The 70,011-nt window shown below is 37.4% G+C and overlaps 10 protein-coding genes and 1 non-coding gene across 11 annotated transcripts; 6 read left to right on the top strand and 5 right to left on the bottom strand.

The window, feature by feature from the left end:
- Positions 1–11,361: 11,361 nt before the first annotated feature.
- Positions 11,362–15,629, bottom strand: LOC112087985. Its single transcript, XM_024158138.1, has 9 exons — positions 14,777–15,629; positions 14,076–14,373; positions 13,596–13,986; positions 13,032–13,190; positions 12,862–12,933; positions 12,613–12,753; positions 12,474–12,542; positions 12,179–12,391; positions 11,362–11,919 (listed from the first exon to the last, which is right to left on the bottom strand). The coding sequence occupies exons 1-9, from the start codon at positions 15,627–15,629 to the stop codon at positions 11,362–11,364; spliced, it is 2,754 nt and encodes a 917-aa protein (XP_024013906.1).
- A 3,405-nt stretch (positions 15,630–19,034) lies between these two features.
- Positions 19,035–22,657, top strand: LOC18021901. The gene is made up of 12 exons (XM_006404793.2): positions 19,035–19,203; positions 19,291–19,357; positions 19,657–19,738; positions 19,825–19,911; positions 20,008–20,124; positions 20,205–20,852; positions 20,940–21,310; positions 21,403–21,502; positions 21,585–21,644; positions 21,752–21,838; positions 21,925–22,050; positions 22,126–22,657. The coding sequence occupies exons 2-12, from the start codon at positions 19,305–19,307 to the stop codon at positions 22,429–22,431; spliced, it is 2,037 nt and encodes a 678-aa protein (XP_006404856.1). The 5' UTR covers positions 19,035–19,203; positions 19,291–19,304; the 3' UTR covers positions 22,432–22,657.
- Positions 22,658–25,714: 3,057 nt separating this feature from the next.
- On the top strand, positions 25,715–27,000 carry LOC112087984 (meiosis-specific protein ASY2-like). The gene is made up of 3 exons (XM_024158137.1): positions 25,715–26,630; positions 26,708–26,799; positions 26,920–27,000. The coding sequence occupies exons 1-3, from the start codon at positions 25,715–25,717 to the stop codon at positions 26,998–27,000; spliced, it is 1,089 nt and encodes a 362-aa protein (XP_024013905.1).
- A 2,225-nt stretch (positions 27,001–29,225) lies between these two features.
- LOC112087983 lies at positions 29,226–31,130 on the bottom strand. Its single transcript, XM_024158136.1, has one exon. It carries the CDS (start codon positions 31,128–31,130, stop codon positions 29,226–29,228), a length of 1,905 nt encoding a protein of 634 aa, XP_024013904.1.
- A 1,186-nt stretch (positions 31,131–32,316) lies between these two features.
- LOC18021900 lies at positions 32,317–33,034 on the bottom strand. Its single transcript, XM_006404792.2, has one exon. It carries the CDS (start codon positions 32,963–32,965, stop codon positions 32,477–32,479), a length of 489 nt encoding a protein of 162 aa, XP_006404855.1. The 5' UTR covers positions 32,966–33,034; the 3' UTR covers positions 32,317–32,476.
- A 9,633-nt stretch (positions 33,035–42,667) lies between these two features.
- LOC18021899 (cold-regulated 413 plasma membrane protein 3) lies at positions 42,668–43,837 on the bottom strand. Its single transcript, XM_006404791.2, has 4 exons — positions 43,619–43,837; positions 43,396–43,506; positions 43,234–43,304; positions 42,668–43,109 (listed from the first exon to the last, which is right to left on the bottom strand). The coding sequence occupies exons 1-4, from the start codon at positions 43,735–43,737 to the stop codon at positions 42,844–42,846; spliced, it is 567 nt and encodes a 188-aa protein (XP_006404854.1). The 5' UTR covers positions 43,738–43,837; the 3' UTR covers positions 42,668–42,843.
- A 2,515-nt stretch (positions 43,838–46,352) lies between these two features.
- Positions 46,353–47,085, top strand: LOC18021898. Its single transcript, XM_006404790.2, has one exon. The coding sequence runs from the start codon at positions 46,410–46,412 to the stop codon at positions 46,917–46,919; it is 510 nt and encodes a 169-aa protein (XP_006404853.1). The 5' UTR covers positions 46,353–46,409; the 3' UTR covers positions 46,920–47,085.
- Positions 47,086–51,206: 4,121 nt separating this feature from the next.
- Positions 51,207–52,139, top strand: LOC18021897 (LOB domain-containing protein 10). Its single transcript, XM_006404789.1, has one exon. The coding sequence runs from the start codon at positions 51,207–51,209 to the stop codon at positions 52,137–52,139; it is 933 nt and encodes a 310-aa protein (XP_006404852.1).
- Positions 52,140–52,594: 455 nt separating this feature from the next.
- On the top strand, positions 52,595–52,666 carry TRNAM-CAU. The gene has a single exon. It is a non-coding gene; the product is annotated as a tRNA-Met (tRNA).
- Positions 52,667–52,839: 173 nt separating this feature from the next.
- LOC18021896 (reticulon-like protein B13) lies at positions 52,840–54,546 on the bottom strand. Its single transcript, XM_006404788.2, has 4 exons — positions 54,487–54,546; positions 54,191–54,377; positions 53,633–53,844; positions 52,840–53,145 (listed from the first exon to the last, which is right to left on the bottom strand). Exons 1-4 carry the CDS (start codon positions 54,524–54,526, stop codon positions 52,964–52,966), a joined length of 621 nt encoding a protein of 206 aa, XP_006404851.1. The 5' UTR covers positions 54,527–54,546; the 3' UTR covers positions 52,840–52,963.
- Positions 54,547–56,011: 1,465 nt separating this feature from the next.
- On the top strand, positions 56,012–57,523 carry LOC112087982. The gene has a single exon (XM_024158135.1). It carries the CDS (start codon positions 56,012–56,014, stop codon positions 57,521–57,523), a length of 1,512 nt encoding a protein of 503 aa, XP_024013903.1.
- Positions 57,524–70,011: the final 12,488 nt, after the last annotated feature.

Here is a 70,011-nt window from a genome sequence, read left to right as displayed (position 1 = left end):
ACCCCGAGCAAAGCAGACTTGATCGCAGCATTCTCCGATCGCCGAGAAGATGATTTTTTCTCTCTACTGTTCTGATTCTCTCTCTCTATTCTGTTATTCTTGTTGTTGTAACAAAGAAAAAGACGTTGACTCTATTTAGCTGATCAACAGCTGACTTTGACTGTGGACCAATTTTCCCGTGTAAGGCCCCAGTCAAGAGAAACTGATGTAAACCAACTTATGAAATAGAAGCCCAGTGTTTTAGTCTCGACCCAACTTTTTAGATAATCCACTAAAGGCCTGTTAGACTGAAAACGACAACATTCCTCACAGTTACTTGTCATATCATACATTATATACTTTTAATTAAGAAAACATAAGGAAACTTCGATGTTCGTAATATTTGTTGTAATTTGTAAAAATAGTTATGTGCTAGCTTAACTAACATTTTGGAAAACAAAATCGCAAATCTTGTTAGAACCAAACATGTGATCAAGTATGAAGCAATTTGATGGACCCATCACATCTGGCCTGCACCCATGCTCAACTTTATTAATTCTAAGTGTGTGTAGAATTTCTGAACAAACTAGATTAATATCCCAATTTCCCATTATATTACGAGTACTTGCAAATATTTCATTTTTAGCATTTTAGGTTTTCGTTTCGATAACGTATGATTTTCTTCCTGTTAAAAACAATTTTTTTTACTTAATCAGGAGGGGTATGAATTTAGTTAAATATTCGTGTCCTTCTGTATGTTATGGGCAAAACCAATCATTGATTATCGATGATACATATATTTTTGACAATGAGGACGAAGCTGACTCTGAATAGCTGACTTATTATTCATTTTGACCTCGTGGAATATAACTCTACAACTCTTAAAATTGCACACACACACATATATATATATATATATATTAAGTATTTTCTACAGGTATATATCTATATATATATATATTAAGTATTTTCTACAGGTATATATATATTAAGTATTTTCTACAGGTATTTCAAACATAGTTAATCATTGACAAAAGTATCTAATTTTGGTAGTTTTTAGAGACTGGTTTTGGTACTTTGGTACGCCATATTCCATTTACAAAGAATATAAATCAGATTATTAGAAAAGATACAGAGATTCTGAGCAAAATTTTGATGTACAAAATAAATATGTGGTTTGGTTTGGTTTTTAGAGACTGGTTTGGTTATTTCAAACTGATTTTTTTTTTTTTGAGACATAGGCTTATCAAATATAATGATTTATTGGTTAAAATATAATTTTTGATGAAATATGTACTCATACTTGACTATTAATATATATTCTATTAAAACAGAAGTACACTTCTTATGTCCAAACAATTTTTTTTATTTTAGAATATTCTGTTTTTAGATAATTATTATTTTTATTGCCAAATAAGTTAATTTTAATAAAATGTGTATTTTAATATATATTTAAAAATAATTTCGAAAATTCAGATTTTAATTTATACTAGTTTTTATTTTAATATATATATATTATATTAGTTATTCAAAATACAAAATTAGTTATTATTATATATAATAAGACATTAGTTTGGTTACTTTAAATATTCAAATTTTAATAGTATTCTCATAATAACAGATAATAAACGATATGTTATTGTAATATAAATATGTGGGTTATAATTATGTTTTTAAAATTATGATTTTTTCTGATTAATATAATAAATAGATTAGAATTATGTTGTTATAATTATGGTTATATTTAATATTTGAAACAAAATTTAAATATAAATTAAATCTAAACATAAAAATAGATTTTTATTATTTATTATTAAAATTATATATATAAAAACATAAATTACATTACAAAATTTGATTAAATAAAATGATTCACATGCAAAAATACAGGATATAATCTGTATATATTAAAAATGGCTAGTGTGTGACCTTCAAATTAGTTTGAACTTTAACCCAATAGTTCTAGCTCTAGAAAAATCAATCTAAAAAACCAATAGTTAGGTGTAGCAAAAGTGCCGAGCGACAGCTAAAAATAAATCACTATTTAAAAAGAAAACAAATTGTATAAAAGGGCCCAAATGTTTAGTGGAGGAACTTAAAAATGGTCTTAATTTTTTCTTGTAGAGTTGTAAGCCAAGACTCATTTTTTATTAAAAGAAAAAAAAAATAGAAGATAACCAAAATGAGATCATAATTATTATTTTTGCATGCAACAATAAGAGTAAATATAAAAAAACGTTCAAAAAAAAATTAAGAGTAATTACTAATTAGTATTGAAGATCAATTATTCCCGTAGGGACGTAGTAGCATCTATGATACACCAATTGCATTATGGCCTTATGGGTCACGCGAGAAATTAAAATGAATATTCTAAGTTTCTTGGTTTTGTATAATTGTATTGCAATTACAAACTTTATCACTTGTCCCGTGTATCTATAGTGAATCGGTGGAAGCGCGTGAGTTACACGTGAGAAAAGTAAAATTAAAAGAGATGCTTGTTTTTGCTAGTTATGATTGGCATTGACTCTCTTGTCCAAACGCCTTTGTAAACTTCACCTTTTTCCTGTCTTATTTGTATGATTCCAATTTCAACTCCTTTTTATTGTTTTCATTTCTTAATAAAAACCCTTTTTAGTGTTTAATATCAAACTGCCCCAACTTTTTGTTTTCTATTTTATAACACCCCCAATCTCAATCTGATTATAATTCATAAAGTATTAAATAAATATTACGAAGAAACTGGTTTTTTACGGCACGATGACGATGGAATTAAAAACCGGAATCCAATATATTGACCTAAAATTAAGTACTACTTCATGTGCATCATTAATTTCTTTGCGACGTTTTGTAATAGTAATTATTTAAACTTGAAAATTATTGCACTTCATAACTCAGATGCATCTTAATACAAGATTTCTTAAAGCATGTTTGTCTCTCTCACCTGACAAATCTTGCTCTAATCTCTTTACACTTTGCTCTCCACATGCCACAAATCACCAATTTCACATTTCTTTTGTCATAAATTTAATAGAAACCCCCATTAAACTTCTTTTATTTATCTAGGAGTATCTTATATGAGACCCCACTTATTTAACAAGAACAGTATTTAGTGGTGAAACTTGAATTTTACCGTAATTTGTGTCCCCGACACCGTGCAAATAAGAAGTTGCAACACTAATACCGAGCTCAACTTGCATAGATTAACACAAAATATATTTAATTATCATTATAACAATCAAAATTTAAATTGGTCAATCTCACCATCACTCCTGAGTTCACAAACGTCCAATTGGTTTTAAATATATAATCGACAAGCTTTTTGGCCTTTACTTCAATCTCAATGTAAGAAAAGTTTTGGATCTTTCCACTAAGATAGTACTTATTTGTTAAGTGAAACAGTTACTCCTATAACAAAACAAAAAACAAAAAAAATGTTTTTTACTCTATATTAACCTTTATCATCAGACACATCATAAATATATAAAATGTAAATTTTGGATCACTGGACTTTCATTTCTTTATGCCATGGTATACCGTGTTAATTATTGTGGTTATGGAATTCGATTACATATTTGAATTGTTGATTTGCACCTCAAATAAATGGTTGAACTCCAGATATGTGAAATTTGTGGTATCATATATAACTACGAATAAATTAATGAACCTCAGAAATTTAGATCTTCTAAAAAGTTTTGGAAACTGAAGTTTTGAAAGTTCATATTTATTTAACTAGTATATACCAAGAAAATGAGTTCAATTACTTACTATTTTAAGTTGAGTAAAATATTACTGTATATGTAATGTAACATTGCTATAAACTAAAATCAAATTCTCTGCGTTTGCCTTTCAGCTAAACCTTTAAAACGAGAAATATATGATTTTCAAGAGCATGTAAATTATCAAGATGAAAAAAGAGTAGCAAGAACTGTCTGTTTAATAAACCTTGTTCAAAAACAAATGTCTGTTTCATTATATTAATAAATACAAAACACTAACACTAATAATTAAACCCTAGCTACTCTTACCTTTTATTATAGTTACAGTATGTCACTTTTTGTTATATATTAAACAGAATATTTTCCTGTGATTCTTAGACAAACGTAAGTCTTCTTGGTACTGGAAGACAATTCGGGTATCCGACCATTTGACGTTAATTAAAATATAAAGAAGAAGAAAAATGAAAAGTAACTTGCCCACATTGCTAAGTTTTGCCTTTACAGCACGCATCCTATGTCCCTTTTCCTTTGTCTCGGAAAACCCTTTTTTTTTAAGGGAAATTTGTCTATAATTTTTTTTCTATGATTTGATATTGGATTACATCATACAAGGGATTAAGCAAATAAAATTCAAGAATTCAAAGGGTTTTTCTTGTATTTATATTTTAATAAGGGCGAATTTTTGTATGACATTGGCAATACGAATACAGTTTTCCCCAAGTTTAAAATAGATCAACCAAAAAGTATTCCTTCACACTATTAATTGTAGACGGTTTTCTACTACTTTAAATTAACAATAACACAACAACAATTTTCACGATTTAATAAGCTTTTTAATTTGTTTAGTTGTTAATTCCGTTCTTAATGAGTGAGCTTCCAAAAAGCTAGCTTATGTACCGTAGAATAAACTTGAAATCCATAACGCATACTAGAATCACGAGGGAAAGCTATCTTCCATATAAAGTGTTCTCCTTGACAAAAACTTGTTATAATACCAACACTTTTCTTTTGAGATCTAAGAAACACCAATGCTAAGATAAAACAATGATTCGAACAAAGTTCCAATAGGACTATAATACAAAACCAAAAGAAAAGAAAAGTAGAAAAAAGAGTATGACACCAAGAAATGAACAAGAAAATCACCGGTAAAATTGGTTTTGAATTTTTTATCTTTAATAGAAATTAGAGTTAAGCGGTGTAATACCCGTAGATAATGAGAAAATTAAGTGTATAGGAAACTTAGTTGAAAAATAAAGAATATATCTATTACAAAAATCGTTGTAGGCAAAAATGACCCTATAGAGGGGAGAGAATATAAGCGCCGTCGCATTTAAGGCTTCTGTCTAAAGAGGAGACATGAAATTTTCTCATACAATGAGTATCTGTGATGAGATACTGTGCCGCCTGGAGGGTTAATCTCCACCGTCCAATAAAAAAACATATCTCACCAAGATTATCTGCTAAGAAAATATCTCGAGCAACTTAAAAAAAAAATAACAGATTTATCTCCCTATAATAATGGCGATAACAAAGGTTGCCTTCATTCCCATTTACAGCTAGTAAAAACAGGATAGAGATAAAATCAGAGAGAGTTAATAACTGCTTCGTTTCTGAATTTCTATTGGAGATAGGTGTGGAGCCCTAAGAGGTAGTTATCGGTAACCTTTTCTGTCTTTAATAGCTCAAAATTATATGAAGATCTGGGTGTTGTATTTTATTGTGATTAAGACATGTTTATATCGTGAACTTTTAGGGGATGGCGATGAACGTGCGCGTGTTTCGTGGAAAATGGACAAAAGGTGGAGACGGTATGTGGAATCATGAACCTGATAATGTAACTGATAACTATGTTATCAGTTTGAAAGAAAGGACACTTTCGCAACCGTCGAAGCAGCTGTCAGACATGAACTCCGTCTGTTGGCCGGATATGATGTTGAAATTACCTATCAATGGCCGGAGTGGATGTTGGGTGCTGAGGGAAGAAGAAATCATCCAATATATATCATGGATGACGAAGACGCCGCCTTGTTTATGGCGATAAGGGCCGATTTAGAAGATGTAGTGCTGCGGGTACGAGTTATCCCTCGGGGAACTGAGAGAAACGTGAACTCATACTCCACTAATGTAACCCTAGGTCAACAGAGACCTGAATGTGGGGGTAGCTCAAATGCAAATCAGCGTGCAATAGCAGAGAGTGGATATGGGCATCAAAATTCTGTTATAGGTGCGCAAACCTTTATTTTGTCTTTTTCCTGAGTGATTAATAGTAGTACAAAATAACTAAGCTAGGAAAATGTTGAACAGGCAGCATGCTAGCAGCAGCCGCAGCACCGTTTCGGAAAAGAGTTGAACTCAGGGGTGGTAAGTTGGTAGATGAGAAGAGTGTTATCAGTTAATTAGTTATGTGAAAAATTATTAGAGTGTTAACTGTGCTAGCATTGTTTTTATGGGTTAACTTTATTTGCAGAAAATATGATGGACACGGTAACTAAAACTAATCAGACACCGAATCAAGTAAGCTCAAGGGCGGTTGGGGACTGGACAAGGAATGAAACATATAAGCTACCTTGTGGTGAGTAGAGCTACAAAAAGTTAACCGTTAACTTTTTCCCAAGTTACAGGACAACGTAATACAGATCAGATGTGAACCATGAGAATTACTGACCTGTGAGGGAATACTGATTTGTTACAGGACAAGGTTATATCGATCTATTAGTAAGAGGGGATGATGGTGGGAAAAACAAACAGGATGCAAACAACTCGCCGAGGGAAGGTAAAGGAATCATGTATCCTTAGTGCGTGAATCATTTTGGGTGGAGATACAAAAAGGTTTAACTTACAGAACCGTGAGTTGACAGTTAACTTTGTTAATCCCGGTAACAAAACATTTTGTCAAGTGAGAAAGAGGTAACAAGAAATGTCAGCGCACATGGATTGATTGGCATGCCCCCTCCACAGTGGTTTGGTATATTCTCAAAACGCGTGCTGAACAATTTTTCCTGCTCTTTATTGCTACCGGCAAAACCTAAAACTGTCGAGAATACTGCAGGGGGGGACATGTTAAACGAACGAATTGTTATCTCAGATGGCGAAACAACTGATAGTGTTATACCTTCTCCCCACACGGTTTTAGGTACTTCAGTGCTACGTCTGTGATGAAACAAATTACTAATAAGAATAGTTTGTTAATGAAAATTAAAATATTTTAGGCAACACAAAGCGCACTCAGGCAGGACAATGGGGAGTGGATGTCCGCCACCTTTGGCAATATTTTCATGGAAGTCGTCATGTGAAGTCACCAGACGCACGTAAGCCCCGGGTACCCGGTGATGTAATGCCAAATGTTGGAACAGAAAGAGTAGCCAATAATTTGAAGTTAACTCTAGCAGGTGCTTTTGTTACTCCAACGCAACCAACAGTACCGCCAGGGTCTTCCTCCTCATCTAATGGCACATTATCTACTAACGGGAGTTCGTCTGATGAAATAGTGGTGGATTCTGAGTATCAGCATAACACGGCTATCTCCCTAACTGGTACTACAAACTGTATATTAAACCTCAAAAACTGTAGATATGTGTCATCATAGTTGCCCATTTTTAAATAAAAGGGTTCTGCAGGTGACGATATGCGCCCTCAAATCTTGGAAGGGATTCCTGTTCTTCAAGGAAATAATGATTTGCGTATTGGCGGGAACAGGGTTGGTGTTAGTGTGGTGGGGTCTCGCGACAAGGGAAAAGGCATAATAGATGAAAATTCTCCTATTTTTGCTAACACTGTAATCCCCGAAAAACAACCGATTCGGTTGGACAATCTTCAGCCACCATTGGCGGAGGTTCGGGTAACACCGGTTATGCATGAGCGTGATGCGCCCCCGTATTTCGACGACCCCATTGGGGAAGGTATATATCGTTAATTAGGTTATCTGATAACTACGTTAATAAAGTTATCTAATAAATTGTAAAAGTTATCTGATAATTACAGATGCTTTAGTAGGAGCTTTAGTACGAGCTTTAGTACGACATTGTAAAAGTTATTTAATAAATTGTAAAGGTATCTAATAAATTGTAAAAGTTATCTGATAACTATTTTGGTTATCGCAGATGCTTTAGTACGAGCTTTGCACGACATTGATTATGAAGGCGATGATATATTTCTGGGCCGGGTCTTCAAAAACAAGGAAGACTGCAAACTGAAGCTTCACATCCACGCCATCAATAACAAGTTCAACTTTAAGTACGACAAATCGTGTCCCAACGTAGTCGTCATAATCTGCGTAGGTGAAACATGTCTTTGGCGCGTGTATGCAGCCCGTATAGAGGGTAGTGTTAGATATGAGGTGCGTAGCGTTCACCTGGAACATACTTGCAGTGTTGATGTTAGAGGGAACTATCACCGCCAGGCGACATATACTGTTATTGGTGATTTAATGCGAGCAAAGTATGGTGTTGAAGGTAGAGGACCACGTGCATTTGAGCTGCGTCGGCTTTGCCGACAAAAATTTAGCCTCCACATTAGCTACTGGAAAGCTTGGAGAGCACGAGAAATAGCTATGGATCGTGCTTTGGAGTCTGCAATGGGAAGTTACGCATTGGTCCCAGCGTACTTCAAGCTCTTTTTGGAAGCTAATCCCAACTCGGTCGTCGGTCTTAAAACAGAGACAGATCCGTCTGGTGTTGAGCGTTTTAAATACTTGTTCTTCTCTGTGAATGCATGCGCAAGGGGGTATAGGTACATGCGCAAAGTCATCGTGATAGATGGCACCCATCTTCGAAACAGATATGACGGATGCCTTGTAGCTGCCAGCGCACAGGACGGTAACTTTCAAGTGTTCCCTCTAGGGTTTGCGGTTGTTGATAGCGAGAATGACGATGCATGGGAGTGGTTTCTGTGGAAGATGACAGAAATTGTTCCCGACGAGCCAGATTTGGTGTTTGTCTCAGATCGCCATTCATCAATTTATACCGCGATTCGTAAGGTTAGTCTCCTAATAGCCATAAAATCATATTATCAATGATGGATAGAACTATGTTATCTCATAACAAAGTTATGGTTATCTATGTTATCTCCGTAAAGCTATAAGCCATCCTAGTTTAGCAATAGTAATTTAAACCAAAAATTAACGGTGTCAAAGTTATCCGGGTAGTTATCAGATATATTCGTACCAAGGTGACGTTAACTAAATTTACATTACAATGCTATTAGTATACCGACCCAGTGTTTACTATTAAAAAGCTATCATTATTATCAGTTAATTGGTAAACAAATTTGTTGATAGGTTTACCCGATGTCTTCACATGGCGCATGTATTGTCCATTTGCAACGAAATATGGTGACCAACTTTAAATCAGAAATGCTGTGTGAGTTGACATCCCAGGCAGGCCGTGCATACCGTTTGAGTGAATTCGACAGGATTTTCGAGGAGATAAGGAATACCGACCCAGAATGCACAGCGTATCTAGCGAGGATCGGTTTCGAGCATTGGACACGGTCACATTTCGTTAGTGATCGATACAACATCATGACTAGTAATATCTCGGAATCGCTATACAATGTGCTAACTATGGCTCGTGATTTTCCGGTAATCTCCATTCTGGAAACAATTCGGACAACGTTTGTTTCATGGTTTGCACTAAGACGTGAAGCGGCCAACAAGGACACAGACATCGTGAACCCGAAGGTGAAGGAAATGATGATGGAAAACTTCAAGAAATATGCGGGTTATTTCGTAATGAAGATAGAGGACGGCATATATAAAGTTCGCGACGCAATGGATATTGCATATGCTGTTCATTTGTGGGAGCAATCTTGCACCTGTAGAGCGTTCCAACTACTAGGGATACCTTGCGAACACGCCATTGCAGCAGGTATTAGGGATGGGGTTCGAGTAGAGACTCTGGTCAACGTCCACTACACCGTTCAATATCGCAGACTCGCGTATGAAGCAATGATAATGCCAGTGCCCGACATGAACACCCTGGAACGTACTACTAATGAGTCTGGCAAGGTGAGGCTCGGCCCCCCCAATGTCCGTCGTCCCCCCGGAAGACCTAAAAAGACACGTATATTCTCTAAGGGTGAATTCAAGGTAAGTAAAAAAATAGAAGCAGCTGTGGAATTGTTTTTTTTTTTTTAATCTGGGTTGTGATAACATAGTTAACTGCAGAGAGTGGCGAGGCGTCGTTGCACAAGATGTCGTGTCCGTGGCCATAACAAATCCACTTGCAAGGGCCCCATACCGGTACGCATGTGACGTATAGTTCAATACATATCCTGTTTGGTTGCCCAACGTATAAAAATTTGGTGTGTACAGTTAAAGCGGTAATTTTGTGCTTACAGGAAACTTAAAACAATGGTGGGGGATAACTTGCAGTTTTGTTGTATATAGCGGCAACAACTTCAACAGGCTAGAAGATGTAAAATACGGACAAGGTTGGGTGTTAAGTAAAGTTGGTATAAGTGATCACCTTTTGTTGTGTAATATGATCGCTAAGTTATATAACTTTTTGAATTGAGTTTGAGATGATCCCTTTAGCTAATATACAACAGCCCTGGGTCATATTGCCAACTTAGTTCTTTTGTACGTTGCTTGGGCAGCTTCTAATCATTGTAATATTCATTTGCATCTTTTGGTTGGAACCCACTTTCCTGTGATATATGCAATGCTCTTATGGTTTACTAAAAGCAAATTTCTCTTTCTTATATCGAACAGAGTTAATGCTAACCATATTATCGATAAAAGGAGATTTGTGTTAACAATATTATCAGCCATATTGTTAACACAACTCTGATCTTATCTAAAATACCTGATAATATTGTTAACATTATCATGTATATTGCCAACGATGGGGTTTTTTTATCTAAATCAAAACTATGGGAATGAATGATTAGCTACAATAGTGAAGAGTGTTAGACCGCTTTACTCAAACCTAAAACTCTACCTTGTAATTAGTTTCCGATATGACGTATACTTGCTACACACACATAAGGTTTACGTAGTAAAATGATAACTGCCCAAATTAGGATCTAATGTGGATACATGTTCTACGTAGTTTTAAGTTAACAATATTGTAGGACAATCGTAAAATGCTGATAAAAAGTCAAGTATGTTGAATTGCAAGAATTAGCTGATTGATGGGAACCTGCATGCTTAGAACGAGGTAACAGTATGCTTAAAAAGTGATGGTTAACTATTAATGCAGAGAACAAGTTAACTATGTTAACTTACATTTAGGTGAACGTGATAAGTATGACAGATAGCTTGTGGTAATGGGTGTATACATTCAATGCCACAAAATGACAGATAATAACGTTATCTGGTAATTGAGATATAAATTCAGCATTTCAGCTAGTTAGCCGATAGGTGGTTGTACGTGCTTGTTGAAATAAATAGTTCCAAAAACCATGCTTGAGAGGCGAAAAGTACAAATACACAGCGTATAAACAAGTAGTCTTAACAAGTAAAGAACGAAAAGGGGAGCGAGAACCATATCAGTTTAGGTTCTACAGAACCAAATGATAGGAGGGAGAGTACACACGTCAGATGGAGATGGAGTATCATGCTAATATTTGTTGCAGAATCTGGAGGTATCTAGACAGCATAATGCTTGATCAATGCAGAAATCATTTTCTTTGTCTCGTTTTCCAGTAGTTGAACTTCGAACTGTCTTCACCCGTCTATTCCGCCGACTGCATGAGTTTGAAGAAGGAAAATAGAATACATACCAGAATCATGTGGGGAATCGATTTGGTGGATACCAGTGACCCTTTCGATAGAAAACGGTGATATCTCAACTTGACTCATCTCCATATTAGCAGCCACCAGTTTGAATAAATAAGGGAGCATAGAGGCTATGGGCTGCAACTCGTCCACAAGCCTGGTTTCGTTGATGAGGGCCACATTGCAGTCCAAAACAAAGATCTTTTTGGCTTTCAGATCTACAGCTAGTGTCACCCAGTGCCGCTGGTCAAAGTTGAAAGGTAAGTAGACGATGTCAGCCTCCTCATACAATTGCACACGATCGACATCGTCTACGCCATTAACCATATCTATCACCGATTTGGTGAAAGGGAATTCTTCTCTAGCAGGGGATTTGATGAACCTGGGGTATAACTTGGTTAACTGAGAAACGAATTTTGTGTCTAGAAGTTCAACTCTCAGCCCTACACCATCCTCCATGTCGACTCGCAGCATGTGGCGCGAAAATCGTATGAGCCCATCCATCACCTGACAATAACACAGATCCGTCAAATACAGTTACGCTTACTGTGTTTTATTTATCTCATGTGAGGGGTGTTTTTCTTCCTTTCTAATGCACTAAATACCTTGGCAGGGGTGTTTTTATTTCTTTATAATAGATCGATGAAGTCTTTCGCTGACAACATCATCAGATTTCCCAAGTTCAGTGATCTGTCAGAGGAGCCAGAATTAGCCAACACTGATAAATTGGTGTCTAGTTAAGTAGTTCAGGGACAAACCTTTTTACTGTCCCAATTGCCAATCGAACTTTCTCATCCAGTTTTCTGGCCTTGGCGACACCGGCTTCGGTTTCGTGACCTATGAGTGTCTTCAATCTCTTGTCACATTGGAAACGGTCGTCTATCCTTGAGGAAACAACATGGGGGCGCTTGCTTTTCCTAGTGTAATCAGGTATTGATTCCCCCAAAACGCTGAAACAACCTCCAACTTGATTTAGTCCCTGTCCCAGCATGAAAAGTATGAGAAATGACAGATACCTTTGTTATCTAATTTGAAATATATTCTTCCAAACATTATCACACCTTCTTCACAGCGGTTGTCTCATCAGCGTCCGCATCGACTTCCTTTATATTCTCCGTCTCTCCAATCCCCTATATAAAATTGTAAAATCATTAGCAACGCTGGCCTACATATTCATAGGTATAGGACAATAATGTTAACCTGATAAACAACTAAGGCTAAGCTGGTTGCTGTTCCCTCCGAGATAATGGTTTCATTGTCAGTATGGCTGACACCCTCGGGAGGAGTTAGGACATTGGACCCGTCGCTGGCACCACCGTTAATATTTGCAGCATTGATTTTCTATAAAAACAAAACAAAAATTGGTAACATTATTACATGTTAAATCGGAAAATTTGTAAACGCAACAAAAAATGTAAGTAATGTTATAACATATAATATGTAACTTACAGATTTTACCCCCTTTTTACCCTCCTCGACGCATGGTGTCTGAGTTTTGTCTCCCCCTTTGCAAACATTATCCTACATATAGCATTTGTCATGAGAACTATATTTTCAAGATAATAAGTATCAAGTATAACTAAGTTAGCGCTGAATAAGTTATCTAACATTTATAATACCTCAGCAATATCTCCCACCAACTGCTCCTTAATCACTTCTTGTACCCGGGTGGTATTTCCTCCCACGACCATCGGTTGTGAAATATCATCAGTACTTCTATCTCCATCCTGGATATCAGTGTTTGCACCATCACCATCCTCGTCCTCGTGAACATTGGCCTGAAACAAAAATTTTGGACTTCAATAACAGCTGCACAAAATCTTTCCTTATCACCGTCAGTTAAGCTACCTACATTACATTGACCCTGACAGCTAGATAATCATGATAATAAAGTCTCATGGATAAGAAAGTTAGCGCTAATAAGGTTAACTACAAATAATGAAACCTCTGAATAATATGCAGCTATCTCTTCCACTGACTGCTCCTTGCTCACTTCGTGGACTCGGAGGGTGTTTCCTGCCACGTCCATCGGTTGTGATGGATCATCGGTACTTCTATCGGTCGTGCTCATGAACATTGACCTGGCACAAAATACTATCATTTTCAATGACAGCTACCCACCATCTCTCCTTTCCACCGTCAATTTAGCTACCCATAGTTCATATGATAAAAATTTGATATACCTCGATTCCAAAGGCGTTGGTGTCGTCTGGATTCCCGTCATCAGCAGTGGAGTTGTCTTCCCCAGCCGAAGGTGAAGTTGGATTCCGAGGAATCGGTGTTTCCGCGATCATGGTATTAACACGATTAACATTGTCCCTATGGACCCCATTCAGCGCGGCTGCTTGGGAATGACAGTCTATATTTACATGATTTTCAGTTTGTGTCTCTCCATCTTTGTTGGCACCGTTAACGGGACCTCTCCGCCTCGCCCTATTGCCATCATTTTCACCGGCTGAGGCTGAGTCGTCAGACACCGTCTGGGACGTATAACGTTCCTCTACAACAGTATTATCAAGAAACCAGTCCTGCAAGTCTGCAAGCAAAGCTTTGTTATTTTCCTTGAGTATGGCACTGAATATTGTTATTTTCCTTGAGTATGGCACTGAATATTTCTCTGAATGATGTCATGCTCTGCTAATTTTTCATCGAGAAGTCGTGACAATCTGTCTTCCTCGGTTGTGGAAGTAGATGCCACCGAACGTTTCTCCTTCCCTTTGAGGTTCTTGCCAACAACGGACCTCCCTCCAACGGACCTCCCACCAACGCCTCTCCTTTTTTTTACTTTGACAGCGATTTCGGATGGTTTTTTTCCACCAGTGAACATTTCACTCGTGAACTTGAACCCTTCAGCTATCAGTTTCAAGATCTTGTCGATCTTTGGATCAGCTGGGTCGTCCGCCCAACTAAGGTCTTCCTCATCTGAATCAAATTCAACCTCCGGCCGAATAATGCATGTCACTGGATCATGTAAGGTAGCAAGTAGAAATGGAGTGAAAATGGCTATAGCATTCTATTGGTACTTATTATACTGGATGACTAAGTTCTCATGATAATGTAATTATCGGCATCTTTTTGTAATATTACAGTATTTCATTTCAAAAGTCATAGTTAACCATTTCAATTGCTATTCTGTTCCACATGTTAGCACTATAATCTAAGTACCGATAACATTGTTAACGTTTTGATCAAACTAGTTCTGGGTTACTATTACATTCCTTCTTTTCATTGCAACACAGTTACCTATATCTAGGCATCCTCCTAATAGATATCAATGTTAGCTATGATGTAAGTCATCTAGGGAGAAATAGGGAATTAATCTTTGCAACTATCGAATGGCGGTAGATGAATGCTTTTACCTCACAGGCCTCATCGACCTCACGCGCATGACTTAGTTTCAATTGAAGATGATGACGCTGATGTGGGATGAAATCATCGTCTGAGTCCACCTCTCCTCCACCTACGGGATTCAGACAATCACCGATTGCTGGGACAGCTTCAGAAACAACTAATTGAAGAGCAGCGAACAACCCTTGTACAGCGACATTTGCTTTTGCAAGTTTCCGCAAATCTAAACCCTTTATCGAGGTTATCATCATATCAAACGATAACCTGCCCCATGGATATTCCATAAAGGTCTCTAGATCCTCAGTCATTTCCGCATGTTCTTTGACAACTCGTACACGAGGGTAATGAACAGTTGGAACGAGGATTCCATCGACCAGGACAAGACATGCCATCCTCAATCGATTCTCTTTACTCAGGTTTCTTTTAGCTTTCAGAATAGCGATTACTCTCTCCACGGTGACATCTTCTTTCTTATCGAATAGTCTATCGTACATAGGATAGTTAGCAGACTTCCTCTTCTTGGACAGATCCACCGGAAACCTCCCACAGTTTAGATCAGTAACAATCTTGAACTCTCGCAAAGAGAACCTAATGGGATGGCCGGCGAAGAATATCCATATCTCGTTCTTCCGTTTCACTCTAACTGACGGGACAACAGGAACAACCCAAATGTTCCTGACCAAGCCGGCATTGAGGGTATATCCAGTAATTTTGCCCAGTGGAGATTGACGAATGAAATCAATCTCGCCTTCGTCCAACGCCGAAATAAGATCCTGAATAATGCTGAATTTTTGGTATGTAATGACTCTCTGACCCCAAGGTTGATCGCCGGCCGTTATAATCCTCCTCGGTAAATCGTCTTCTTCCATCTGAGAGGAGGACGAACTCAAAATCGTAAATAAGTGACACTGATAACAGTATTATCTCGGTTAACAGTAATCGGGTGTTACCTTTATTTCTGATTATGTCTTCGATCAACGATGTCGACTCCTTATTCCTTCGATTAAACTTAAAAGTCGGGAACTTCTCCTTCTAATGTCCGTCGGCGATAAAAGGATGGTGGAGACTTTCAATTTCTATTCACTCTGTAAACTGAATAGAAATTTTAAGTAGACCGCTTAACCCTAGTTCTTTTCAATTTCTCCCCCATGTTTTATTTTCTTATTATTTCGATATGTTCTATATTCTGTAAACAAGATTTTGCTATCGGTAATGTTGCGAACACGCAACCTCTAATAGGGTCTACTACTTTATGCGTTTGTGTTTTTGGATAGAGGTGCATTGGACTTTACACGAAGAGAGAGGGGATCGGAACAGTTCAATTTTTATGGGCTTAATTATTAAACTTTCTATGAGCATTCTATGCAATAACTCTAGAAATTATGACGAAAACAATAAAATAAACAGTTTTGTCTCGTACAGGTTTTAAATATAGTTAGTTGTTTTTATTCTGATAATATATGTTTAATTATTTAAAATTTATATGATTGTTAATTTTAGCCAAAAAACTTGGTAAGGAAACATACTTTCACGGGCTTTCAATTATTTCGTTAGTGGATGACTCTTGAGATTAACAGCACTGTTTTATAGTAATACAATAGTTGATGACAAAAAATATCGAATGGTTTTGAAATGGTGACCAGCAATTGTCAACCAAGTGTATGGGCTATGGACTTGTCAATTATTATTTTTATTATTATATAAAATAAAACTGAGACCAGTAAACATTAAAAAGAAAGTCAAACAATCATCTAGGCAAATGTAGAATGGTGGTTGTTTGGATCGTTTGACAAAATATTAACACAAGCTTAGGTACTTTACTTCTTTTATTGAAATACTGGTTAGTTGTCTAATAGTCGATCTGATCTTAATTAGTTGGCCTAAAGCACTAACTACTCGAGTGAGATGCAGACTTATATAATATATATTTTATAAACTTTCAAAGCAAGCTAAATTATTTTAATTTTGTTCTTTAGTGCAGTTTTCTGTTTTTAATTTGGACTCAGATATACAGTTGGTAGTGGTACCAACCAAGCTCATATTGATTTGACGACTTGCAATGGCCTTGTAAATCATGTAGTGGCGACATTAGTGCATATTCTGTCAAAATAATGATTTGTACCTTGTATTTAAAAGTTGAATCAGTGAACTGAGTGTAATAATAGGTTGGTATATGCATGATGAAATTCAAATGGGCTATAGTAAGCAATTAAAAAGACTTTTTTTTTTTGGTTTTACAAATAGAAATTTATAACAATAAAGAAAAAACCTAAGTAGAATAGGTATGTGTAGTCATTTGGAAGTAATTGAACATTAGGAATGCGTAAAGAAGTTAAGAGAATGTTACAGGAATGAAAGAAAAACAAAAACAAAAACGTAGCATCCTAATGACCCTATGAGTTGAGAAGAAAACAGAACGGGACAATGAGCAATGCGATGGTTCAACAACTCCCACTTAGATTCCAACAAGCAATAGTTTTCACTTTTGTAGTAGCTCTCTTTCTTTGATGTATTAGGTCATCAGATATAAATTATAATTCTTTAATTAGAAGTCGTTCAAATATTGACAAACGAATAGGTATATATAAATGTATGTATAGATATAGTTTTGTCTCTTTTTGTTTTCGTTTTTCTCGGGTCATTACAAATATAGTAACCAAAGATTGTTTTACCCTGTGACTTCTCTTGTGTACATGTCATTTTCCACTTATTACATTTTGTATATATTAATTATCAAAGACTCTTTGTTTCACCACCTTTTGGAGATTGATGTTCTTTAGGTAAAATACATTGTGAGAAGTTATCTATAAATTGGAAGGTACTTATAGTCGTTTTGAATTAATTTTAAAGCATCTTTATTAAATGCTAAATGAAATCTCTTTAAAAAAAATCGATTTTATATTGAAGAATATCAATTTATTTTTATTTGGTTTTGATTGATAACATTATAGAAAATACCGTAAAAAAATAGTATAGAATATTAAAAGAGCAAAAGATAAATTTTTTTATTGACCTTTTCTTATGTTAACCAATAAGAGTGTGACATCTAATATTACATTTAAATATTTTTGATGGGAAAATTAAACCTTAAATTAGAAATAGTAAATTCAAACATACTGTTTAAATTTATTTTAAATTTTATTTTAGATAAACAAATATTTTTATATAATTTTTTGTTATTTTGAAATTTGAAATTTAGGGTGCTAAATTTGAAAAAAATATTATTTTAGGATATTCTTCAATTAAAAATTTAAAATAAATAAACAAAACAAATTAAAAATATATAACTATTAAGCCTTTTGTTTTATTTAAAGTTTAGGGTTGAATTTCATTTTTTTATTCTTAGTAAGTTATATTTTTAATTTTTTTAAATTTATTTTATTTAAAAATGAATTTTATATTTTATTTAAATATAATATTTAATGTCACATTTTTATTGGTTAAAATAAAAAGAGATAAATAAAGTGGTTTATTTTAAACTGAACCCAAATTTTTTTCTAAAATTATTAAATGATCTATTCATTTTTATGTCTGTTCGCAGAATAACTAAAATACAAACGATTCTAAGATAAATTATTAATAGTAAAACCATCAAATCAATATATATATAAAAAAAACAACTAATGGCATATTGGCATCCCTATGTTTGACATTATAATGCTTTGACATTATTTTTATCTTTGGAGTAATATTTAATAATTCAATCGTAAAAACGAATTAATTATTCTAAATATTTCTCGATAATTTTATGTTCATATTTATATTATTGATTATAAGACAGAAAGATATAGATTTTTTTTAATTAATTCATACCAACTGATTCAACTAAAACATTTTATAAATTTTTTTTGTCGTAAACATTTTATAAATTAACTCAACTACTATGTAGTACAGTATTATTATATATTTTAGCATTTTGTGAAAAAAGTTTTAATAGTTTTACGTGAATCGATATCCCACGTAAAATGTTGTGCTTTTAATGCAAAAGAGAAAGTCTCTAAATACAAAAAAAAAAGCTTAAAGGTTGATAAAGGCTAAGGTGATGATGTGAGATTCTCTCTCTAGGGTCAAAAAGTTATCCCAATTCTCTTACAGTCTTTTTCATCTTTTTGCTCTTTCTCTGTGTGTATCTCTGTGTATGCGCGCGTGAGAGAACAGATTAATAGAAAAAAAAAAAACAAAAAAACATCAAATCTTTGCTACATATCTTTGGTCGTATCCGTATATATGTTGTTTCTTCTGAAAGAAAACTTAATCGCTATCGGAAACTCAGATTTGTTTTTCAATGGTGGAAGAAGACAAGTGATGGTTTTTTATTTGGAGCTTAGTTTCTTATGATTCATAAATCTGAAGGAAAATTACACTAAAAGGCTGTTTCTTTCTCTGTCTCTAAGCCAAAATACAGATTCTTCTTCTGGTTTTCTATTTGAGATCAGTACAAAAGTGAGCTTTGTTTCTAACTTCTAATCCTGATTTTAAAACCTCCACGCTTCTTCAATCAGTCAACGATTTTTGTTTATTTGGTTACAGGAGATTCCTTAGTGATGGGATTTGAAGACAAGAAAATGCAGAGTCAGAGACACAATCGTTCGAAGAGGTTTGGCAATTTCCCAACTTTTCTTCTTTAGCGCTGTTTCAGTTTTCTTGCGTCATTCTCAAATTCGACAACTTGGGTATTTAAAATCTGCCCAGATGCAAAGTGATTTCTCTCTAGATGGGTCAAAGCTTGGGTCTTTGTTAAAGAATTTAAGGTTTAGGACTTAAAGGTTGAAGCTTTATGTACTTCTCATAGAATGTGGTTTGGTTTCTGACTAATTTTGCTCAGAATCTCTGTTTCTCTTTTCTGGGTATCAACTGTTTTTGATTGATTCTTGACATCTTGATTACTTATTTTAGCTGGACTGTTCCTGAAAAGAAATGTCTTGAAGAGGATAAAAGCATTGATTGTTCTCTCAATACTTCTCAGCGCTTCAAGCTCGTGAGTTAAACCAACAATTTCCTTTTGAGTTTATGATTTTCAAAATTATGGATTTAGTTTCTCTAACTGTTTTTTTCTTTTCACAGGACTTGCCTCGCTGCTGCGATAAATCTGTTGAAACGAAGAAGAGTCTATCGCCAGATGTTAAAGTCCAGAGCTCTCTGAAGCAAGAGGTTTGTATTTGAACTTCTGTGTGGCTCTCTATACACTCCAAGATCATTGTTTCACTCACATAAATTAATTTCTTTATGATTCTTGGTTACATACAGATTCAAGAGCTTGAGAAAAGATTGCAAAACCAGTTTGATGTCCGTGGTGCTTTAGAGAAGGCATTAGGCTATAAAACACCTTCTCGAGACATTTCAAAGGCTGACTCTACTCCAAAGGTAAATAATCAGTTTCTTATGTAAGTAAGTGATGCAAATGCTGATGTTGTGCAGCTCACGAATGATTTTGTATTTTGCAGCCTGCAACAGAATTGATCAAGGAAATCGCGGTGCTAGAGTTGGAAGTGTCGCATTTGGAACAGTACCTTCTATCTTTGTATCGCAAAGCATTTGATCAACAATCATCTTCTGTATCTCCAACATCGAAACTACAGAGCTCGAGCTCACCTAAATCCACTCTCAGAGGAAAACGTCTAGACTTCTCAAGAACACCTGAAACTCGGTGTTTCTCCTTTGACAACAGACTGAAGAGTCCGTGTTTGGTCCAGAAGGAACCAGATTCTCATAGCCTTAGATGCAGACAAGAAAACCCAGCCATTGAATCTCGGTGTTTCTCCTTTGACAAAAGGCAACCCGGTTCTGCTGGTCGGCAACTCAGTCAAGAAAGCTCAACAATCGATTCTCAAGGTTTCTCCTTTGACAATAGGCTCAAGGAACCATGTTCTGCTGCTCAGCAGTTCAATCAAGAAAACTCAACAATTGATTCTCGGTGCTTCTCCTTCGACAATAGGCTGAAAGATCAATCTTTTTACGACAAGGAGGACATCGATTCATGTGTTCGCCGTTGCCAGTCCTCGCTTAATCAACGTTCCACCTTCAATAACCGAATATCTCCACCAGAAGATTCAGTATTTGCCTGCCACTCCCAACCATTGTCCATAAAAGAAGTAAGTCTCATTGCAATGGTGCTATAATCTTGTATTGACATTAGAGTTTACAAAGTATGTAACTTTACTTACTCTTTGTTGCAACAGTACATAGGAAATGGATCAAATACTGCAAGCCTTGCAGAACACATGGGAACTCGGATATCCGACCACATATTTATGACTCCGAACAAGTTATCAGAGGAGATGATTAAGTGTGCATCGGCTATATACTCCAAGCTCGCGGATCCTCCATCGATAAACCACGGTTTCTCATCTCCAAGTTCATCTCCATCATCAACAAGCGAGTTTTCGCCTCAAGACCAGTATGATATGTGGAGTCCAAGCTTCAGAAAAAACTCGTCTTTCGATGACCAATTTGAATTCAGTGGTCCTTATAGCTCAATGATTGAAGTGTCATACATTCATCGAAACCATAGGAAAGGACGAGACCTTGACCTGATGAATCGAAACTTCAGGTCAGCATTTTTAATAGCAGCTATCTGAGTTTGCCTTAGTTCTTTTCACTCAATGTTAATGCTGAGAGAAGTCATTGGTTTATTATACACAGCTTGCTTATCAAGCAACTGGAAAGTGTTGATCCAAGAAAGCTGACTCATCAAGAGAAACTGGCGTTTTGGATTAACATACATAACGCACTTGTGATGCATGTAAGTAGTTTTCTCTCTGTTACTCTGTCTACTTTTCACTGGAGTTTTGATTTTTACTTATACTGTGTATTCACCAATGCAGACATTTCTGGCAAATGGGATTCCACAGAACAACGGGAAGCGGTTTTTACTGCTCTCCAAGGTAATTGTTATCAACACTTTGCTTGGTTTGCTTCAAGAAGATAGATTAAAAACCCAAACTTTAAGAATGATTCTGAATTTTTTTGGTCTCTGCTTGATATTTTTCAGCCAGCTTACAACATAGGAGGTCGCATGGTAAGCGTAGAAGCGGTACAAAATTACATTCTTCGCATCAGGTTGCCTCGTCCCGGCCAGGTAGGGGTCCACTTCTTGCATATCTCACAAGTAAAGATTGTCAATGTGACTATATATGTCTTAAGCTTTCTCTCTTCTGTTTGTAGTGGCTCAAGCTATTACTCATTCCAAGAAAGTTCAGAACTGGAGATGAGCATCAAGAATATTCCCTCGACCATTCCGAGCCTCTCTTATACTTTGCCCTTTGTTCAGGCAACCATTCTGATCCTGCGGTAAGTAGAGAAAGCTTAACACTTGTATCTTCTTTGTAAAACGAGAGTTCTTGAATGTAGCTTCTTTGGCTGTAGATTCGTGTTTATACGCCCAAGGGAATATACCAAGAGCTAGAGACCGCAAAAGAAGAGTACATTCGCGCAACGTTTGGGGTTAAGAAAGACCAGAAACTAGTCTTACCAAAGATCATTGAATCTTTTAGCAAAGACTCGGGTTTGAATCAAGCGGCATTGATGGAGATGATTCAAGAATGTCTCCCTGATACAATGAAGAAAACCATTAAGAAACTTAACTCGGGGAGATCCCGGAAGAGCATTGTTGAATGGACGCCTCATAGTTTTGTGTTTAGGTATTTGATAGCCAGAGAGCTTGTTAGATGAATGAATTTATGTGGTCCTCTTGAGAAGGGTTTTGATTTGCAGGACTCTGTTTCTTTGTGTAACATATTGGTGAGTGTATAGGAGGATGTATTGTAAGTGTAGAGAGAGAGTAGAAATAGATATAGAGTAAACACTGCATGCCGTTTTTTTGGTTACCAATCTTGGATGATTTTTGGCTTGTGTTGTCTTTGTTGTAGAAGAATAGGTGTGTACATAATAAATCAATTCCCTTATTTTAATTTATTTATGACCTTGAAAATCATTATAGTTTTGGTTCAAAAATACTTTTCCCATCACTCTCAATTTTCTTCTTATTTAATTTAATTCTATAATTTTTTTTAAACTAACGTTGATAAATTTTTAAGATTAAAGTTGATAATTTTCAAGAAATGAATATAGCCTAAACTCTAAACTCTGGATCATAGATTGATTATTGTTCTTTTAACATTAGTCTAGATTTCGATCTTGAATCTCCACTATAAAAAGGGGTGATTATGGTCATGATAAGTTGACTAAACTAAAGAAACCCAACTAACATCCATACTGAACCCCATAAAACTAGAGCATAAAGAAAACAGATGAATCAATTTAAAAAGATAAAGATACATAAACAAGCTCAAAGAGCTTTTTTTAGTCGTGGGATATTATATATACACACTTTCAATAAAAACTTGGTGGATAGCTTTATGAACGTAAACTCTTTTTCTTTTTCTCTTCTCTTTTTTGTTTTTCTGCTAAAATTCTATTGCTTTTTCTTTTCTTTCTTTTCATGCTATTTGGGATTTTGTTATCTATATCTCCAAATAATACACTTTTCCTCTCCAAGTATTACACTTTAAAGTGCTCCATATATAAAAGAGTGTCTACACACTACTCATTCTTTAAATTACAGTGTGATAATCTGGTATGATAATTTCTATACTTCTAGTAGAGGCATGATGGTATAAATTAAATAGTTTTAATTCCTTCATATATATACTACAAAATAACAAAAGAAGAAGTGGGCTTTAAAAGTAGGCCCTGATGGTTAGGCACCGCACGTACCGTCTCATTAAAGTCTTGTCCAAACTTATTTCTCACACGCCCTTTTGTTTTCCCCTTCATTATTTTCCAACATTTGCTACTTGCTAGTAGTTCACATCGATACAAATGGACAAAACAAATCGTAATCGAACCAAACAAAATTGTTTACACCAAATATAAATTTCTTAATTGGAAATCTAAAACCAAAATCGAATTGAAACTATGTTGTTGTGACCGAACCAAACCGAAATATAATACTTTTGAGTTTAGTTTTTTTTTACTAAAGACCAAGCTAAATCTTAAACCGAACCAAGTTAACAAAACCATATCGAGACATACGCTATAGTAATCGGATCATATATCAATAGCTGTAAGCCTGTAACCAAAAATATATAAAGATGTCATCGTAATCCCAACAAATTGACTTTGTCATAATGCATCAGATGGGACCTAATCGGGTGATGCGTCTCAGACCTAACCTTTAGCGTGTAGGGTCTCTTCGAAGTCAAATTACTGAATCTATGTGATGTTTCATTTTCATTGCACTATTACAACCGTGAAAAATGCTAATATTAAAATAATGTTTTGAATTGGATCGGCAATAATGTCGTAGACATTACACGAACAACCGGATAATCCCTAGGCCTTAATTAGAGTTTAGGCTTAAAAATCAGTAAATTGATCCATAACTGGAGTATTATGTTACTCTGTATCCATTACGAAGAAAAAAGTAATTAAATGTATTTCAATGGTTGTTAAAATTCGCCATATAGATTTAGACTAGGGTTCAAATTCTTTTATTGTCATTATCATCGATTCAACCAGTCATAGACGCCTTTTATAGCTAAAAAAACTCTAGTTTTCTATAGATTTAGTGGGATTCGTCTGGACTTCAGTTTGTTACCCCTAAGATTAACAAAGAAAGATGTATATCTAAGTTTGGGGCATTGGGTTTCACATTTTTGGATTAGTGTTTGTTGTTACAACTAACTGACTACATTATTTATCATATTGCTCATACTAAAAGCCAACTTCCAAATTGGTTACAACAAATGTAGTAAATGTTTAACATGGTGTTTACAGTTTACTCCATGATGTAATGTGTTCTTACAAATTAAAATATATTTTTCTTTCTTTGTTTAGTAAGTTTACCGTCCAATCAAAATACTATCAACGAGAATCACACACATGGTCCTTTCTTATCCATAAAATGTTGTCTACTTGGATAATTGGATTTAAGCTATATGCCCATCTTAATCTTAATGTTAGGGATCAACTAATTAAACTTGGGGTTCTGTTGATATGTGAATATCGACAAGGGACAAAACAGTAATTTAGATCGGAAGCTCGGTTTTATTAGATTAAATCGAGTGAAATACAACTGAGTTCGGTTATTTCAATAGGCAATAACGAACTAAGACTTAATGCGACTAAGAAGCTGTCGTAACGAGTTCTCAGTCTTTAAGTCTTCTTGGGAATAACTTGTGTTCTCTGGTGTCGATTCGTCTTCCTTTATATATATCTCCTAAGTCGGTCTTCAAGCACGCCTTAGACGATATAGGACCGAGAGGAGTTTCCTTTTCTCTCGGTTCCTTTCCTTTTCTCTCCGAAGTTTCCTTTTTCCCTCAAGAAACTTTTCTGTTTCGGCCGAGCTCAAGAAAACCTTCCATTCCTTTGAGAGGTTTCCCACCGACCTCGGCCTAATGGGCTATCTTCGGCCCATCTTCGCTCGGCCCAACTTCTCTCGGTACATCCCTTCGTAAACCGGGCTTACGGTTCGCCGATCTCAGTTTGTACCGGAGAAAACCAGGGTGCGGTTTTCACCTCCAACAGTTAGCCCCCCCTCAGTTCGGTGAAAGGAGGTGACTTTCAGTTGAACTCAATTCTTCGGTTATTGGATCACAAACTGAGCTTGGTAATTGCTGTCGTTTCGCATTTCCGGACGTTTCGCGTCTATCTTCAATGAGGCGCGTGAATTACGGGATTTTTCGCGAAAATCGAGGAACCCACGATTCCCACTGTGTATAAAGGGCAAACTTCTTCTCGCATTCATTATTCTCGCCTCAAGCATATATAAGGTACGCCGCTCTCCGTTCTCTCTAGATTTCATTTCTCTCTCTAGTTTTTGTTCTTCGTTTTCTCTCGTTTCTTCAACTCTCGCCGCCGCGAATTTTTGATTTTTCCGAGCAACCTTCAAACTTTCCGGTTGATCTTCAAACTGTTCTTTATTTCCTTCAAATCTTCTTTCCCAAACCCTAAAATGTCTTCCAGCTCTTCGATTAATTCTTCCTCGAATAAAATTCTTCCGGAAGACCACCGTGAGTCCTCGGAGCTGAGCTCCTCTTCTTCAAACCCTCAGCAGTCAAGTTCATCACGGGATGAAAGCAATCTTCCCCAATTAGTTCGTAAGAACTCTAAATCTGCGGAAGCTAGCAGCAGCTGTGCTAGAGTCAGAATTGAAGCTACCGAAGATCTGACTGCAGAGGCTCGCGAAACGGAGGCTCGGGCTGGACCGAACGTTGATGCTAACACCCCCGAGATCAAGGAGATCGAGGAAGAATTTCAGGGGGAGAACGTTGCTGATACTGAAGTCGACAACATTGAAGCGGTTATTCATGCTTCGCCACCACTTCCGAGGCGGAAAGTAGTTCGTCCCGACAACGTGCCCTCTTGTTCCCTTTCTCCTGGTGCCGTTCGAGTCGTGCTCGAGGCAAACGGTCTTGCGGACAAGATTATTTTCATCATTCCGGAGGCTAGAGATCGGCCGTGGGACGCTCCCGAAGGCTTCTTTTGCGTCTACCTGACGTACTTCACTCAGTGCGGGCTTTCTTTCCCCATTCCCTCTCGCCTACTGGGATACTGCAACCGGCGCGGCGTAGCTCTCACACAGGTGATGCCGGCCTCAATAACGAACTACGTTGGGTTCGTTTCCTTATGCGACGAGCTTGGCGAAGTCCCATCGAGTCGAATTTTCGAAGACCTCTTCTCGGTCAATATCCATAAGTCCAAGGAGTGGTTCTTCGCCGCCAATGCCAAGCCGAAGAAGAATTTAGTTATGGGACCTAAGCCCAGTAAATTCAACGATTGGGAGTCCCAGTACTTCTATATTGAAATGAACGATCTCACCGTCAGCAATTCTGACATCGCAATTCAGTCGAATTGGAAGATTCCGATTGGTAGATTAGATGATTTCACACTTAGATAATATTTGACTTTTACTGCTTGCTAACTCGACTTCGTTTTATTTTCGTAGGTCGTCATCTTCCGAGTCTCCTTCTCAACTCCGGACTCACCTCTGAGTTCGAAGAAGCATTCAGCGAAGCCGATAAACGTCGTTGGCCGGAGGTTTGGGAAGAAATCCTACAACGTCGAGCTAAGAAAGCGGGTATGTTCATCGAATTCTATCTTTACTCACTTTATTCTGAATTTACTCCGAACTCCTCCTTAAACACATTTTCATTTCAGGCTCCGTTCGAGAACCAAAACCACGCAAGCCGAGAACTTGAGCTAGCAAGCCTCGAACCGCTCCCAAACGCCAATCACTGAAGTCGCGAACTCAACGCTCCCGAGCTGCCAGGATGCTTTCCATTGACGAAATCCCAACTCTCTTCGGTGAAGAGGAAACGGAGGTGGCTGAGCCGACCCCAGTCCTTGCTGCTGAACAGACCGAAGTGCAGCCAGAAGAGTTGCCACCTGCTGCGGGCTCACCTGATCAGGTTGATCAGAGGAAGACGAAGAAGAAGAAGTCTTCGAAGAAGAGTAAGAAAGCAGAGGACTCTTCTCGGGTGCAAGATACTCCCGCCGAGCTCGATCCACCGGCAGCTATGGCGTCGGGCCTCGCGCTCTCGCAAGATCGAGCTGAAGCTTCACACTCCCGAAAAAGGCAAACCAGAGACCATGTCGAGGGCTCTCAAGAGCACGGGCCGGCTAAGAGAGTCCGAGTTTGTTTTGACTACGACAAGGAGACTCCTTTTGAGGAGAACGTAGATGCCTGAGCCGAGCTCTATCATAAGATCTCCTCGGAGGTACCTAGCCTTCCCTCGGTTCCCGAGCTCCGGTTTCCCAACATGTACAAGGGAATCGCTCACACGACTGCTGTGGTAATTATACTTACCCCTTATAGACTTAGATATTCTTCCAAGTATGAGTTCTAATTCCTGTTTCCTCTGTGCAGCTCGCCAGTCAGACCAATAACTTGGTCGCTGCATATGAAGTAGCCCTGTTCGACGAGCAAGTAAGGGTCTCCGAGCTCGAAGAAAGGATAGCCAAAGCAGAGGAGCGTCTCGCCACTGAGCTCCAAATCAACGAAACTCTGCACTCTCAAGTTGACTTGCTGAAAAAGGAGAGTGCAGAGATGAAGGCGGTGAAAGACGAGCTCACCGAGGCCCAGAATTTACTCTCTAAAGAGTTCGAGTAGGACAAAGGGCGGCTACAAGGTATGGTGGTGCACTGGAAGAATCGAGCTAGGAGCGTTCACGCAACGGCTTGCGAACGCCTTGAGAAGGTCATCCGGAGTTTGGACGATGCTGACAGGGCTCGGAAGCCGTACTTGGTCTACAACCAGCTCACCGGGGTCCTCGGTTTCATCAAGCAGTTGCGGAGGAAGGGTCTGTACGAGGTCCCGCCAGAAATGGTTGCGGATATTGAAGCAAGGCATGCCAAGGCGCTGGAGGACTTCAAGGCGATCGATGCTTGCGTGCTCACTGAGGAGGACAAGAAGATGTCTCCGTTCGTAGAGGAAGATGACATCCCGGTCGTAAATGTGACCCAGAGCGCGCAAAATCCTGCGAGGGGCGAGCAGTTCGGCTCAAACGAGGACATACTCAACGCTGCTGCCTCGAAGACCATCTAATCTCTTTCTGTTTTTCTTTTACTCTTCGAACTTAACTACCCTTGCATGGGTTTCTTTTTGTAATTTTAATTCCGAGCCCTTGGTGGGTTCTGACTCTATTTGCCTTTCGGGGCTTTTTTATTTTAGAAAGACCTTCGGCATCTAACCTTCGGTTTAACTTTATGTCGTCGTTAAGATTTGCGGTTAATGCTTAAGTATTAGATCGGTATATAGTAGATATTCGAACGTGATTATTATCTTTTGATAGCGAATTGCGATAATTCGGCTTACGTTTTGCGAGTGTTGTGAACTCGGCTTACGGTGCGAATCTGAGGAGTTCGGCTTATCGTGCGAGCGTATGAGCTCGGCCTGGGGAACCCAAGTGAATCGTTTCGTACTGGAAGAGTGAATTAGATTCGAACTCCTGTAAACGCATGAAACGAATTCAAGGTTTTTCTAAGTCGAACCTAAGTATGCGAGATGTGCTCGGCTTATTGTTCTTGGTGACTTAGAAATTTAACTGCGGGACTGGGCCCGGCTTTTGATATGTGACTTAACCACGACACCATGTGGGTGCTCGCGAGACGGATCTCGGCTTTTAAGTTTGCATTCATGTGGAATGCTATCGAACAACTGGCCAGGAAGTCGATGTAAAGACAAGGAGTTTGGTCCCTTGTGATTTTGAACTAACACTTAGTCATATCTTGACAATAAAATTTTATTGATGTTATAGCTGGACTCGGTAACGAGCTGCCTACGTACCCCTACCTGGCGCGCCAATTGTTGATATGTGAATTTCGACAAGGGACAAAACAGTCATTTAGATCGGAAGCTCGGTTTTATTAGATTGAATCGAGTGAAATACAACTGAGTTCGGTTATTTCAATAGGCAATAACGAACTAAGACTTAATGCGACTAAGAAGCTGTCGTAACGAGTTCTCAGTCTTTAAGTCTTCTTGGGAATAACTTGTGTTCTCTGGTGTCGATTCGTCTTCCTTTATATATATCTCCTAAGTCGGTCTTCAAGCATTGATGGTACGTCGAAGCGACCGCTTTCATTGCGTGCAGCCATGGCGTACCGAGAATAGCGTTGTAGATTGCCGGTTTGTCGAGGATAAGGAACTGGATCATCTTTGCGATTCCGCCGACGTAGATTGGGATTTTGACAGTGCCGATCGTCATACAACGTTCTCCATCAAATCCGGTAAGTGGCTCGATGATCGGATCAATCCTATCTGACGCCAACTCGAGCTGGTCAAGTGCTTCCTTGAAGATAACGTTGACCGAACTGCCAGTATCGATCAGAATGCGGCTAACTTCGACGTCGTCGAGGAGTAGATCGACAACGAGAGCGTCATTATGCGGCTTGTGAATTTCGATTGTGTCAGCCTCGGTAAAGACCAAGGGCGCTCCCTTCGGCGGATCCTGCGGGGTTTTCGGTGTGCTAGCGGCTTGTTTGCTGTATTCCTTGATGGCTCGAACGGAATAACTGCAAGCTTCGATGGCCCCCATTATCATGTTGACACGTTTTCGCGCCTTAGGAGCATGATTCTCTGGAGCTCGGTCATCGCGATTCCGTTTCTGTTGCTCGGGCAAAGCAGGCGGATTCGGTGGCGGTGGTGGTAGTGTCGGTAAAGCCGGTGGAGTTGGTGGATCTTTGGCAAGTGCTTTCTCGAGATGTTCATTGTTCGGTCGAGGCATCGAGAGTTGCCCACCGCTCTTAGGCGTATTTGAGCGTCGGAGTTCGTCGACCGAGATCGGCTCCTTGCGATACAGGCCGAGTAGATATTCTCGCAAATGCCTGCATTCTTCGGTGCTGTGGCCCCTACGGTTATGGAATTCGCAGAATAACGACTCGTCTTGGTCTTCTTCACCGCGGACCCATTTATTATTCCACTGCTTGCTTGGTTGTTGGATTGCGTTAGCATAGAGTTTCTTGCGGTTCTCGTATCCTCGACCGTATCCCGACTGCGGCTCGTTAGTCGCGGGTTTCAGACGTTCGGGTTGTTTTGTTGAGTGACTTTGCTCGTACGCAGCTTCTTCTTCTTCTTCAGCAATGTAAGTATTAGCTCGGTGTAACGCATCTTCTAACGTCTGCGGTGGGTTATGCGTGATCGCGCTTCGGAAACTGGTCTTTATCCGAGCTCCTTTCTGAAGGCATAAGAGAGCGGCTTCGTCGCTAATCGTGCAGTTGGCGACGATTGCCTTGAAGCGCTGGATGAAGTCGCGAAGGCTCTCGCTTGGTCCTTGAGCTATTTGCCAGAGCTCGGAGTTCTTGGTATTCTGTCCAATGAACATGGAGAAGTGCTTGACGAAGGCTGTCGTTAACTCTTTGTAGCTGTCGATTGAATTGGCTTCGAGCCGTGAGAACCAGTCGAGAGCTACTCCTCCCAGACTTTCCACAAATAGTTGGCACTGAACCGCGTCTCTTTCTTCGGCAGACTTAAACTGGTATCGGTTCATGCAGATGCCGAACGATGTCAGGAAGTGTCGAGGGTCAGAGTTGCCCTCGTAGATTTTCATCTTCAGTTTCTCCATGTGCTTGACCGGCGTCCCTGCGATGCGCGATGTGAAAGGAGTCTTCTGTGTTTCCTGAATGACGCGCTCGATCTCCGGAGCCGCGCTTGTGGCTTGATGTATTTTTGAGGTGATATCGCGAAGCTGTGCTTTCATCGCTTCAAACTCGGCGTCTCGGCTTAAATCCGGTGCTGGTGGGTTTGCTGACCCGACCGCGGCAGACCTCATAGTTCCGGTTGGATCTCCGTCGGCATTGAGATCGTCAATGATGTTCCGAACTCGGAGAGGAGTTCGTGTCTGACTGAGTTCGGCGATCTGTGCCGCCATCTGACTGAAACGTTCCTCGCTCCTTTTGTTGATGGCTTCGAAGTGAGCAGTGAACATTTGGAGTAACAGGTCGGTTACGGCTGCGGGAGTTTGCTCGGCAGCAGTTCCGGCGTTTTCTCCAGGAGTTCCTCCCGTTTCCCCTGAGAGGGTTTTCTTCTTCGTGAACGTTGGATTGGTCTGCCATCGCTGATTCAATCTTTCCGAAGTCCGATCAAAAATCTGAGATATCTGTATAAAGCCCCCTACCTGGCGCGCCAATTGTTGATATGTGAATATCGACAAGGGACAAAACAGTAATTTAGATCGGAAGCTCGGTTTTATTAGATTGAATCGAGTGAAATACAACTGAGTTCGGTTATTTCAATAGGCAATAACGAACTAAGACTTAATGCGACTAAGAAGCTGTCGTAACGAGTTCTCAGTCTTTAAGTCTTCTTGGGAATAACTTGTGTTCTCTGATGTCGATTCGTCTTCCTTTATATATATCTCCTAAGTCGGTCTTCAAGCACGCCTTAGACGATATGGGACCGAGAGGAGTTTCCTTTTCTCTCGGTTCCTTTCCTTTTCTCTCCGAAGTTTCCTTTTTCCCTCAGGAAACTTTCCTGTTTCGGCCGAGCTCAAGGAAACCTTCCATTCCTTTGAGAGGTTTCCCACCGACCTCGGCCTAATGGGCTATCTTCGGCCCATCTTCGCTCGGCCCATCTTCTCTCGGTACATCCCTTCGTAAACTGGGCTTACGGTTCGCCGATCTCAGTTTGTACCGAAAAAAACCAGGGTGTGGTTTTCACCTCCAACAGGTTCTAATGGTAAACATGGGTCTATAGGAACATGCGATGCTAATCAAACGTATTGAATGGAACAATTGTGGTTCGTAAAAAACAAGCATATATGACAGATCAAACTGTGCAAAGCAAACAAAATAAAATTGAATGAAAACCATATCAATGCGATTATCATCTTTTCTTTGATATTTATGATGCTAGAGATAATAAGTTTTGTTTCCAATTGGATTGTAATGATCGATAAAATTAATCCACATTTTTGAGTTTTCTCAAAATTAAGAATCAAAATGTTAGTATGCTGTTCTTTTTTTTTTTCGACGAAATGTTAGTATGCCGTTCACAAAACATGATTAAAAACATAAAAAAAAACACTTTTTACATCCCGTTGCATTTGGGCGTAAAAATAGGGTAATCTCATAAATTTTTTATCAATAATGATTTTTTATGTTCCTGGTCTGAAATTTGGGATATAAATCATCCATATGCATGCAATTTGCATCCCCTCAATAACTACATATTCACAAATTTAACCCTACAATAATAACTAAATCACCAAACTACCCTTTACTCCTCAATCTTACTCAACTTCGCCGCATACTTCCTCCTCCCGCTACCACCGCCGCGTCTTTTCCCGTTCCTCGTCTGGCCGCTGTTTCCCACCGCCGCCACTCTCCGGGCAGAAAATATAACCGGAGAGACACATTTCCGGCGACACCGACATTTATCTCGGCCACAAGAACCACCGCTTCTCATGAGAGCAGAGCTCGCTTTAACAGCCAATGCAGCCATTTCCTCCGGTTTAAGAGATTGATGAAGCGAGCTGAGAGGTAAAGCGAAGTAAATCTGTCCAAGCTGAAGCTCCTCGTCGGCACTAATGGCGGAAACGACGTCGTCGAAATCCATATCATCGGAATTACAGATAAAACACATCGGATTCTTCTGTAGCACGTAACCGACTTTGACCGGAGTCGTGAACTCCATCATCCTACCGTCTTGTAAGATCAGCTTCGCCGTCGCCACTTGTGTCGACTCGTACGAGCTGCATATACCCATTTTTTTGGTTGACTCACTGAGTCGACTCGGTTTCCGACGAGAAAGGAATAGTGGGGAGATGAGAACTGAGAAGGGAGTAATGCGTTTCTGTGTGTGTATATATATAAACAGATTTGCCACGTATGATATTTTTGTCGTTTTGTGATTATGTTTTTTTTTCTGTTGTTTAATTCAGTTTTGAAGTTTGAACGACCAGTGGGGGCAATGACAGGCTGTTCAAGTAAGTTGGGAGGATGACAGCTTTTATGTTGAGATTAATTTACACTTTGTTTTGGGCTTTAATTACAAGTTTAGGGACTATTTTTGAATCAAATTCATTTATCACTCTGACTTATGATGTCTTTTTTCCCGTTAATGGGCAGTTTGTTTGTGATAAGATAAATGGATCCATTGATATGACAGTTTAATGTTGTGTGAATTTGAGTGAAATTACGTGACTACGATTGTCGACTATTCGAGTGAAATTGTAATGTTGTTTTTTGTTTCCAATAAATCTCTCAAATATATTCATTTGGAATAAAAAAAAATATAATAATTATATAGAATCTTAAAAATAATAAATCTTGAGCTGATTGATATAATGAAAATATTGAATCCTTCCAATTACGTATATATTTTTTCTAGAAAAATACCACAATACGAAAAAATCATGCATTATATAACATTTAAATTATTTAAGTAAACGGATAAGATTTTCATTTGGTAAATTATATCAGCTTAATTGTTACTCAGCTTTTTGTCATTTTCCGCAAATAATCTAAACCTGTGGTAAATTATATCAGCTTAATTGTTACTCAGCTTTTTGTCATTTTCCGCAAATAATCTAAACCTGTGGTTTAGCTTCTATTCCATTCCATCATATTGTTTGGTTCGTAAATCGTGATGAATTAATTTGTTTTTAAGTAAAAAAAAATTGTTTTTGTTGGTTAAACGTAGTAGACTAGTAGTATATGTATGATGGTGATTTGATGTGGGGATGTATATAACTTGCATGATCTGAAATTTATTGCTTGATTACAACATAATATAAATAATTGAAGAGGGACCATGCATGCATTTATAAGGTTCCCCTTCAATCTTATTTTTTATTTACGTACATGATGAGATTATTGGCTTTCATATACTATAAACCTATGATTTTGATTGGCCAAGAAGCTACGAGATTCAACCATTAATATATTTAAGTTCATTGTCGAGTATGTAGGGATGGACACTAGAACTAGGCAAACTATTCACTAGATCGATGTGATACACTATATTTATTTTTTTTTAATTATTTCATAAATGAAATATTATTTTCTTCTAAATTTACATTTAGAAAACTAATTTGTTATAAAACTAATCAGCGCTTAAAACCTATATGCTATAAAAAAGATTCAAGTTGTATGTAAATCAGTTCCAAAATAAAGATGTATAGTTGGGATATGTTGTAGTTAAGTTACCAATTTTAGTCAACGAATGTATATGTTTTCTGAGAGTTAGATCGGAACTGGAATATAGTTTATATGTTAAATGTTTCACATTTTGTTTCACATTATGAGAGTTAGATCAAAACTAATAGTGCACAAATTTAGAAATATATTGTTATAGAAGAATTTAAAAGAGAGAGTCCAAAAAAGAAAAATAATTTGTGGCCTTCGACGGTGGCAGGACATATGATGTGGCGAAATCTGACATATGTCATAGTATTAAGTTATCACGTGTCGTTCTATACTATTAGCTGATTTTGACAAGTAAGCTTGTCAAATCTCTTATTAACCAGTGACCTCTTTTCATAATTATATACATAATCAAGATTCAAATACAACGATATAAAAATATAGTGGATAATTTTGTTTTTATTTTTGCTTTTTAGTTATAAGAGTTGTGGGTTCGACTGGTAAGAACGAACCAGACGATGATGTATAACAAGTTATTGAGAAGAATAAGAAAGGTAACAGTGTCACACTGATAAATTGGATGCGAATACTAATTATCAATTCCTTAATTCTTCAACCGATTTTTGTCGTTGAAGAAATTCAAAAAGATAAAATATTGAATCGGTTTTATGGTTTGGATCGAATATATATTTATGTAAATTTGATGAACTTTCCTAATTAACGGATTCTATAAAGAATTGACTGATATGTGGTTTACAACATAAGTTTTATATTCTTCGAGTAAATCATTCTGCATTAAATGTGGTGTAGATAAAATTACATTTTCATATTCTATATACTCTCTCTCTGTTTCATTATAGTTGATTTTCTGAATATTTGCATACAGATTAAGAAAGTTATAAATGCTCAATTATTTGCTGTTTATTTTGTTTAATTAGGTTATTTTTACAATTAATTTCATTACTTTTATTAGTATTACTGGTTTTTACTTTAATCTGGGCTTTTCATCTCCTCTCTTTTAATTAATGCTTAAGTTTTGTAAAGCAACATGCATAAATATAATTCATTCTTTTTTTAATCGTCTGAATTTTATTAATCAAAGAAAAAATGGAGTTTTAGAAATCCTAAAACCCTCTAAAACAAAGCTGATAAAACAAACATAGCACCAAAGCCTAAGAAAAGGACAATTACAGTGCTACAACTCAGCTTAAATCAGATAAGGGGATGCAGATCACCAAAGTGCTCCTGATCCCAATGGCTCTTCCTAGCTAATGCGCCACCACGTCCCGTTGTATCTGTTCGTGGAGCCATGAAGGTCCCCCTAGTGCCAAATAAGATTGAAATCTTCCATCTCGCAGGACACTCTTCGCTATTGCTCTAACAATGTGATTTGATTTTGGAGATTCTAAATCGAAATCGCATATCACGAAACCTCGGCGGAGTAAATGTATCTTTTCCGTTAAAGCTCTATACCTCGGCCATGACTCTGGTTTGGATATAGCATCCATTGCAGCTTTACAGTCAATGGCTATACGAACTTTTGGCATATGAAGATTTGTTGCACTTTCCAATACCCATATTACACCCCTTAGCTCTCCGGTGATCTGATTGGGGGAGCTTGTAAAGGCCTCTCTAGCATGATATTTCACCTCACCTCTATGGTCTCTTGCCATCCATGCTCCTCCACAGTGTAATCTGGCATTCCTCCAGTTAACATGCACATTGCACTTTATTATGTCCGACAGTGGAGGAATCCAGCGATCTTCCAGAACCCGCACCCTCAGAGAGTTGTTTTCAGGTTCCAAAGAAATATGATTCATTCAACTTAAAGAAAAAAAGATGTACATTAATTAGATGTAAAAAATCAAATATTATGAAACAAGGAAAAAAACCTAGAAAATCAACTATAATGAAACAGAGAGAGTAATTGACAATCGTTCTTCTTTTACAAAACAAGAGATACAAATATATATGCTTGCGTTTAAACCCCATTCACCGTTTTGACTTTAAGTAAATAATTTGTCAATGGTGACAAAATGCGGATTATAAAGTCTGCACTTTTCATAATACTATTCATAGTGTATTAAGAATTGATGGCTGTTTAGCTGTTATGGAGTTTAAAAAATGATATGATGGGTCAACGGTTAATTGTCAACTAAGCACATTGATGCCAACCAGAAGTGACTTGTGTTTCCTAATAATCTTCCATATATGAATTTTTAACATTAACTTTTTTTTTGTATTTTAATACACTTAACATATACATATTTGTACTCCAAATATTCAACTCCCCATTAGTTGTAATCCAAATATTCAACTCCCCATTAGTTGTAACGAATTGGACGATAACTTACGTTTTTGCTTTTTGATTGTAAAGTTTTACATGAAATAGAAGAAAAGAGAACGTCACATGCACTACGCTTTTGTAAGAACCTTCATGGACGATACATTCTCGCACCCCAAGGAAAATTGTGATTTTGATTAATCACATTGACTCTCCAAAATACATGGTCCAAAACTGAGAAAATCGATGTTGGTAATGGTAAGAGTCAGTTTCAATTAACTTGGGAATCATTAAACATGATTTACGTTACGTTACTAAGTTTATAACCTAAAGTGTAAATATTATTATGACTTTTTTTCTGTACAAGCAAAGCTGTCTAAGCAATCTGTAGGAAGACACCAACTGGCAAAATGCAAATCATGGACTGCATTCCAAAAATCCCCAAAAGCTCCTAAAATTTCCAAAAAAAAACCCAAGGCTCCTAACAGCTCTTATCAGATTCTTAATCTTCAGCCGCAAAGATGATCTTGCTCACTCTTAAGCTTTTCATACTCTCGATTGCCTAAAGCCAACATGGACGGTTAGTTTCAACGTGATTGCTAGTGGAGCCTTGAAGGACCTCCTACAACGCAGACTACTATGCATAAGTATCATCTCTTCTGCATTTCGTAACATTCAAATATCCCCTGCTCGTAAAGTTTTTTTTTTGGGATGAATGTTAAATTTATTCAAATCCGAAAAAAACAAACGTTTTCTACATTGTTAATGCGAATTTGAAAAAAGTTCAAAATTTAGAGTGCAGTAAAACATAATCAGAGTTTCCTCTTCCTAAGTCCACTTGTCGAGCTGAGAACCAAAGTTGTAAGCCCTCTTAGTATCGTGTATCCTTGAGAATCCTGATTGAGCCAAATCTGTTTTGGATATCTTTGTCCACAAACTTAATTAACTTAGAGACTGGTGATGGAGATGCACCATGTTTCCTTTCATTCCTTTCTCTCCACAACGTGTAAATGACCACTTGAAACAGGTATCGAGATATGAATCCTTTCAGTGGATGTTGATCTGGTTTAGAGATTTGGGTGACCACATCGAGCCACTCCAAAGAGAAATCTGAAGCAAGGATCCCTCTTGCTAACTTTGTCAAAACTTGCACAGAGTAGAAACAGATGAAAAGTAGATGATTGCGCGACTCATTTGAGTGATGACACAATACACATGTGCCTTGTGTATTCAAATGTCAAACCTGCATACAATCTGCCGTGCTGAGGTGATTTTGCAGCGCAAGCTTACTAATAAACCCATATTTGGGACAATGATGAGTAAACCAAATCCCATCAGCCCAAGCAACCTTCGGCGTAGAACATCTGATTTCCTCTCTCTTCGATTGCGTCCTGAATACCGGCTTATATACATTCTCTTTTTCTCTCCAAAGATATGCATCTCCCTAGTGCTCTCGGTACCCCTGTCAAACTGTATTTATCTCATCTTTATACTCTGTTTAGAATAGGGAATTGATGTCTTCTCCTATGGTGCCTGAGAATTACATCTTCTAGCGTTGCTTCCTCCCGAATTCCCAGATCAATGAACCCGCAAGTTCCTATGAGCGTTAGGAGCTTGCCCATTTAAGACCAATTATCGTACCAAAATAGAGTCTTCTCACCTTTCCTTACTTCATATAAACTAGTCATCCATAGTTGAAAAGTCTTGAGAATATAATTCTACGACTACATTTCAATGATGCTAAAATCTTGATACGAACCGACCGGTTCGATCCGAAAAACCGAACCAGAATCGATCCGAAATAACCGGTTCAGATTAGGATTCAGATCAGGCCATTTTATCTAATGGATAAAAATTTTCAGAACCGTAGATATCGGTTCGGTTCCAGGTAAGAACCAAAAACCGATCGGATATTCGGATAACCCAAATTCAAATTCTCTATATTATATAATCTATAATTCTATATACTTATTACTTAATACATGTATTATATAATATATACTTATATAGTATATAGTTAATAACCTTGGGTTATCTTTCTTCGATTTAGGGTTTGTTATTTGTCGATTCTACTCCTTCAATTTCTCTTCTCCTTTACAATTTCTAAATCCCCAGATACAAAATTGGAATCCACTAACAAGAACATCTGCTCTGAGCCCGACTACGTTTTGCCATCACTGATCAGCGTCGTCAAGAATTAGGTCAGAGGTATGTCGATTTGTCAATTGTCGATAGTTGATTTGTCGATTTTAAAAAGCCGATAGTTGAAACTAGTTTTACATCAGCTCTGGTTTTTTTTTTTTCTTTTCATCAGTCTGATAATTTCAAATTTTTCACATGTTCAATTCTTTTCATCTATTTCTCTGTTTCATCAGTGTAGTGTGATAGTGTCTTTGGATCTCTATTTCATTTATATATCATAAGCCTTTGTTTTGCTTATGTTCTCAGATGGCTTCTTGCGAACATAGGGATCCAATGGATGAAGACAATGATGCACCTGAAACAGAAGAGGATGTTGAAACACCTGACACCGGAAATAAATGCAAGAGGAAAGAAAAGGAAGGTGATAGTGGTAGTTTCTTCTAAAAGGAAGAAGATAAGGTCCAAGGTTTGGGAGCACTACACCAGACACAAGAAGAATTACGACAAATGCAACTTTAATTATTGTGGTAAAGAATTTGCATGTTCAACCAAGTCGGGCACATCCAACCTTACGAAGCACATCAATTTTGGATGTAAGGCATATCAAGCTTGGATTTCTGCTAACAAAGATAGTAACCAAACCGTGATAACTCCTACTAGTGATGATGGAGTTATGGGTTTAGGAAAGGTTTCAGACCTTGTCTTCAGAGAAGCTACGAATGAGATGCTGGTGTTAGCTGAGTTGCCTTTAGTTTTGTAGAGAGCTTAGCTTGGAAGCATTTCACCACAAAGACTAAACTCTACACTCCTCACTCTCGGAGAACAGCCACACGAGACATTGTGGAAATGTATGCTTCAAGAAAAGCAGCTATGAAGAGGATACTTGGGCAGAACAAGCAGAGGTTGTCATTGACAACCGATATATGGACAGCTCCTACTACTTCAGCCAATTATATGGTCATAACATCTCACTTTATCGATACTTCTTGGCGGTTAAGGAAGATGATATTAAGTTTCAAGAATATTGATGATCACAAAAGTGAAATTTGGATTTCTCTCACACTTTTATTTTGCCTTTTTTCGCTTGTTGATGATGCAAAATGCCATTGATTCTTCTGTTCAAGTGTTGAGTTAGCTTTTGATTTGGGAAGGTATTGAATTGTGATGCAGGTGCAACGATTTCTAAGATTTTAATTCAGTGTTTGGAAGAGTGGACATCAAGAGGGTCTTCTGCATTACCGTAGATAATGCTACAGCAAGCAGTTCAGCTATGAGGAGATTCAAAGCAGAGTTTAAGAACCTTGGAGATGATGTAATGGTTCTCAACGGAGAATATCTTCACTTAGGATGTGCTACACACATATTAAACTTGATCATGAAGGATGGCTTGTAAGAGGTAGATAGCAATGTCGTTGCTATTCGTAATGCTATTCATTATGTGAGGTCATCTAGAAACATAACAAAGGCGTTTGAGTTTTGAGTTGAAACCGGGAAGATGACTAGAGGAAGCTTACCTTTAGATATGAAGACATGCTAGATCAAGCTCTGAAATTCCGATTGGCTTTTGAGAGGATTAAGGCTGAAGACAAACCTTATATCGACTACTTTACAGAAACTGTGGAAGGGAAAAAGAGGGTCGGACCACCTTGTACGAGTGACTGGAATGCAATAGAAAGGTTCGTCCATTTCCTTGTGATTTTTTTTACAATTCCACAATGATTCTTTCTGCATCAACTTCAGTGGCTGCACACAAACTATATAATGAGATAGTCACTATAACAACAAACATTAATGAGATAAGGAAAAATCCAGCTTCTGATGACGAGTTGATTAGTAAATCCATTTCTATGACTAAGAAACTAGATAAATATTGGGATCCGTTTGCAGTACAGGATGGGAATAAGATTGTTGAGATGAGCAAGCTTTCAATGGTGGCAACTTTTTTTGACCCGAGGAAGAAGATGAAGTTTCTTTAGCTCTGTTTTGAATCGCTATATGGGAAAGACAGCGTCGAAGCTACTCACCTTTATGATGAAGTCGAGAGTATCTTGAAGCGTTTTTTTTATGAGTACACTATTTTTGCAAATAAAGCCAATGATAGTGTTAGTGGTGGATCGGTAAAAATATATTGCTCAGGCTCATGGGATCATCTTCTCAGTCACAAGATCAGTCTAGAGGTGAAGCTGTGGAGACAAGGAATTTCAAAACCGGTATTGGTTATAACGAATGGACGATATATATCAGGAACTTGTAGAAGAATCAAGTGTAGAAGATTCAACAAATGAGTTGGACCTGTATTTGAAAGAGAGTGTTGACAAACCAAAGCTGATGAAGGGTTCTGAATATGATATCGTGGTGAAAACTTAATAGTGGTAAGTATCCGGTCTTGTCATTAGTCGCTAAGGACATCTCGCAATGCATGTGTCATCAGTAGCTTCAGAATCTGCTTTTAGTACTAGTGGTAGGATGTTAACTCCTTATAGAAGCTGTTTGACACACTACATGGTTGAAGTTCTGATGTGTACTAAACAATGGTTAAAGTGTGAGATTCATATCAATGAAAAAGGAGTGGTAACCGTTCAACGTATGCTTTCAGATGTGGAGTTATAAGATGAGCTTATGAGAAGTAAGTAACTTTTTTTTTTTCATTTGACTTTATGATTATGATTTCTAACTATCTTCATTGTCTTTCTTCAGAGTATGAACCTGAATACAACTTTTAAGGATCAAAAACATGAGAAAGAGTCTGAGCCGGTGGTGATCTGATAACTTCTTTGGAGTTTGGAGTTTGAACTTTGTAGTTTGGAATTTGGTACTTTGTGTGTCAATTTTGTATTTTGAATGATTTTTTTTTTTTTATGGTTTGTGTCTTTGTGACTTGTGTTTAGACTTTAGAATGTTGTTGGAAACTGTTTTAGGATTATGAGTTGTTATGAATTGTGATATGACTTGAAACAGATTTTGGACTTCGTTTGGAATAGAATTCGCTTGGAATAGAATTTGTTTGGAATGGAATTTGTGGAACAATAATTTGTTTTCGGGTAAAATCAGGGGTTTCAATTTTTTTTTTTTTTTTTTTGTCATTTCAGGTAAGTCTCATTGATTTCAGATACAGAATTTCGGTTTTAGATTAAAAAAAAAACGAACCACAATATAACTGATTTTTTTTCGGTTTTCAATGTTTCTATAATTTTAGGATCTGAACCGAAACCGAGATGACCCAAACCGAATCCGAACCGATTTAATATTGGTACCTGTGGATAAAAAATCTAAATATCCGAAATATCTGGAACCGAACCGAATATCCGAATGCCCAGGTTATATATAGCAGCTCGATCTCCATATCTCCATTTTTTTATTTCTCATTTACATCATACTGTTGTTTCCATATTTGTAAGATTGCTGATCAATATGTTTTCTTTGTGTATTCAAACTTCAAAGACATTGAAATTTGAAGTTTGCGAAACAGAGTTTATTTCTTTAGTTACTCGGACATATCATAACCTTAAAGAAAACCTGTAATATCCTAGTTACGATGAGACGAGCTCGTGTATGTTCGGGACTCATGTATCTGGCTCTTGGTTGAAGGAGAACCGATTTGAGCATCAATAGCATTAGAAAAAGTGTTGTTAAGTCAAGACAGCGAATATCAACTCTTGTTGGCTAATAATGTTTTTCTCCTCTAAGTTCTTTTCAGTCATTTAAACACACACGTACGGTGCGTTAAACAACCTAAAATCATGAATTAAGTGATCAATCTAAGTTCAGACAACAAAAACAATCTAGATGAAGAAACTAAAAGATAATTCCCCATATAACACTTCCTAACTATCCATTCATGAATTCCTTTAATACCTTAAAACCTAACAAGAAGACAAATCAGATATGGAGATGGAGTAATCACCAAGATATGTAAAATAATGCATAAGTATATATACATTCGCTGTAAACAACAAACACTTTCGCAAACAAACAATCAGTGTTTTAAAAGTTTGATAAATTTGACACTTTCATTCACGATCGACCTAAACTGAGACAAAATGTCTGGTTTTTGTCATTTTGAAGAGTTGATCTTAGAAGAGGTAAGTAACTGAGGACCAAAAAGGATAGATAAAGAGAAGATAAAGACAAATAGTGTAAGTGATTTTGTCCTTTTGAGTGAATGAGTTTTTGTGACCACCACAAGCTTTAGTGTGTTTACTTAGAAGGTAACAGCTCGTGAGTACGCACACACTTGCTGGATCTCTCAGGCCGTTTGGCTGGTCTCTGAATGTTTCCACGAAGAAAACCGGTGCAGTCACAATAAGAAGAAGCGTTGTACCCGGAATCTCTAGTGACTCTGCAAGTTTTATAAAAGGAATCACACAAAAAGGATTATATATATATATATATATCCTAAAGTGTTCTCTAATATATATTATAATTAAAATTGTTCTCAAGAAAACAGTTCTAAGATTATGTACCAGGAAAATGGTTTGGGAGAAAAAGCTTGAGAATGACTGTGAAGAGAGCGCTCCATTTCCCGAACTCCCCGCTGTGTTGATTAATCATTGTTTATTACATACTCAAGAACAACAACATAAAATGTTTTTTTTTCTTTGTTTTGTTTGTGTATTGATTCATACCTCAAGAACTGGAAAATAACAAGAGGAAGGCTAAAGAAGAGATAAGGAGCTAATAGTGAAGTCCACATATTAGTTGACTTCCATTTCGTTCCATCCAATATCATCAGAAGACTTTACCAAAAACAAAAGTGGTGATTATTGGAAGGTCTATAACATTTTAAATGGGAAAATTACGTACATAATTACATGAATCAAAATGTTTTAGACATGAAAAAAGACTGACACTGCAGCGAAGGACGCCGTCCATCTGAAGAACAACGTGACCAAAACTATAACGCCATAGCTCTGAACCATCTTCTCTGCAGCGACTTGAAGCTCATTCAAATACTCGAAATTTTCCATTTTTCCAAATAAAAAAAAATAGAAAACAGAGTAAGAGATTCAGAGCAGAATTCAGAGTTATAAAGAATAGACAAAGAATAATAAGACCCAAAAAGGAACTTTCGTGGGATTCTTTCTTAAAATTCAAAGATGACCTTGTGTTGTTTATGATTCTGTCATTGTCAGGGACTCATGAATATTATTTTCTTTCTTATCAGTTAGCTAGCCATCCATAGTTGAAAAGTCTTTGAGAATAAAATTCCAAAACTACAAATCAGAATTAGTACAAGGAGTTAAGCCCTAAAAGCATGTCCATCAGGGGTTTAAGCCATCTCCAACCCTGAACTCTATAATAGAGTTTTTTAGATTATTTTATTAATTTTTATTAAACAAAAAGTGAAAAGAAGAAATTATTATAACTCTGATTTCAGTTTCCAAATCCATTTAGGTGGAGAGAGAAAGAAAAAAACGAGAGGAAAAAAAATTAATAAAATTGTTTTTAATCAAAGCCAATAGCATAATGCCACATGGCCGACGAACCCCTCTAAAATCGACTCTTCAAGTCCTTCCCAACGAACCTGTTCTTTGTTTTTATTTCATTTTTGATTTATTTTTAATTTTAAAAATTCTTATGAACCCCTTTTGAACCCTGCGTTGGAGATGCCCTTAGATAGAATTCATGACACAGTTTCATAAGTCAAAACGATTAAAAAAAGGTCTATTTTTGATGAACATGTCTCTTCCCGAAGAGTCTGAAGAGACGACCGACTCTTCCTTACGTGGAAGCATATAATTGGCCGAAAATCATGTTTTAATTTTTTTATTTTTATTTAAATCCAAAAAATAATAATAATAAATTCTTATGAACTCTCTTTAATAAATTTTTAGAGGTTCACTGATGTATGTGGTCTAAGTCCTAACCATGTTCACAAAAACGTTTGGGTATAGAACTCACCTAAAAGCTAACGCTACAAGAAAACATGCCATATTCCTATGAAAAATTCCTACAAAAGTATTTGGTAGGAATATTTTTCACCAATTTCTTACGCAATTATGACGGAAAATAAAAGTGGTAGGAATTAGGTAAGAAATTTCCTACGAAAAAAAATGTCAAAAAGTGGTAGGATATATCCAACCAATAACCTACCAAATTTATATTCGTAGAAAACATGGTCAAAATTTGGTAGGAAAGTTGTAGGATCCAATTAACTGTTACATTGGTGGAATTTCGTAGGAAATTGTCCTATGGATTTCCTACGAAATATTGTTTGTAGAAAAATCGTAAAAATTTTGTAGGAAAGTATGTCTTTTTTGTTTGTCCCATATCGAAAAGTTAAGAATTTAGATGAAAAAACTACACTATAAATAGAACAAATTTAACTTTTTCTACAGATTTCCTACGAAATATCGTTTGTAGTAAAATCGTAAGAATTTCGTAGGAAACTATGTTTTTGGATTTGTCCCACATCGACAATCTAAGATAATTTATTGAAGAAGTTGCTCTATAAATAAGAGTCTTCACATTCTCTCCCTCTAGTTAATAACTATTCAGTCAAATTTTAGGCTCATAGTAATTAGAGAATTTATTTTGTTTTTTGTATATATTTCATTAATCAAATTTATGATTAAATTATATTTTAATTTAAATTCAATTTCTGATATTAATTTAACTTTTGATTTTTATAAAATTATATTGGTAGGAAATTAGTAGGAAAGTAGTAGTAAAAGATTAGTAAAAAAATCGTAAGAAATAGGTAAGTAATGTTTCGTAGGAAATTGGAAGGAACACTAAGATAGAAAATGGTAGTAATTTGGTAAGAAAGTTTTACTAAAATTTTTGTAGGAAAAACTGTCCTACCAACATTTTCGTAGGAAATTTTCTATCATTTTTTTGCTTTTTACAATTTCCGATGGCCGATTTCCTATGACAAATTTTCGTAGAAATTTGGTAAGAAAGAGACGTTTCCTAAGTTTTTCTGAAGATATTTTCCGTAGTTTTTCGGCATGTTTTCTTGTAGTGAGCTAATGTGTAAGGATTATCTTAGGTATATTGTTTTATATCCAATGTGGATATTTTTCATACTATCAATTCGCATTCATGCCATCATAACATCTTTAAAAGCGCAAAATCATTATTGATTTATCAACTTAAAAGTAACGGAGAAACATGACGCATTTCTACTCCTTTATCCTAAGACAAGCCCAAAAACTTTCCTGTGAAATCTTTCTCGTTTAGGAACTTTGGAGTCTTTAATTCTTTCTCCCGGAACTGTGAAATCTAACGTTTTTGTGGGGAGCTTCTATTGAGCCATCCATGCATGGATAATATCTAGATTTCGACCTTCTTTGGTAGCCCCGCTAGGGTTTGTTCCACTTTCAGTCACTGTCTTCGACGCCATGCAACTGCAACCATCGTAATGGTCTCAAAATGCTTTTTTTTTAATCATTTCAGTTTCACAGAACAAAAGATCAAATCAATCGCACCACGTAAAAATCTGATGACGTGGCATGTTAATTTTTGTTTCCCATCTCCGAAAGAATCTCAAAGGCGATGACGTGGCATGTCAATTTGACAATGCTTTTTTTTTTTCTATCTTATATATTAGATATGATTTTTCCAATTTTTTCTTTCACATCAATTAGTCCACTTTGCTTGGCTTAGGATTTTTCTTGAGTCATCTTAACAAAAAAAAATGGCTTCGCTTTCTTTACTCAGCGGCGGTGGTGGTGCTGCTCTCCAGGCGCGTTGCGCAAGAAATGCGCATGTTAGCCCACGCAGGGCGCTTCCTAGCAAACCGTCGTTCTCACTATCCGGCGCCTCTCGGAGGAATCTGCTGTTTTCCCTGACGGCGGCGACGGTGGCGACAGGCTTGCAGCCTGCATCAATGGCGGAGGATATTCCGTTTTTCGGGATCAGAAAGAAGCTGAAAAAGGCAGAAGAGGGAGCGGTGGAGATCGTGAAAGAAGGCTTCGAGACGGCGGAGAAAGGCGTTGTTGCGGCGGAGAAAGGATTAGAGGCGGCGGAGAGAGGATTAGAGACGGCGGAAAAAGGATTTAATGCGGCGGAGAAAGAAGTCGTGACGGCGGTTAGTTACAACGGAGTAACACAGGCCGGAGCAGTCGTGGTGGCAGAGTTCGTCGGAGTTCTTGTCGGAACGTCCGTCGTCAACGGGATTTTAGGACCCGAAAGTCAGAAACCGTAGGATCTCCAATTGTTTTATGTGTATCTAAATTTTTGTGTTAATTAAGCGTTAAACGTATCATAAACTATACCCAGATGAAAAAGATCAGAATTTTGTGGTTGATTTCTGTTTTTATTTGGATTTTTGGATTTTTATTTTCGTTGGAAATAACTAAAAAATGTGTGGCTCTAAAGTTTCTCAAATCTCTAATCGCCAACTCTCACTACTTTCTTCTCATTGGTCCAGCTCATCAGTCAATGATCTTATTTGCCAGCTCAGCTATTTTCTTCTTACGCACATAAGCTCGTAATGTTTTTTGGCCTCAAAGAATAGCAAAAGAATACCTTGAAGTAGATAATTTCACTGCAATGCTCAAAAGTTCCCAAGAAGATTGTATCTCCCTCTGGATCCCATTCCGACCTCGATATGTGGAATCGTCTTGCGCCCACTGCAGAGAATTTTGAACTGCCCGGACATAATGAAAGATGAAGAAAAAGAAAAGACTCATAAAGTTAAAAAAGTAAATGAAAAGTTGATCTATAAAAGTTTGAGAGACAGAAAATTCTAAAATTATCATCATCTTAAATGCTGGTGATCACGTCTTCGCAATATCATCAACTCTCATAGTCTCATAAAACAAACATCCATGTGTTTGATGCTTGAGAGTTGAGAGGTTATACATGTCTAAATATATACCTAATCGATTCTCTCTTCAGCACATGTTTTACACTTCTAGGATAAAATGACTCTCAAAACATTGATGAAACATTGGCGATTAAAAAAGGAAAAAAAAAACATTGTTGATTTTCTTAAGTTGGTTACAAATTTGAGCAATCTTGGTATATCAAGTGAACTTTGTATTACGGGGTGGATTTGTATTGGTTCCTTTACTCATAGTTTCCTTATTTGTATATAGACCTAGGGTTCTCTAGCTTTTGTATATATATAGTTTCTTTGTATCTAATAAAAGTGAAACCGTTCTATTCTAACTTTTACATGATAACAGAGCCAAAACGTAGATCCAAAATTCTGAATTTCTTTTGTTAGTGACGACTTCAATAATGGCAATTCAAGAAAAAGATGAAGCAGTATTAGTGGAAAATGTCAAAGAAACCTCTGTTTCTTTGCCGTTTTATCTGCACCCATTTGAAGGACCAAGAAGTCTAATTAACGCGGTGCAGTGAATGGAGACAAAGATTGGGCTAAGCATGTGTGATGCTATCATGCTAAATGTAAACAACCCTAATGGGGGCAAGAGTTAGATGAGTTTGGCGTCGGGTATTCCTGAATCCATTTCTTGGACAAAATAGTGAACAAGGAAGGTAATGTCGTTAGGGAAGCTACCACGATTTTATTAATCGACAATGTGAATGCACTTTCGCACATTAAGACTAAATTCCTCATGGATAGAGGTTAATTGTAGACAAAGACACTCATGTGGCTCTCACAGGTTGATCAATAAGAACTAATCATTTCTTCAAGATTTTAGGACTCATTATCAGTATTATCATGATCATGGTTGTCTTTGAAGTCCAGATCTTTCATATGATTGCTTGAAGGCTTATCTTTTTGTATTCTGTAGTGTTGACACAAAGATAGGTTGAAGGGATTAAAAAAGCGGATAGGAATATTCGTAAAGATATTTCCATAGAACAAAAATTAAAAACTTTTTGACAATAAAAAATATTAAACTACATTTATTGTTTCTTTTTTTATTTTTTTTTTATGAATTTTAAATTATATTTTCTCTTTTATTTCTGTGAACACCTAATTCATGTGATAATCTAGTGTTGATATACCAGGATAGATTTTTATTCATAGTCTTATATATTTCTGATCCGCTTAAGCTATATTAATTCAATCCTAATCTACTTCTGATATTACCAGGTTTAACGTTCACATTGTATCAAATTCAAATTAATGAAGCTTGGATCTTGAGATGTTAAAAAGTAAACGTTCACTGATTTTTTTTTAACTCCATACATTTTACTATTTCTCATGAATGGTTTAATTAAACGATTAATGTAAAATAAAAAGCCAGTTTTAATACTTGTTATTTGTGTAACTAACCCATCAAGTAATAAATCATCAAGTCTATTTTAAGAATGATAATTAGATTTTAACCCCGTGCGTCCGCACGAGAATGTTTTATTTTTTATTTCTAATATAAGTTGCACTTATCTTTTTTGTTTAGATATAATTTATTTTTATTATTTCTTTTTTTAAATTAAAAAATTGTTATCATATTTTAATTTTAAACAGTAAAATTTGTATATTAGTAGAATAAGAGTATACGTTAATTAAGTATACATTGATCTAATGTTAATTATAAACTTTGTTATTATGTGAATTTAAATTTACACATAAACAATCTATATATCTATGAATTTGCTAATCCATCCGTTTAGTTGTCTTAAATCATTTTTAATATCTTACATATTTTGACAAACATTATTATCTAAAGTATTTAAGAAATTCTTAAGTATTAAAATTAAGAAATTTTAAATTAAATTTTTCCTGTATTTAAGAAATTCTAAAGTATTAAAATTATTATCTAAATTTTTGTAATAAATTTTAATTATAATTTTTTTTGAAATTTTTGAATTTAAATTAAATTGAATGCAAAATTTTGTAACTAAATTTAATTAAATTTCTAATAATTTGAAATTTAAATTAAAGATGACCTAGATTTTAGGAAATCTAAAAATATCTAAATTAATAACTAATTTTGGGAAATTAAATATAAAAATAAAATAAAATATTATTAAAAAAACTTTGGGAGTGTTTGAATGCAAGCACTAAATGTGCTTCTGTTTTAATAGAATAGATGATTAGTTACAGAATCAGTTATGAAATTATCAAATAAATTTCTTTTTGAGTGATTTGGTTTGATAATGTATAAAGTTTCTATAACTTAAAAACTAACTCATTTTTTTTTTTCAAACTAAATTTTGTTCTTACGTAATAAAAAACAATACCATTAGTCTTTTTTGTAGGTTTTAAAATCTTTACACGATCATTTATAATTTTTATCTTATTTATAAGTTGTAACGCTAATATTTTTTTATTGATCACATAATTATTTTTTAAAGAATAATTTGAAACGACTGTCACTTATTTTAATTTTTCTTAATTTTATTTTGTCACTTTTTAAAGTACTATTAGAAAACATCACTTATTTCAACAAAATTACGATTACATCTTTTTGTGATCATATTGTGAGTCCATTGTTGTACACGCCGTATTGTACATGATTAAATTTATCATGAACAATAATAAAAGTACTTCTTTTTTATTACAGTTTTAAAAAATGACAAAAGTAATGAAACTTTTAATTAAGTAAAACTTTTTTTGTAAAACTCTTCTTTTTTAATAAAGGAACATTAAAAAGAGTTTTTCTTTGATATATTTATACAAATTTCCCCTTTTGTTGAATGTCTTATATATTTTGAATCAGTCATCTACCAATTATGCAGATTTAACCAGAGCTAATTTATCAAAAATAATCTATTAAAAAATAATTTTTGTTTGTGCATGAACGGTTAAGATTCAAAAGTTCCCCACATGTGCGTAGATTGTTATGACACGATGCCTCCATCTCTCTCTCTCTTTTTTTTTGTTTCTGTTTAAGGTTTCTAAATCTCTTATTTTTTTTTCCTATAAAAATTTCTCAGAAACATCTCCGTCATTTGTTCCTCAGTTTCTATCAATTCGCACGGTTCCTCAGGCACTGTACTGGGAAAATCTCTGTCTTTTTTTCTTTCTTTTTCTCCTCCATTTTCTCACTCCCAAAAATCCAGTAACTCTTTTTATTTGATTTTGGGTTTTTTTTTCTTTTGGATTTCAATTTTCAATTTGTTATATTTATTCTAAAGTGTTACATAATCTCAGGTACCATCATCGAAGATTCAACGGGAAAGGGATCGGTGGTCTTGAACGATCAGGTACGATTTCTTAATTTCATAATGATTTGATAATTTCTTAATTGTCTCGATTTTATATTTCTGATTTTTTTTGTATGAAATTGATTTGGCTGAAAATTGATATAATATCTCCATAATGATGAAAAGAATAATTAATTGTTCATAGTTATGGCTTTTTGGTGAAAGTTGATCTGATCTGTTCAATTCAAATGATGATTAAAATACTAAATGCAATAACTTGGGTTTCTTGTGTTCTAAGCTAAAATCATGTTCTTTGTTTCTTGTTTTACAAGATTCGTAGAAATTTGATAGGCCTACCGTTTTCCTTGCAATGATTGTGTCTCAATTGCATTTTTCGTTTTGACAGTGCTGATCTTAAGAGCGAATGGCTTCAACACCTTGTGCAGCTTGCAAGCTCTTGAGACGAAAATGCACTCAAGAATGCGTCTTTGCACCCTATTTTCCACCAACTCAGCCTCAAAAGTTCATCTCTGTTCACCGTGTCTTTGGTGCAAGCAATGTAACCAAGATCCTCAACGATCTCCCACCTTTAAACCGCGAAGACGCTGTTAATTCCCTCTACTATGAAGCCGAGGCACGTATCCGTGACCCAATCTATGGATGCGTTGGTCTCATCTCTTTCTTACAACAATGTCTCAAGAAAATCCAACAAGATCTTGTAACTGCTAAAGAAGAGCTTGCTGGTTACATAGGACCCGATGCTGTGATTCCGCAACCGCCTTATCTTCCTCCTCTAGGAAACAATCCTCCGCCCAATTTCATGATGGCTATGGAAGGAATGCCACATGGAGTGATCCCTCAAGGAGAACCGATGATCATACGCGATCCAAACTTGTCTCAGCATCAACATCAACATCAACCACAGGATGAGCAAATGCAGCTCATAGCTGCTGATGCACAGAGAATGGCTGCAATGATTTTGGACAGAGGAGATCAACAAGGGATGTTCAATGGTTATGGAATGGACAACAACGGGTCCGTTACAGCCACTGGGTATAACCAGATGGATGTGAATGATCACGCTGCTGGTGGGTCGTTGTCCGGACCATCTCTTGCTTTAGGAAGCTTTGGCGATGCTTATCAAATGAGTCAAGAGACAGATCATCATATTAACCATGATCAGCTTCAGACACAGCTCATGCTTCAGCCTCCATTACAGGAAGGTCAAGAGCAAAGTGAAGGGCAGTTTCTGATGCAACCAATGGGACAAGAGAATCTTCATGAAGATGAGGAGGAGGAAGACCTTGAGCCACCGGTAAAATGGATGAAAGCTGAGAACAAGGAAGCTAGTTATTAAATACCAAAGTTGCATTAAGATTAAAAAAAAGAAGACATTTTTCGTTGTTGGATAATTTATTCTGAATGTCTAATTTCTTTTTAATAAATGGCATTATATATTCATCAATTTTTGCATCTATAAATTCAACATTCTAAATATGCATTCTCTATTTCGACACCAAATTTGATCCATTGTAATCTTGTTTGCAAAACTTCATTTAACATTATTAAGATTAAAAGTTGCTGGATGAATTACCGACTGCAATTGGGTATTTGTTACAATGGGTGATTATCTTTAACTGATCATCCTCTCGTCTCTAAAAAAATCTTGATCATCAAAACAATCAATTTTGAAAAGTTAAGAATGTAGGCGGATCTTTAACAAAAGAAAGGCAGATAGAAATTAGGGTTTTTAAGGATGACTATGGTTTCTAAAAGATATAAACACATAACTGGATGCATATTCAACAACAAATCAGAATGGCGCATGGGAAGCGTGGTGGGCCCATAACCCACAGGTCCCAGGATCGAAACCTGGCTCTGATAAAGAGTGGCTTCGGTTTTATTTTCCTTTCTTTTTAGGCTGGGCCTAACCTATTGACACTAAATACCTGTTACGATTTGTTTACAGCATTATTGGCCCATCTATATTGGGTCTTCAAATTATGAGACGGGTCCTAAGCATGATCTGAAATTTCAACATTTTATCTCACATTGTCTTTGATCTCAAATTTGTTATATTGACAGAAAGTTGGAAAAGGTAATATGTAATCTACTGAATTTCGTTTACATTTTAAACATTGCGTACATTGACTTTTATAGATTACAAAGACAGGTAAATAGCTACTCTGTTTTTTTCACCTTCTCCTCTGTACCATGATGTAACTTGTTCTTCATCATTAAAATCTTCTCTTGAGTGTGATCATAAGCTCCCTTCGATCTCTCTTTGAGATTAGCTAATAGCTTTTGTATTCGATCACTGTTCTTCTCCCATAACTTAGGAACTGTCAAGCCGACTACCAAACCTATAAAATGTCACAGAGTAAAGGATACATGAATCACATCTAATTCATACCATATTTTTTGGAAAAAAATATCTTAGATTCGTACAATAATCTAAACTTGTTAGTTGTTTAAATACTTAAATGTTTGCTCAGATTTTATAAAGTAAATTAATGTGTATACATACAATGACATTTGATGAAATTGACATTTCTTTTGTTGTCAGCATTATGTAGGTTTAAGTACGGAGAACAATAATACAAACCCCTAAACTAGATGAAATTTGACATTTATAGCATAAATGTTTAGTTTTAAGAAATTGTAAATTTGATTTTTTTTTTCAGATAAAGTTACCATGTGAGAACATTAAAATAATGATTATTTAACCGGTTAAGCATAAGCTAGATGATTCATGATTACATTAACGATTAATTAAGCATTATACCTATCCAACTTATGGGACGATCGACATTTAAGAAGTAAAAGTATACTATTTCATGAAATACGTACCGATGAAGAGGAAAGTATGGAAATCGAGAAGGTTCCCGATTCTTGACAAGATCCAGAAACCCAAAACGGTTCTCGCGAACACAAACCATTCACTCTCAGCACCGACTCGGAACATCCATCTAACCATTTCTTCCATTAGCTTTCGACAAGACCTCACCGTCTCCGCTACAAACTCCTCCGACACTTCTAAGCCTGACAGTTCCGGTTCAACCCTGTCCAAAAATTAATAAACACCAAAAAAACCGTTTAAACTTAATATAATCAACAACATAAAAACCTAAAATGTTCGTTTAAACTTCAGTTATTTGATAATTTATAAGACTATTTTGAAAATGGGATCCGTCCACATCATAGACCGACTCATGAGTCGGCGACTCTTAACATGTTTCCTTCTAACAGATCCAATTCCAAAATTGATTTCACAATAAAAAATCGTTAGAGATTTGTATTCTATTAGGGTCATTAGTCTTTTAAAAACTCTAAAAAAACAACAAAAATATAGTAACAAAATTTGCATAAGACCTTAAGATAATTTGAGATGAAAAAAAAACTAATTACTTGCTGAGAAGGCGAAGTAAACTCCCCCAGAGGAAGACCATAGAGACAATGGCGATGGCTGTCCAAGAAACAATGGTTATGGAATTGAAACCATATATACTGAGCAAAACCCATGTCACCGTCGAGACAGAGAGCACAGAAAAGGCCAGTTTCTTTTTCCTCCATAAGTATATATCCTCCACAATATCTTCGATTTAATTCATGAAACACAAAAAGGACAAAATTAGAAATAAATCTTATAACTGAGTCTTTTCATTTTTTCTTTTCCATAATGTTTCTTAAACTATTGTTCTTACCAGATTTGGGTGGTGGGTCTTTGGTACCATCATTGGCCATGGTTGTTATGATAATAGCTGGTGTTTGTAACTAAAAAAAAAAAGCTTATGGTATTTATATTATAGAAATCAATAGGATTAGAAAGACTTGTGCGTGTGTGTAAGAAAAGTAACACGTCGTGGTGATTTTGTGCTGACGTGGGAGCCATGCATGGTTGATATGTGTTGCTTTCTATGGAACTTATGTTGGACTATTTTGATTAGGAGTAAAAGAAGGCCTAGAGTTCGTTCAACTGGATATGGTAAATTTTGATCATCGATACAATTTTCGAAAAACTAAAAAGAAATTAAGGGAAATTATAATATTTTTAAATAGACTTTACAATCGATTTACAGTGATCAAATGGTAAAAAAAAGATTCGTTTTCTAAAGATATATCCGCATATACTGTGATCATATATTTTGATACTTAATCGCATATTCGAACGTCAAATATTTAAAAAAGTACAGTTCCAAATCCAAATAATTGAATTCAGACCCTGTTTATTTCTAAAAACAACAAATATCAGTAAATTGACAAAATGAAAAGAAACAAAAAATGCAATAGGATTTTAACACGATGAGCAACTAAAAGTAAGACTAGTACGTGTGAACTAGATTTCTCCAAAAAAGAAGAAGATAAATCTGATTTAAACAGTTCAATTATTGGTTAGGAAAAATATTCGTATCCTTTAAAAACTGTATGGATCTTGGCTTAATATTTTCGGAATGGTTAACAATAACAAAGTAACCAATAACAAAAAAAAAAAAAAGAAATTATAGCTAAATAGACTTCTAACTTACTCCAAGACAATGAGATTATAGATTTGGACAGCACTAGGAGAGTAGGAGGCTTTATCGGATTGAGTAACCTATTCTTTTGATAGTCTTAATTGACATGGCTATATCAATTTAAAAAGAAGCAGATAAAAAAAGAAATTATAAGAAGAGCATCATGGAAAATCCGACCGTATTAGTCACGCATTGTGTGACTAATTAAATAAAAACTTTGGAATTTGGAATTCCCTTGTGATCTCTTTTGAGGAATGCGTCACCATGTCCACAAGTTACCACTCGGTTTGACGTACCCCACCTTTAATTTATCGTGAGTTGGGCCTCCGCAACGAATACGATTTGCGGTTATTCGTTTCTATTTAGGATATTTACTTATTAAGTTTGCTTCTCTGTTTTAAAGTTTAGGATAATTACAAATCTTTTCCCGATAGAATTAAGATCTTCTAGTTTCAGCCATAAATTAGTTCTGCTTCAATTTTTTGTACGATACTTGATTTTGATATTGAATTATTCAGAGCTTGTTAAAGCACTAAGAGGAGTACTCTTATACCCCATTGCCTTAGACGAGAGTTTCGACTAAGTCAAGATCCGAGTTCGTTTGCGAGTGCTCCTGGAGTTATCGCTTAAAGTTCTCGTTATATAGCTTCCGCTCCCTATCAGTTGGTATCAGAGACAGCACATTCTTGTGGGTTGCGTTTGGACGTTTTCGACAATGCCTCCAAAGAAGACTACCAACAACGCCGTCGGTGACAACCAAAATACCGCAGCCGATTGGACTGAATTTCGTACACAGCTCCTGGCAATGCAGGAAAATATGCAGGCAACAATTCACGCTTCGATTCATGAGATGGGTGAGATGTTAATGACCCGATTGGATGCTCGGATGCCAGCTCAGGCACATGTACGTGACAGAGGTGACAACCCGTTCGCTGACCGTCACGATGTTGATGAAGTGGAAGAAGATGAGCATCACCGGAGGGTTCGTAATCGTGACAACAATGATCATGGTCGTGACAACAAGTGGGAAGCAAGTTTTAAAGTCGACATCCCAGAGTTTCATGGGGGAATTCGGGGTGATGATCTGCTTGATTGGATTGTATCCGTCAAAGAAGTTCTAGATTTTAAACAAGTCCCGGATCATCGACGTGTCCCTCTGGTGGTAATGCGATTTCGCGGTCATGCGGCATCGTGGTGGAAACAACTCAAGTCGACAAGGACTCGCACCGGTAGGGAACCGATTCAGTCGTGCGAAAAATTAAAAAAACATCTACGGAAAGCTTTCCTACCACATAATTACAACCGTATGATGTTCACGCGTCTTCAAAACTTACGACAGGGAAGTCGAAGTGTGGAGGAATATGCGGAGGAATTTTCCGTCTTGCTTACGCGTAACGAGCTACACGATAGCGAGAGCCAACTCGTGTCTCGTTTTATCGGAGGTTTGCGACCTCAATTGCAATCAGCGATGGCCCAATTTGATCCAACGTCAATTAGCGAGGCGCTTCGGCGTGCTGTTTCATTCGAACAACAATTGCGGTCGTCTACTTGGGCCTCGGCGGCGAATCGAAACAAAGCTCCGGATTTCACTAATGGAGCACCACAAGCTAAGGACAATGGCGAAATCATTGGGAAGTCTTCTCGAGGAACAGCTCAAACAGAGGAGACGACGTTGCGACGATCAACTCGCCCCAATGCACTGCGCTGCTATTCGTGTGGGGAGCAAGGGCACCGACAAAAAGCGTGTCCACACCAACCTCGTCGTGGTCTAATTGCTGATGACGCGATCGATGATCGGGAACCTGTGTATGATTCTCATGATGATGGTGATAGCACAGTGGAGGATCGCGTTGTCCGGACGCAAGGAGATACGAGTAAAATGCTGGTCTTGCATCGTACTTGTATTACCCCGCGACGTCAGGATATGCAATGGTTACGAACCAACATATTTCGCTCTACTTGCACGATTCGTGGTCGTGTCTGCAGCTTTATAATCGACTCCGGTAGCTGTCGGAACGTGATTGCAGATGCTGCTGTCGAGAAGCTGGGACTGCCTCGAGAGGATCATCCGGCACCGTACACGCTTGGGTGGTTGCGTGAGGGTGTGAGCGTTCGGATCACTCAACGATCACTGGTACCATTCTCCATTGGACCATATTATCGGGATCGCATGTACTGCGATATAGCTCCGATGGATGTTAGCCATCTGTTACTAGGAAGACCTTAGGAATTTGATCGAAAAATCATTCACGATGGTGCTCAAAATACATATCAGTTCATCTAGGAAACGCACCAAATTTTACTGGTACCCTCGCGTGAAACTTCGCTGCCTGCACCACCATCTCCACCTGAGTCCACGGCTCCGGTGCAACCCCCAATCGCAAGGCATACGACATTGCTCTGTTCTTATGCGTCGTTTGTTTCAGAAATGCAGAGGGAAGGGTTCGCTTTAGCATTGTTGCCCGCATCTCCAGATCATATTCTCTCGTCAACGGTGGCTCCTGAACTCGCAGCAGTACTGGTTGAGTTTGCTGATGTGTTCCCTACAGAGCTTCCGCAGGGTTTACCGCCATTGCGCGACATCCAACATCAGATCGATCTAACACCGGGTGCGACACTGTCTAATCGACCCCATTACAGGATGAGTCCGCAAGAACACGAAGAGCTTCGTCTTCAGGTTGAGGATCTTCTCCTCAAGGGTCACATTCGTGAAAGTTTAAGCCCGTGCGCAGTACCGGCTTTACTTATCCCAAAGAAAGATGGGTCTTGGAGAATGTGTGTTGATAGTCGTGCAATTAACAAAATCACCATTCGCTACCGTTTTCCGATTCCTCGTCTCGACGATTTGCTAGATCAGATAGGCTCTGCGAAAAGAGTGGCTACCACCAAATTCGCATTCGCCCAGGGGATGAATGGAAGACAGCTTTTAAAACGCGCGAAGGTCTTTTTGAGTGGCTCGTCATGCCTTTTGGCCTGTCCAATGCGCCAAGTACATTCATGAGAATCATGAATCAGGCTTTGCGTCCTTTTATAGGCAAGTTCGTCGTCGTTTACTTCGACGACATATTAATCTTCAGCTCTTCCTTAGCAGAACATGCGGCGCACTTACGCGATGTGTTGTTGGTTTTACGAGCTGAAAAGCTGTTCGTGGCGAAGCAGAAGTGTGAGTTTGGTGCCTCGGAGGTTTTGTTCTTGGGGTATGTTGTGTCTGATAAAGGCCTGTCTGTCGATTCCTCCAAAATTGAAGCCGTCCGTTCATGGCCAATTCCAACATCGATTTCCGAAGTACGCAGCTTTCATGGCCTGGCGTCCTTCTATCGTCGATTTGTCAGCCATTTTAGTTCGATAATGGCTCCAATTACTAGCTGTATGAAAGAAGGGAAGTTTGTATGGACATCTGAAGCTACAAAGGCGTTCGAACTCATCAAAGAAAAACTGACGACAGCGCCGATATTGGTTCTACCGGACTTTGCGATGCCTTTTGAACTTCATTGCGACGCGTCAAAGTTGGGTATTGGTGCAGTTTTAAGTCAACAAAGTCGGCCCATTGCCTATTACAGTGAAAAATTGAATGGTGCGCGGGGACGTTACAGCACCTATGATGTGGAGTTTTATGCCATTGTTCAAGCAATTAAACATTGGCGGCATTATTTGATTCATCGCGAATTTGTTCTGTTTACTGACCATGATGCTTTGCGTCATTTAGATAGCCAAGCCAAGGTGTCCTCGCGTCATGCTACATGGATTGCCTACCTGCAACAATTCACTTTTACGATTCGTCATCAGTCGGGTAAAACCAATCGAGTAGCGGATGCACTGAGCCGACGACACAGTTTCCTTACGACGATGCACACTTCAGTCGCCGGCTTTGCATCGTTTGCTGATCTGTACATCACAGACCCATTCTTTGCCCGTATTTTTGCAGACGCTGAACGTGGAGTAACAGGCGATTATACGATTCAGGACGGTTTTCTATTTCGCGGCCTCCAGCTCTGCATTCCTGAGTGCAGCTTGCGTCTCCAAATTATTTGTGAACTACACAACGAGGGTCATGTGGGTCGGGATAGAACATTGGAGCTGGTTTTGGCGTCTTATTTTTGGCCTTCCGTCCGCCGTGATGTATCCCGTTTTGTTGAGCGATGTCGTGTTTGTCATCAGGGTAAGGGTAAAGCTTCTAACGCAGGGCTTTATCTTCCTTTACCAGTACCTACTCAGCCATGGACTGACATAAGTATGGATTTTGTGTTGGGCCTTCCTCGTACACAACGAGGCTTTGATTCCATCTTCGTCGTCGTGGATCGATTCTCCAAAATGGCACACTTTATTCCATGCAAAAAGACAACAGATGCGGTTAATGTGGCAACTTTGTTCTTTCGAGAGATTTACCGTTTACATGGATTGCCGTCGTCTATCGTATCTGACAGAGATACTAGATTTCTTAGTCATTTTTGGAGATCTCTTTGGAAGCTTTTGAAAACAAGTCTCGACATGAGCTCAGCCTACCATCCTCAGACGGACGGACAAACAGAAGTTACGAATCGGGCGTTGGGTAATTTGCTGCGTTGTTTGGTGGGTGATAATATCAAATCGTGGGATTCGAAACTGTGCCAAGCGGAGTTTGCGCACAATCACGCTTCGAATCGCAGTACGGGTTTATCCCCATTTCGGGTGGTCTATGGTGTGATTCCTCGCTGTCCGTTGGATTTGTCTACCTTACCAGATAGGACGCGTCATCATGGGGAGGCAGTTGACTTTGTGGAGGCTTTGCAAGAGGTGCATCGTACAACAAAAGCAAACTTGGAGAAGTCTGTTTTGAAGTACAAGGTCGCCGCAGATGCTAAGCGTAGAGAGGTACTTTTTGAGCCGGGTGACTTGGTGCGGGTGGTTTTGACAAAGGACCGTCTTCCCCTGCATGAGTATAACAAGCTAAAGTCCCGGAAGATCAGACCTGTTGAAGTTGTTGAACGCATCAACGCGAACGCATACCGTGTTCGTCTTCCTTCTCATCTTCGCACCAGTGATGTGTTCAATGTCAAGTACTTGACTCCATTTTGTGGCGACAACGATGTTCCTGATTCGTGGGTGAATCCTTCTTCACCAGAGGGGACCTGATGCAGTGCATATCGTGAGTTGGACCTCCGCAACGAATACGATTTGCGGCCTTTACGTAGTCGTTTCTATTTAGGATATTTACTTATTAAGTTTGCTTCTCTGTTTTAAAGTTTAGGATAATTACAAATCTTTTCCCGATAGGATTAAGATCTTCTAGTTTCAGCTATAAATTAGTTCTGCTTCAATCTTTTGTACTATACTTGATTTTGATATTGAATTATTCAGAGCTTGTTAAAGCACTAAGAGAAGTACTCTTAAACCCCATTGCCTTAGACGAGAGTTTCGACTAAGTCAAGATCCGAATTCGTTTGCGAGTGCTCCTGGAGTTATCTCTTAAAGTTCTCATTATATAGCTTCCGCTCCCTATCATTTACCCTAAAGCAGGCGGTGAATTCACTCTCCTCGTCAATGATTGGCACAAGATGGGCCACAAGGTAGAAATAAACCCTTATTCATGAATTAACTTGTTTCCCAAGCAACCATATTATTTTAGTGTTTAACTAGTAATCTGGATATTTCTGCATCTTCTATTATTTTTGACAGGAACCGCGAAAGAGGCTTGACTCAGGTCGTGATCTTCCTCTTCCGGACGGTCTGATCAATGGTGCTGCTAAAGGTTTAGCAATTACCGGTCAGCATGGTACATTCTCATCAACAAGATCCATTTCCCCCCCCTTAAATTCATCTCTCATTTCTTTGATCTCTTTATTGATGTATTATTTATTTATTTATTTTATTAATGCAAGATATATAGATTTCGGATATCAAATGTTGGAATATCAACATCGATTAACTTTAGGATACAAGGACAAATGATGACTCTCGTCGAAGTAGAATGCTCCCACACTCTGCAAGAGGTCTATGAGTCGCTTGACGTACGCGTTGGTCAGTAAGTGACCGTTCTGATCACATTGAAGGCTCCAGTGAAAGACTACTTCATCGTGGTTTCAACCTGGTTAACCAAACCGGTACTTACCACAACCGGAATCCTCCGTTACCAAGGTTCCAAAATCAGACCATCTCGCGCCTTCCCCATTGGTCCATGAAACAGGCAAGAACCATCAGGTAATTTTGTTTTTGGTTAATTTCAATTTGGTTTTTATTTTTCACTGCCTAATTTGAAAGGTGAATTTACGTTAAATTTGACAGCGAATACAGCAAGGCCTACCCCACAAGGATCGTTTCACCTATATATGGTACCATACAGATAAATCGAACTTTGGTTCTAGCCAACGGGAAAGCGAGGATTAACCGGAAACTCCGGTACACAGTGAACAGTTTGTCGTACGTTAACTCAACAACTCCACTGAAATGAGCAGATTGGTACAACATTCCTGGAGTGTTCGATTTCAAGACTATTAAGAACATGCCAACACCTGGACCATCCATTCTTGGAACTTCGGTCTTCGATGTGGCTCTTCATGAATACGTCGAGTTTGTGTTTCAGAACACAACGAGCGATCTATGCAGTCTTGGCACATTGACGGCACTAGCGCATATGTTTTTTGGTAATATCTCTTATTCTATATCGCTATGGAACAATCCGATAAAATTTTGATCCATTGATGAAGTTTTGCATATAATCAGATACAGGACAAGCATATGAAACATGACCATGAGGAGACGTTACAATTTGGTTGTGCTGTTTCGAGGCATACATTTCAGGTGAAATCTGAATTTTTTAATATGTTTATGGACAAGAAAATCGGGGTAGCTTGCCGGTATAGAGCCCAAAATGATCCCAGTTCCCACCCAATATCTGTTTTTTTTTTTGAGAAGATTTAAACGTATTTAAACTCCATTGTCCATAAAGAAAGAACGACTATTTTATAAAAAAAAAATATGAGAACATGTTTTTTTATATTTCAAACTGAAAATATTTAAAATTCGGTAGTATTAAATAGGAAATAGGAAATATTTTTAATTCAATTCGAGTTTTTTGTTAGCAAACCGAATTCAAAATAGATCCGAACCGAAGTTTTTCTTGTGAAACTTAGTTGGTAACCGTTTTTCTCAAAATTTAACAAAGCAGAGAAACATGTATATTTTTACTTCTTTTGTTTTTTTTACTCAACACATGTTTTAAATTAATTAGAAAGTTTACACGTAAAAAAGAGAAACCTAACAAACCTACATGTCTACCCTTAATTAATGAATATACTTGAGTCAGTCTGTTATGCTATTTCAAGCTTGAAACAACACTTGGAGTCTAGATCACATCTAAGATATATATGTATGGTTCTGAATCTTCTATAAATGTATCTTTAGGTGTATCCAATGTCGTGGACGAGCATATAAATTGGTATCACTAGAAAATAAGGGAATGTGGAATGTGAGGTCGCAAATATGGTCAAGGAGATACTTAGGACAAGAGCTCTATGTTCGTGTCTGGAACGACGAGAAGTCTCTTTACACGGAATCCGAGACTCCTCTTAACGCTCTCTTCTGTGGAAAAGCCAAACATCCCCGTTTGATATAGAATAATAATATCTAAGGGTGGACTGAGAGGGGATATTCGTGATCCGCTCCGCTCCGTCTGGATAATCATTTTTTCGATATGTATCTGTTTCGTAATTATCCGGATATTCATTTTCCGGATATCCGCCAAAATTAAAATATTTGCCGGATATCCGATCTGCCCCACAAAAATATTTAATTAATAATATATTTAAAATAAAAATTAAAAAAATAAAAATTTAGCTAAAAATGACAATATTTTCTTAAAATTTTTTTTTTCTTAACTTATTAAGTTTTAATATTTATAATAATCAAATTTATAAACAAAAACTCACAAAAATTACATTTATATATAATAATTATACACTTTATATGAATTATTATCTATCTATATAAATATCAGAGCGGAGCGGATATCCGTCTTAATTTTTTTAGTATTTGTGATTTGCTCGGTTTTTAACGAATATTGAATTTTACTATTTGCTTTGCTCCATAAAATTACGAATATTCTGATTTTTCGGATCGAATCGAGACGAATAATGGATCGAATTAAATATGACGGATATTTTATTAATATCATATCGCTACTGATTTGTTTTTGTTGTTTTTCTTATATATTTGAGGTTATTATTAATTAAGTCACGAGGGTGTGACGTTTAACATAAAGACACTTAATGTAAGTTCGGTAGTGATGATTTTCACATCGAGCCTCATCATGGTAACGACTTCCAACCCAATCAACAAGAAAAAGTTAACTTTTTTATTTGCCGACTTGCAAACCTATCAACAAGAATCATTAACATATTTTGTCTATACCTTTTCAAGATATAAATGATGACGATCCTGTTAACAAGAATTAGCTGTACGTGGGGCTCCATTGCACGAAGCATAAGTCTTTACTGGCGTCGAAAGATCACATGTTAATTTCTTATTAATTGATGAGCTACATTGGGTATACTGATAGTCCTACATAGTCATGGAACAACGTATGATTCTTGTGTTGAGAAGACCAATAAAACACTAGACATTATACAAAGCTCGGTATAATCTTTCAATGTCATTGCCGAGACTAGTATTTGGCTAAGTGGTAAATAATAAGGACCGATCTTTAGTACTGATCCTACAAGGAGTTTCTAGGCCCAACAAGAAGTCCAATAAGCATTCCCAAAGTCAATGTAGCCGCTAGAGGGAAAACAAGTCAAAGAGAAAGTAGTTAGAACCTTATTTAGACATGTGACTATTGCGCAGGTCTGTCACTATCAGTATTGGGATCTCTTCTCTTTTGTATCTTTCCCAACGGTCTCTTAGCTAGGGTTTTGTTTCCCTTTTGTCGACCTATTTATGTATCTTGTACCACATTGTGGAGACGATTGAATAGAGAATCTCTTCTTTCTTCTCATTCTCTCTAAAGTCTCTCCTATTATCGTTATGTCCCTTAATCTATTCCGCAACTATGTCCTTATCACTCTTTAATTCTCACATGGTATCAGAGCAATGATCCTCATTGTCTCGTTCTAAAACTCCTTTTTCAAAATTCTTCTTCCATACTCCTTCTTCATCTCTCGTGTTCTTCTTGTTCTTCATTCTCTTCTTTTACGACTTCTTATTACCCGGTGGATAAAAGCTTTATCCTTCGGTCCCTCATTCTTTCCTCCTCCTCATGTCGAGCGACTTGTCTATGGAGACCTCCAAATCCGTTGTCATTCCTGTTACTCTAAGAGGAGAAAACTATCTCCTGTGGTCTAGAACCACTAAAACTGCCTTATGTGGCCGAGGGCTTTGGAACCATGTTTTGGAAGACAAAACACCAAAGGGAGCTACCAAAGGTGAAGGAACAGAAGCTGATGCCACTCCTGAAGAAGTGAAGTGGTTCCAAGAAGACCAGACGGTCCTCGGCTTGATCCAGAACTCTCTTGAGCCAGCCATACTTGAGTCTTACTCTTATTGCGAAACCGCTAAGGCGCTTTAGGAGACTCTAAGGAATGTCTATGGCAATATCTCTAATCTTAACCGTGTCTTTGAAGTCAAGAAGGCTATCAATGCCTTAAGTCAAGAAGACATGGAGTTCACAAAACATTTTGGGAGATTCAGATCTCTATGGGCCGAGTTGGAGATGTTAAGACCAGCCACTCTTGACCCGGCTGTGTTGAATGAAAGGCGCGAGCAAGACAAGGTCTTCGGACTCATGCTCACTCTCAACCCGATCTTTAATGATCTCATTAAGCATATTCTCAGAGAAGACAAACTCCCAAGCCTTGAAGATGTTTGTTCCCGAATCCAAAAGGAGCAAGGCACTTTCGGCTTATTTGGTGGAAAAGGAGAGCTTCTCACTGCCAACAAAGGCGTCTTTAAGCAAGAAGAAAAGAGGCCTTACTGTGAACACTGCAAAAAGAAAGGTCATGTTAAGGAGAAATGCTGGATCTTGCATCCACACCTCAAACCGAGCAAGTTCAAGGAATCTAGGAGCAATGTGGCTTGTGAGTCCTCGGAAACTCTCAGGCAAACCGGTCCATCTACTTCAAGAGACGAGGTGGCCATGGTTGCATCTGGTGATTTTGTTAGAAAAGCAGACCTTGAGGCGGTCATCAAAGCCATTGCCTCTTTAAAGGAATCTGGTATCACCTTCTATACTCATAAACCTAGTACTTCTCTTGTTGTAGATTCAGGAGCATCTCACCATATGATTAGTAACTCAAACCTGTTAAACAACATAGAGCCAGCACTAGGTAACGTTATTATAGCTAATGGTGATAAGATACCTGTAGAAGGAACTGGTGACCTGCGATTATTTAACAAGAACTCTAAAGCGTTTTATATGCCTAAGTTCACCTCAAACCTGTTATCTGTGAAAAGAACTACTAGGGATCTGAATTGCAAAGCTATATTTGGTCCTAATGAGGTTTATTTTCAGGATATTGAGAATGGAAAAGTGCTTGGCAGAGGTGGAACTAAAGATGAACTTTATGTTCTTGAAGATTTATCACCAAGCACTTCTGATTTATTATCGCCTAACTCTTGTCTTTCTGTTTGTCTGAATGCAATGTGGCATGCTAGACTAGGTCATCCCCACTCTCGGGCTTTAGAACTAATGTTACCTCATGTTTCTTTTGATCACTCAAGTTGTGAAGCATGTATTCTTGGTAAACATTGCAAAAGTGTATTTCCTAAATCATCGGCTATTTATGAGAATTGTTTTGACTTAGTTCATTCAGATGTATGGACCTCACCCTGCTCATCTAGAGATAACAACAAGTACTTTGTCACTTTTATTGATGAAAAATCGAAATATACTTGGGTTACTCTTCTTCCTTCAAAGGATAGAGTGTTTGATGCATTTCTGAATTTTCAAAATTATGTCACTAATCAATTCAATGCCAAGCTTAAAATTTTGAGATCAGATAATGGAGGAGAATACACTAGCCATCGATTCAAAGAGCACCTTGCAAAACACGGCATCATACACCAAACAAGTTGTCCTTATACACCACAACAGAATGGGGTGGCTGAAAGGAAGAACAGGCATCTTATGGAGGTGCTAGGTCCATGATGTTCCACACCAATGTGCCTAAGAGATTTTGGGGAGATGCAGTTCTAGCCGCATGTTATCTCATTAACAGGATACCTACAAAAGTCTTGAAAGACCTATCTCCATTTGAGGTACTTAACAAAACCAAACCTTCTATTGATCACTTAAGAGTATTCGGATGTGTTTGTTTTGTTTTGATACCAGGAGAACACCGGAACAAACTAGAAGCCAAGAGTTCTAAGTGCATGTTCTTAGGCTACTCAACGACTCAAAAGGGTTATAAGTGCTTTGAACCTTCCACCAATCGAACTATTGTGTCTCGGGATGTGAGGTTTCTTGAACACCAAGGGTTCTACACTAACAAGGATTGGGAGAGTCTTAAAGATCTGTCAAGATCACCCAGTGACCGAGCCGCTAGTCTGCGTTTCCTCCTAGATCATCTCGGAAATTTGGGCACCTCTACACCACCATCAGTCCCAAGCTCAAGTAATGAGAACAATCCTGTGGACACCGAGCTCCAAGATCAGAGTTCAGATCCTGAAGCCACTCCAATGCCTCAACAAGATGATGTGGAGCAAGGCACAAATGACCTGGCTTCTGAACCTGATGAAGAGGCAATACAAGATGAGGTGCACGAGGAACCTGTTCCAGCTCTGAGAAGAAGTACACGACTGAGGAAAGCAATACAAGATGAGGTGCACGAGGAACCTGTCCCAGCTCTGAGAAGAAGTACACGACTGAGGAAAGCTGTTTATTATAATAACCAAGCTGTTTCTCATCCGGCTCAACTGAAATGTTCTCTTGCCCTTGTACCGATGGAACACCAGGCGTTTCTTGGCAAAATCGAAACTCACCTCATTCCTCAAAGCTATGAAGAGGCTAAAGATAAGGAGGAATGGATTGGTGCAATTGGGGCCGAAAAAGATGCTATGGTAAAGAATCATACATGGGATGAAGCTGAGCTCCCACCAGGCAAGAAAGCAGTTAGTTCAAAGTGGGTTTTCACCATTAAATACAAAAGCGATGGTGAAATAGAAAGACACAAGGCAAGATTAGTGGCACGAGGATTCACTCAAACCTATGGAGCCGATTACACTGATACCTTTGCACCAGTGGCCAATCTTAAAACGGTGAGAGTGATTCTCTCTTTAGCTACAAACTTGTCTTGGGAGCTGTGGCAGATGGATGTGAAGAATGCCTTTCTTCAAGGAGAGCTTGAGGAAGAGGTATATATGAAGCCGCCACCAGGGCTTGAGGATACCATCGCACCCGGCAAAGTCTTGCGACTGAGGAAGGCCATATATGGTCTCAAGCAATCTCCACGGGCCTGGTATCACAAGCTCAGCTTCACCCTCCGGGATCATGGCTTTAAGAAATCTGAATCCGACCACACCTTATTCACCTTACAAAGTTCACAAGGTATTGTTGTTGTTCTGATCTATGTTGATGATCTTATCATCTCAGGAGACAACAAAGAAGGTATAAGGTCCACTAAAGAGTTTCTCAAATCTGTTTTTGATATTAAAGATCTTGGAGAACTTAAGTACTTTCTAGGAATATAGGTGTGCCGATCTGAGGATGGCCTCTTCTTATCCCAAAGAAAGTACACACTCGATCTTCTTCATGATACAGGTTTCTCTGAAGCCAGACCGGTCAAAACACCTCTTGAAGATGGTTACAAGGTCACTCGAAAGGGGGAGACATCAGATGAGCCGTTCAAAGACATACCAATATATCGCAAGCTTGTGGGTAAGCTGATCTACTTGACACTTACTAGACCTGACTTGTGTTTTTCTGTGAATCAGGTGAGTCAACACATGCAAAAACCCACCATTTACCATTGGAGCTTAGTGGAACGCATCCTAAGATACCTGAAAGGATCTTCTGGCCAAGGCATTTGGATGGGAAAGAATGATAACACCGAGATTGTTGGGTATTGCGATGCTGATTGGGCTGGAGATAGAAATGATAGAAAATCTACTACTGGATATTGCACATTCGTTGGAGGCAACTTGGTGACTTGGAAAACCAAGAAGCAAAAGGTGGTGTCCGATTCAAGTGCTGAATCAGAGTATAGAGCTATGAAGAAACTCGCAAACGAGCTCACCTGGCTCAAAGCACTACTCAAAGACCTCAACATTGAATCTCCAGGTCCCATGACCTTCCACTGTGACAATCAGGCGGCTATTCACATTGCAAATAACTCAGTCTTTCATGAAAGGACCAAGCACATCGAGATAGACTGTCATAAGGTGCGGCAGAAGATTGAAGAAGGAGTAATACTCCCATGTTTCACTCGAAGTGAAGATCAGCTAGCCGACATTTTTACCAAAGCAGCAAGTCCCAGAGTTTGTGACCACATCTACAGCAAACTGGGGCTAGTCGATCTCACTCATGTCTGATCTGATGCTCCCTGATCCATAGGCCTTGTACTCTTTTTCCTTGGCATAGTTTTTATCCCATGAGGTTTTTCTATGTCAAGGTTTTAATGAGGCATCGTGCTATGGGTCTTCAAGCTTAGTAATAACATGTATATCGCTAAGCTTGAGGGGGAGTGTTGAGAAGACCAATAAAACACTAGACATTATACAAAGCTCGGTATGATCTCTCAATGTCATTGCCGAGACTAGTATTTGGCTAAGTGGTAAATAATAAGGGCCGGTCTTTAGTACTGATCCTACAAGGAGTTTCCAGGCCCAACAAGAAGTCCAATAAGCATTCCCAAAGTCAATGTAGCCGCTTGAGGGAAAACAAGTCAAAGAGAAAGTAGTTAGAACCTTATTTAGACATGTGACTATTGCGCAGGTCTGTCACTATCAGTATTGGGATCTCTTCTCTTTTGTATCTTTCCCAACGGTCTCTTAGCTAAGGTTTTGTTTCCCTTTTGTCAACCTATTTATGTATCTTGTACCACATTGTGGAGACGATTGAATAGAGAATCTCTTCTTTCTTCTCATTCTCTCTAAAGTCTCTCCTATTATCGTTATATCCCTTAATCTATTCCGCAACTATGTCCTTATCACTCTTTAATTCTCACATCTTGATTTAATTTGTGTTGCGTTTTAAAATGCTGGCCTGACGTTCAACTTGGGAATATAGGGTTTATAAGGTTAGAGAGTATTTCCCTGAGTACCCAATTTAAATGAACTAATAAATCCAAACAATGAAAATAACAAAAAAAAACAATTTTTTAAAGGGAAAATGATTAATTTTGACATGAATTATGGATTTCGGTTAGACAATATGACTATACTCTGCCTATACTTTAAAGGGGTTACTGGGAGTGGACTTATAGAGATTTTAATTGATTTTAAAAGTTATGAGATTTGTCATTTTCAAGAGTTTTGTTAGATTTGTAAAATTCAAAAAGAGTTTGTGGATTTAAACAATCTACCAAAATATTTTTAATATGACAGACTTTAAGAATCTAAGGGGGTGTTATTCAATCTGTATGTTGAAATCAACTCCACTAGATTAGAGTATATCAGATTTTAAAATTTTTTAATTCCTTTAGAATCTAATGTATATGAGTTGTTTAAAATTTTAAATTACTTAGCAGTGTATTTAGAAAGTCACATGCTATCATTTAAAATCTAATAGAAAAGAATTCACAAAAAAAT

This window comes from Eutrema salsugineum, unplaced genomic scaffold, assembly GCF_000478725.1.
Source record: "Eutrema salsugineum unplaced genomic scaffold, Eutsalg1_0 scaffold_15, whole genome shotgun sequence".
Taxonomy (NCBI): Eukaryota; Viridiplantae; Streptophyta; class Magnoliopsida; order Brassicales; family Brassicaceae; genus Eutrema; species Eutrema salsugineum.
This window is presented reverse-complemented; position numbering and strand designations above follow the sequence as displayed.

What these genes read in the sequence shown, in the direction of transcription:
- LOC18021899 (XM_006404791.2), bottom strand. Translation starts at nt 43,737, where the DNA reads ATGGAAAATTTCGAGTATTTGAATGAGCTTCAAGTCGCTGCAGAGAAG. An exon ending in ACGGCGTCCTTCGCTGCAGT is followed by an intron (nt 43,507 to 43,618) that starts GTCAGTCTTTTT and finishes TTTTTGGTAAAG; the next exon opens with TCTTCTGATGATATTGGATG. An exon ending in GTTATTTTCCAGTTCTTGAG is followed by an intron (nt 43,305 to 43,395) that starts GTATGAATCAAT and finishes TAATCAACACAG; the next exon opens with CGGGGAGTTCGGGAAATGGA.
- LOC18021900 (XM_006404792.2), bottom strand. Translation starts at nt 32,965, where the DNA reads ATGGGTATATGCAGCTCGTACGAGTCGACACAAGTGGCGACGGCGAAG.
- LOC18021898 (XM_006404790.2), top strand. Translation starts at nt 46,410, where the DNA reads ATGGCTTCGCTTTCTTTACTCAGCGGCGGTGGTGGTGCTGCTCTCCAG.
- LOC112087983 (XM_024158136.1), bottom strand. Translation starts at nt 31,130, where the DNA reads ATGGCGGCACAGATCGCCGAACTCAGTCAGACACGAACTCCTCTCCGA.
- LOC112087984 (XM_024158137.1), top strand. Translation starts at nt 25,715, where the DNA reads ATGTCTTCCAGCTCTTCGATTAATTCTTCCTCGAATAAAATTCTTCCG. An exon ending in GAATTGGAAGATTCCGATTG is followed by an intron (nt 26,631 to 26,707) that starts GTAGATTAGATG and finishes TTATTTTCGTAG; the next exon opens with GTCGTCATCTTCCGAGTCTC. An exon ending in ATAAACGTCGTTGGCCGGAG is followed by an intron (nt 26,800 to 26,919) that starts GTTTGGGAAGAA and finishes TTTTCATTTCAG; the next exon opens with GCTCCGTTCGAGAACCAAAA.
- LOC18021897 (XM_006404789.1), top strand. Translation starts at nt 51,207, where the DNA reads ATGGCTTCAACACCTTGTGCAGCTTGCAAGCTCTTGAGACGAAAATGC.
- LOC112087985 (XM_024158138.1), bottom strand. Translation starts at nt 15,629, where the DNA reads ATGGAAGAAGACGATTTACCGAGGAGGATTATAACGGCCGGCGATCAA. An exon ending in TAGCCTTAGTTGTTTATCAG is followed by an intron (nt 12,543 to 12,612) that starts GTTAACATTATT and finishes AATTTTATATAG; the next exon opens with GGGATTGGAGAGACGGAGAA. An exon ending in AGACAACCGCTGTGAAGAAG is followed by an intron (nt 12,392 to 12,473) that starts GTGTGATAATGT and finishes ATGCTGGGACAG; the next exon opens with GGACTAAATCAAGTTGGAGG.
- LOC112087982 (XM_024158135.1), top strand. Translation starts at nt 56,012, where the DNA reads ATGCCTCCAAAGAAGACTACCAACAACGCCGTCGGTGACAACCAAAAT.
- LOC18021896 (XM_006404788.2), bottom strand. Translation starts at nt 54,526, where the DNA reads ATGGCCAATGATGGTACCAAAGACCCACCACCCAAATCTG. An exon ending in AGACCCACCACCCAAATCTG is followed by an intron (nt 54,378 to 54,486) that starts GTAAGAACAATA and finishes ATTAAATCGAAG; the next exon opens with ATATTGTGGAGGATATATAC. An exon ending in TTACTTCGCCTTCTCAGCAA is followed by an intron (nt 53,845 to 54,190) that starts GTAATTAGTTTT and finishes ATTTTTGGACAG; the next exon opens with GGTTGAACCGGAACTGTCAG.
- LOC18021901 (XM_006404793.2), top strand. Translation starts at nt 19,305, where the DNA reads ATGGGATTTGAAGACAAGAAAATGCAGAGTCAGAGACACAATCGTTCG. An exon ending in AGACACAATCGTTCGAAGAG is followed by an intron (nt 19,358 to 19,656) that starts GTTTGGCAATTT and finishes TACTTATTTTAG; the next exon opens with CTGGACTGTTCCTGAAAAGA. An exon ending in AGAGCTCTCTGAAGCAAGAG is followed by an intron (nt 19,912 to 20,007) that starts GTTTGTATTTGA and finishes GGTTACATACAG; the next exon opens with ATTCAAGAGCTTGAGAAAAG.